Source organism: Nicotiana sylvestris, chromosome 6 (genome assembly GCF_000393655.2).
Source record: "Nicotiana sylvestris chromosome 6, ASM39365v2, whole genome shotgun sequence".
NCBI classification, from domain to species: Eukaryota; Viridiplantae; Streptophyta; class Magnoliopsida; order Solanales; family Solanaceae; genus Nicotiana; species Nicotiana sylvestris.
This window is the reverse complement of record NC_091062.1, coordinates 197,662,147-197,734,235: the sequence shown is the minus strand read 5'-3', so window position 1 is coordinate 197,734,235 and position 72,089 is coordinate 197,662,147. Positions and strand designations below refer to the sequence as shown.

Here is a 72,089-nt window from a genome sequence, read left to right as displayed (position 1 = left end):
GAAGTTACATAACTGTATGGGATCATTATAGTATCATTAAGGGGCGAATTTCAGATATGTATGGTTAAAACCCCGTCTTTTAGAAATCGAACTTCATCGATGTTTGTGTGATTTTTGGCAGATTCGTCACACGAGGAGGCCAATTTGAGAGGCAAGGGCATAGCGAGCTAGAGGTGAGTAATGATTTTAAATGATGCACTGAGGGTTTGAAACCCCGGATTGCACAACATACTGCTATGTTGAGATGAGACACGCGTTGTATGACGAGCGCGGGGTCATTTACTATTGGGGATTGTGACTTGGTCCATCCCAGTTGATATTTTTACCGCGTAATTGATAAAGATTTATTGTTTTTCACTATGATTGGGCTTATTGCCATATTTGGGCTTCGTGCCAATTATCTGAAATCTTTTGTGAATTTACATCACTATTTTCCTCACGAATTGAAATATTATTTGAACTCAGTCCAATTGAATTATATTATTTTGTGAACTCAGCTACATTTATACTCAACTCGAGATTTAATGATATTTATAGTGCTGTTGAGCTTAGCACTACTGTTTTACTGATGCCCAAGAGGCTTATGATTATTTTCTTGACTGATTGAGGTCGGGGGCCATACGTGAGGATATGTTGAGTGATGTGAGGAGGCTATCAGGCCTCGAGTGTTATATGAGGAGGCTTTCAGGCCTCGAGTGTTATATGAGGAGGCTTTCAGGCCTCATGTGTGATGTGTGAAGGCTTTCAGGCCTATTGATATTGCACTTGGGCTGTAGGAGCCCCTCCGGAATCTGTACACACCCCCAGTGAGCGCAGGGTACCTAGGTGAGTTGGGAGTGGGCCCGAGAGGCCGTTGCTTGTGTGTAGTGAGTTGGGAGTGAGCCCGAGGGGCTGATGTTGTGTGCTGGTGAGTTGGAAGTGAGACCGAGGGGCTGATACTATACTGAGATTTACATATTGAGCTTGAGGGGCAAACTTTTGATTTATCCCTACTGTGGAAATTATTTATCTTTACTGTTTTAAAAGAAGAATTATCTGATACTCACTATTTTATTGTATAACTTATTTTACTGCTTGGGATAGCGCTATATTGTGCCGTTATGAGATTTCATGTTTTTAGTCGTTATTTATTTTTATTACTCACTGAGTTGTAGTACTCACTTTACTCCCTGCACCTCGCGTGCAGCTGCAGTTATTGATCACCCGGTAGAGGGATATTAGCTGATTGGAGGTTTTGCTATCATAGCTGAGCAAGGTGACCGCCTGCGTTCGTGGCACCGTACCTATTCCTTGGATTCTAAATTCCATCTTGTATATTACTAGATTTGTATTCATATTTAAACTCTTTAGATGCTCGTGACTTGTGACACCCCGGTTTGGGCCGAATTGGGTTATATTTTGCGAAATCACATTATCTAATTATCTTGAAACTGTTTAATTCATGTTTATATATTGTTGAAAAAGACTGTTTAAAAAGGGTTGGTTGGCCTTGTCCTCATGAGAGGTGTCATCACGACCGGGTTGGGATTTTGGGTCGTGACAAGTTGGTATCAAAGCCTAGGTTACTAGGTCTCGCGAGTCATGAGAAGGTTTGGTAGAGTCTCGCGGATCGGTACGGAAACGTCTGTATTTATCCTCGAGAGGCTGCAAAACCTTTAGGAAAAACTTCATATTCTTGAATTCTTATTGTGCGTCCTTGATTCAGCTTGAAAAAGTAACTTTTACAATTCCTTCCACGTATTCGTATGCGCGAACGAATGCTCAGTATTAGATGTGCCTTGATGGCTTGTAATTCCCCGATCGAAGGGCGAGACGTGGTCGTTTTGAGTTTGATGTTAGGCCAGTCTGGAGGACTTGAGGCCGTATCTTTGCCAATGGCTTTAGCACCGAGGTGCTTATTGTATGAGCAAGTATTTTGAACTTATATGTTCAGTATTGCCTCTATTAGTGGGAATCATGGCTGGATAGCTACGTGAGGAGTATGATAGTACTGCGATATGTATCTTTATGACTTGGAAGTGACGAGGAAGGTCTACTGGATGATAGATGAACTATTGAGTGTATGATTTCCATTGTGATAGGATGTGTAGTCCCAAGTTATGGGTGCGTGAAGGATCTTTTTATGTCTCTTATTTGAAGTGAAGTAAATTTCATATTACGATATGAGTTTAGACTCAGGAAGATTAAGTGATTGTGTAATGTGTATGGCAGTAGAAGGTATACAAAAAATATTAACTAAAGGTAAAGCTAGTGGGTAATTGGCTTATGAGGGGAATCTATTTGTCATATTAGTTAGATAAGTTTGGGAGCTGAGATCGCTTCTGTAAATGTATTATGACGAGATCGTTGAGTCAAGGAGACCACCTTGAGGGTTGAAAACATTAAAGAAAGAATATGTTCTTACTCGGTTGAATAGCCCAATAATGGAGGATTGAAAGGTATTTTCTATGTGTTATGATTCAAATAGGTGCAACACATGTCCATGTATCAATTTTGATAGTATAATACATGTAATATTGATATTAATGTAATTGATATACGTTGTGATGCTTTGTCAAGTTGTGGATGTGTTGTTAGGATGGTTTTGGTGATTCTCTGGCAGGTGGATAGGCCCAATTACAAAGGAGACTCTGCCGAAATTTTTGAAAAATTTGGGACTTAGTAAAAATTTGGTCGCCTAGAGAGTAGGCTTAACTATTATATGAGTGAATGCAAGAAAACGCGGAAGAGTTAAAATTTCAGATGAATTGTGTTTCCACAAGCTTATGAAGGAGTGAGTTTAATCTTACTATGGTATTATGACAGCAATGGAGTATATACGTTATGAGTATAGTGTGTTGTGATATATGGCTTTGAGCCAAGTTGGGAAGCTTGCTATTGGTTAGCAGATTGTGCAGTTATGTACTATGTTAGTTCTGATTGATGTATGCGGGTGAATCAGTTCTGGTTATGGATATTGGGTCGAGAATGGCACGAGTGAAGGAAATTTTTTGACAAGATGTCATGAGCTCGGATGAGTAGGAGATAAGTTTCGATGTTTACGGTAAGTTGGCATTGTCTTCAGCGTCACCTAAGATCGGTGTTTTGTAAAAAAAAAAGGGTTTTGCATCCTGGTTAATGATTCTTGATCGCTCTTCAGCGTTAGTGCGATCGGTGGTTTGGAGGTACGCTCTAGATATTGTTGTGGTAGGTTGTGGGAGTGTGTCCCACAGGAAGATCATATAAGTGTGGCATGTGATCACTTGATTGATTAAAGATGTAAACCAAGTATGAAGTTTGTGATGGAGTCATTAAATTAAAGACTCATGCCTGGAGGGCACTTGGCATAGTGGGTTGTGAACTGGGGAGAATTACTCCAATTATGTTGGTTGTTCTTGTGTGTTATGAGAAAATGGGAGTTATTATGGACCTTTGAAAGGTTATCAGACTAGTTCAGTGTGATCAGAATCAGCTTGAAGTCGGTGGATAGATTTAATGTGAAAAATGGCTCTATATTAGGCCAGATGTGTGCATTTTTGTAATGCGATCCTTATGGAGGAGTAGTTAGGTTGATGTTTCTTGGTCAGAATATTTCGCGTAGTAATGCATTGCGCTGTGTGAGTTGTGAGACGACTTGAGAAATTGCTATTTGTTGAGAATCTGTGTAGGAATGACGTTATATGAGCATCTTGGCTCTTGAAATTCAAATTGCTATATGAGCAAATTTGGCTCGATGTGCATCTCCTTATGTGAGATCTATGTGTGGATCGGGCAGCACACCGCCATGGGTATGTTATCTGGATCGGGTTGCACGCCGCAACAATGTGATGTTGAGTATAGTTTTCTATATGCTATTTTGTATGCGTTGCTTCCTGTTTTCTAAGGAAAGTCCGTATTAGTGCGTGAGATTGGTAATTCCTTCCAAAGTTCGTTTTCCTTGTGTATCGCATTCGAATTGGTAGACTATTATCATATTGAGACATCATATGCGACTTTTAATTATGTCTGGGTGGCTTATTGCCTGAGCAGTTCGTCCGGGGTAAGACGAGATCATTGAAATTGAGATTAGTGCAATCTGAGTTTATGAAGTAAATTAAGGAGCTAAGACCATGATTTGGCTCAGAATGAGGTGATAGTTCTTGCCAGGAGTATAGAACCAACGAATCATTATCTCGACAGTGGTTATGAATTTATGCATACCTTAGTCGTCATGTCAATATTGTAAGAGTTAGAACAATACCTATGTACATCATGCAGAGCATGGGATGTGTAGCGATTTTCTTCTAGGTGATTAGAGAAAAGAGTTTTAGATGATTAGGGCGAATGATCTTCGGATGATTGGGGAAATAGTATTGTTAATTGAAAGTGATTTGACCAGAGTATATGTCTCATAAAGGTAATGTTATTAAATTAATGATATTTCGGTAGTATTGCGGCATGTTCTTGTTGGGTCCGCTGATGGTACTGATGAGCTTGAGGTACGGCTCTTTCGTTTGAGTCATTTTTCATGACTTGAGTATGTTCAGGCCGTTTCTTATTGGTGTGCGTATTATGAAAGTTGTGGCTTAGGCCTGTATTAAGGTGTCATATCACCAGAGTGGTGTGTTTGATTCGAGGTGATTAATGGGGTCATTGATGAATACGAATAGATTTGATTTCAGCATGTTTGATGGGTAAATATCGAGGTTCGGTTCAAAAAAAAAATTATTACGATAATTGCTAGAGGAGAAATGGCCTCATGAATGGTTGATCTGAGCAATGGTTATGATTTATTGCATGTTTCAATTATCATTGGCAGTATATGAGAGTGTTGGAATGAGACATTGGCTAATAAGAGATTTCTATCGGGATTTAGTTGTTGTGGGCAGCTGCTGTGAATGGAAGTTATCGCTGCATTTGTTTGAGTTATTGATATATCATATAATTGCACCTAAGGTTGCAGGCATGGTCTATTACAGCTGGTTCAGACTTATCCTGAATATAGGTTTGAGGTTCTGATCTTGTGTATGATTTCGAAAAGGTGAAATGTGCCTCTATGATTTATGGGCTAGACTAGATTGTGTGATCTTAGTTACAACGCGTTATCGGACACATGTGAGATAGGGTGACGTGGGATCATCCCTGGGTTTATGCTTGATAAGGTCATTCAACTACGAGTTGGCTTTTAGAACAACTCTAAGTACGTTCGAGGACGAACGTGTGTTTAAGTGGAGGAGAATGTAACGACCTGACCAGTCGTTTAGAGCTTTTGCACTTTGATCGCCAGTTCTCGAGCATGACTTGCCCCGTGTAATGTATTATAACTAATGTAGATTGTTGGTTTTGGTTTTCAGGAAAATTTGGAATGAATTTGAAAGAACAGTCTCAGTTGAAAGCTTTGAATTTGAAAGGTTTGACCAAGAGTTGACTTATTTGTATATGTGCTCGAATCGGAATTTTTATGATTTGGTTGTTGGGTGATTTATGACTTAGGAGCGCGATCGGATTGAATTTTAGAAGTCCGTGGAAGAATTAGGCTTGAATTGGCAAAGTTAGTATTTTGGCGATTTCCGGTTGATAGGTGAAATTTTGATCCGGGAGTCGGAATGGAATTCCGAGAGTTGCTGTAGCTTCGTTATGTGATTTGGGATGTGTGTGCAAATTTTCATGTCATTCAGAGGTGGTTTGGTTGAGTTTTTGATCCAATGCGTGTTTCGAAAGTTTTTGGAAAAACCTTAGGCTTGAATTCGATGTGAATTGATGGTTTTGATGTTGTTTGAGGTGGTTTGTTGATTGGAACAAGTTTAAATAATGTATGGGATATGTTGGCGTGTTTTATTGAGGTCCCGGGGGCTTCGGAGTGATTTCGGATGGCTAACGAAAACTTTTGAAGTTGGAAAATTTTCATAATAGACGAAAGTTGTAAATGAGTGCACGTAAGACCTCACTTTGGACGCTCATATCTCCCGTTATATAAGGATTTGTGTGACCCACAACCTATCAAATTAAATCCCTCTGAGTCTAGTTTCCAACGCAACAAACCGTTTGTCATTTGGAGGTGTATACATAAAGGTATGACTATTTTACTGGGCATGTGTCACTAGCGCGCCGAGATGCGCGTCCGCGCTAGTAGCAGGCCCCTAAATACCCCAAGACCTGGAATAGAGAGTTCCCAAGCCATTTTTGGAGCAAGGGATTGCTCTCTCAAGGGGATTTCGTCCCACTCTTCATTTCTATGATCCAAGGTAAGATTTTTGGAGTACTTTGAGTTGATTACTACTCCTAAACACTTATATTAACATGGATTGATCTTGAAAATCCTTAGATTTTCAAGAAATTCCTTCAAGAACTCAAAGAAGGGTTTTGCAAGATTTCTTCCAAAAGGTAAATCCTACACCCTTAGACTCACATATATGAATATATTATGGGAATATGAGTATGAATCAAGTATTACAACTTATTGTATGGTGGTTGGAAGCCATAAATTCCCAATTTAAATACATGAACATGGTAGGGATTTAAAGGTGTTTATTTGATGGAATTTTTGTTGGTTTGGGTGTGAATGGTTGATCACACATGTGATGTTAGGAGTATAAATTGTTAAAGAATAATAGTGGGATGAATTGTTGGTTAATGGTGATAGTTGGAGGAACCAATGCTATAGTTAAGAGGTGTAAATATTTATGCCTACAAGATGTTTGATAATATGCCTAAATGGCATAATTTATGGGATCTAGTACTAATATAGGCCCTATTGAGTGTTGTATTGTAGATTGAAGTTACATAACTGTATGGGATCATTATAGTATCATTAAGGGGCAAATTTCAGATATGTATGGTTAAAACCCCGTCTTTTAGAAATCGAACTTCATCGATGTTTGTGTGATTTTTTGGCAGATTCGTCACACGAGGAGGCCAATTTGAGAGGCAAGGGCATAGCGAGCTAGAGGTGAGTAATGATTTTAAATGATGCACTGAGGGTTTGAAACCCTGGATTGCACAACATACTGCTATGTTGAGATGAGACACGCGTTGTATGACGAGCGCGGGGTCATTTACTATTGGGGATTGTGACTTGGTCCATCCCAGTTGATATTTTTACCGCGTAATTGATAAAGATTTATTGTTTTTCACTATGATTGGGCTTATTGCCATATTTGGGCTTCGTGCCAATTATCTGAAATCTTTTGTGAATTTACATCACTATTTTCCTCACGAATTGAAATATTATTTGAACTCAGTCCAATTGAATTATATTATTTTGTGAACTCAGCTACATTTATACTCAACTCGAGATTTAATGATATTTATAGTGCTGTTGAGCTGAGCACTATTATTTTACTGATGCCCAAGAGGCTTATGATTATTTTCTGGACTGATTGAGGTCAGGGGCCATACGTGAGGATATGTTGAGTGATGTGAGGAGGCTATCAGGCCTCGAGTGTTATATGAGGAGGCTTTCAGGCCTCGAGTGTTATATGAGGAGGCTTTTAGGCCTCGTGTGTGATGTATGAAGGCTTTCAGGCCTATTGATATTGCACTTGGGCTGTAGGAGCCCCTCCGGAGTCTGTACACACCCCCAGTGAGCGCAGGGTACCCAGGTGAGTTGGGAGTAGGCCCGAGAGGCCGTTGCTTGTGTGTGGTGAGTTGGGAGTGAGCCCGAGGGGCTGATGTTGTGTGCTGGTGAGTTGGAAGTGAGCCCGAGGGGCTGATACTATACTGAGATTTACATATTGAGCCTGAGGGGCAAGCTTTTGATTTATCCCTACTGTGGAAATTATTTGTTTTTACTGTTTTAAAAGAAGAATTATCTGATACTCACTATTTTACTGTATAACTTATTTTACTGCTTGGGATAGCGCTATATTGTGCCGTTATGAGATTTCATGTTTTTAGTCGTTATTTATTTTTATTACTCACTGAGTTGGAGTACTCACTTTACTCCCTGCAGCTCGCGTGCAGCTGCAGGTATTGATCACCCGATAGCGGGATATTAGTTGATTGAAGGTTTTGCTATCATAGCTGAGCAAGGTGACCGCCTGCGTTTGTGGCACCGTACCTATTCCTTGGATTCTAAATTTCATCCTGTATATTACTAGATTTGTAGTCATATTTAAACTCTTTAGATGCTCGTGACTTGTGACACCCTGGTTTGGGCCGAATTGGGTTATATTTCGCGAAATCACGTTATCTAATTATCTTAAAACTGTTTAATTCATGTTTATATATTGTTGAAAAAGGCTGTTTAAAAAGGGTTGGCTGGTTTTGTCCTCACGAGAGGTGCCATCACGACCGGGTTGGGATTTTGGGTTGTGGCAGAACCACGGGCACAAAATCAATAGAGGAAACCCCCGCACTAGAATCACGAACATAAGCTAATTAGGCCAAGCACCCCTTCTCGATCATACGCCGAGCCTTCACATAAGAAGTGACGCTACGGGTAAAATGACCAGGAGTCCCTTTCCACTCTAAATGAGGCATACCCGGTAAAGCTAAGGTCATAGTCTTGGCGTGCCAGTCCAAGATAGCGTGGTAAGGTGATAGCCAGTCCATCCCCAATATGACATCGAAATCAACCATGTCTAGAAACAATAAATCCACACGAGTCTCAAGACCCCCAATCACAACTACACAAGAGCGATAGACTCGATCTACCACAATAGAACCACCCACCGGTGTAGACACATAAACAGGAATACTCAACAAATCACTAGGCATGACCAGATACGGTGCAAAATACGATGACACGTACGAGTATGTAGACCCTGGATCAAATAACACTGAAACATCTCTATCACAAACCAGAACCGTACCTATAAAAAACTTAATCTGAAGCCTCAACCTCGGGCTTGTCTAGGAGAGCATAACATCGGGGTTGGGCCCCACCACCCTGAACTACCTCTCTGGGACGGCCTGCTGCTGGCTGGCCTCCACCTCTAGCGGCCAGAGCTCCACCTCTAGGACCTCTACCTCCACCTCTAGCACCTCTACCCCCACCTCTAGCTGGTTGGGCGGGCTGTGGAACATCTGGTGCCTGAACCATAGCACGGGAACCTTGATGCGGAGAACTGCTCGAAGCCCGAGGACAATACCTAGCAATGTGCCTCGTGTCGCCACAAGTAAAACAAGCCCTCGGCTGCTGAGGCTAACGACCCTAAAAACTCTGAAGCGGCGATGCACTGATAGGTGCCGGTGGTGCACTGAAGGACTGCTGATCAGAATACTGAATCGGAAGACCACAGCCACCTGAAGCACCGTGAAAAGCCTGAAGAGCTAACTTAAAGGGCCTAGGAGGATGACCTCTACTATATGAATCTCTACCTCCAGACAAGGTACCACTGAATCTGCCTGAATGATGGGGTCTCTTATCCGACCCCTGACCACCTCTATGCGACAGAACCATCTCAACTCTGCGGGCCACATTGGCCGCCTCCTGAAAATTGATCTCGCTCCCGGCCTCCTTGGCCATCTGAAGACGAATCGGCTGAATAAGACCGTCGATAAACCTCCCCACCTCCTCTCTCTCGGTAGGAAGTATGACAAGAGCATGGCGAGCTAAGTCGATAAACTTGGTCTCATACTGGGTGACCGTCATGGAACCCTACTGGAGGCGGCGCTCGAACTGCCTCCGATAGGCCTCTCTTTGAGTAACGGGGAGAAACTTCTCCAGAAAAAAATACTATAAACTGCTCCCAAGTCAAAGATGGCGACCCGGATGGCCTAGCTAAGCAATAATTCCTCCACCAAGTCTTGGCAGATCCAGACAAGTGGAATGTAGCAAAATTGACCCCATTGGTCTCAACAATACCCATGTTCCTGAGAACCTCGTGACAGCTATATAGAAAATCCTAGGGATCCTCAGAAGAAGCACCGCTGAAAGTAGTAGTGAAGAGCTTGGTGAACCTATCCAGCCTTCACAAAGCATCGACAGACATAGCCGCTCCATCACCGGTCTAAGCTACTACACCCGGCTGAACTGCTCCAACTGACTGAACTGCTGGAGTCTGAATCTGAGGAGCTACCTGCTCCGGAGTGCGTGTAGCAGGAGTCTGAGCCCCTTCTCTAGCCTGAGAAGTGGTTGGGGCTACAGGAAGTAAACCTGCTCGGGTGACACTCTCCATGAGGCCCACCAATCGGACCAGAGCGTCCTGAAGTACTTGGGTAGCAATAAACCCCTCTGGGACCTAAGCTGGGACCACCAGAACTACTGGGGTCGGAACCTTATCCTCAAAATCAACCTGAGGCTCCGCCACTAGTGCTGCTGCTCGGGGCTGAACTTTGCCCCTACCTCGGCCTCTGCCCCTAGTGGGAGCTGCTGCTGGGGGCTCGGGCTGCTGAGCGGTAGATGAGGAAGCGCGTGTTCTCACCATCTGCGAGAGAACAGAGTAGAAATCCAATTAGCATTTAAGGAAAAAATCCGCACGACAAGAAAGAACAAATGTGAGACTTTCCTAAATCTGTAGCCTCTGGGGATAAATACAGACGTCTCCGTACCGATCCCTAAGACTCTACTGAGCTTGTCCGTGAGTTGTGAGACCTATGTAACCTAGAGCTCTGATACCAACTTGTCACGACCCAGATTTTCTACCCTCGAGAGTCGTGATGGCGCCTACTAATGTGATCTAGGCAAGCCAATCCTTAACAACCTACTTCATTAACAAATCACTTCTTTTAACGGTTATTAGTGATAGCATGAAAATAACGGAATTTAATAAATGTACGAAAGATTTAAATTAAAGAAACTAAATAATAATACGGAAATCAACATATGCCTCTACCCAAGAACTGGTGTCACATTACTCACGAACTTCTAAGAGTACTAAATACAACCGTTTGAAAGAAAAATATAAATTGTTTGTCTCGAATACATGAGATAACAGACTGAAATAAAGATAAAGGAGACACTGGGCCTGCGGACGCTTGCAAGGCTACCTCGGTGTCTCACTGGACTGAAAGCTGGCTCCCGCTCTACTACTGCTGTCCAAGACCTAGATTTGTGCAAAAGAGCACAGAGTGTAGTATCAGCAGAACCGACCCCATGTGCTTGTAAGTGTCTGGCCTAACCCCAGCGAGGTAGTGACGAGGCTAGGACCAGACTCCAGATAAACCTGTGCAGTTATATACTAAATGGCAGAAAAGTAAACAGGTAATAAGCAATCAAAGCTGGGAAAGGGGAAACATGCTCCGGGGTAGCAGATAAAACAGAATATCAAAGAATAGTAAAGAAACTACAATTTAACTTCTAACACGGATAAAGAGAAATAAGGCAACTTTCACTTTCAGTTTCATCTTGTTGCAGGCGTGCAACCCAATCCCATTTCTCATATCTTATGGTGGGCATACCACCCGCTCCCATTTCAGTATATCTCGTGGTAGGCGTACCACCCGCTCCCGCTTCATTATATCTCGTGGTAGGCGTACCACCCGCTCCCACTTTATTATATCTTGTGGTAGGCGTACCACCCGCTCCCATTTTATTATATCTTGTGGTAGGCGTACCACCCGCTCCCTTTTACATTTCATCACAATCACAAGAAATTCCGGCAAGGGAACATAAATAATATAAATAACTTCCCAGCAAGGGAACACAACAATGTTATAATTTTTTCCGGCGAGGGAACAACAATATTAAATTAGTTATCCCGTCAAGGGAGAATCAGCTATAACTAACCTCAACTCAACTTGTACTCAGTTCAATTATTGAAAATGCTCAATCATAGAAGATCATTAGGTAAAGCACCCAAGTATCATTTAAGAACACAACAACTTTCAATTTAAGACTCACGGTCATGCTTGACACCAACATATGGATACTCGTCGCCATGCCTATACATCGTACTCAACAAGAAGCAAGTAGCAAGTATGACTCAACTCTTAATCCCTCAAGCTAGGGTTAGAACAAACACTTACCTCGATGCCTTGATCACCACTCAAGTCTCAACTATAGCTTTACCCCTTGATTCCACCACCAATCCGCTCGAATCTAGTCACAAGTTACTTAATTACATCAGTAAGTGCTAAATGAATCAACCCCAATGCATGAAAATGAGTTTTCTAAAGTTTTACCCAAAAGTAAAAAATCACCCCCTGGGCTCACGTGGTCGAAACCCGAGGTTCGGACCAAAACTTGATTACACATTCCCCCACGAATCCAAATATAAAATTTGTTTTGAAATCGGACCTCAAATTGAGGTCCAAATCCCCAATTTTAGAAAAACTTAGGTTCTACCCAAAACACCCAATTTCCCCCATGAAAATCTTTGATTTGAAGTTGAAATCATGTTAAAAGATGTTTAGGAGTGAAGAAACTGAGTTAGAAATCACTTACCAACGTTTTGGAGAAGAAAGGTTGTTTGAAAAATCGCCTTTTATGTTTTGGAGTTTTGAAAAGTGAAAAATAGCTTAAATTGCCGTTTATTTATACCCCTCTCAGACCCCAGTGCAGACCGCATCAAATGGATCGCGGCCGCAAAGCCTCCACCGCGGACCGCACAAAGGCGACCGCGCTGGCCCCTCCCTGAAGGCCTGCAGTTCAGCACCCTGGGCGTACCGCACTACTGCGACCGCACAGCCTCCACCGTGGACCGCAGTCGCACGTGATTTCTCGCGGACCGCACTAGAGGGTTCAGAGACTGCAACTTCCTGAACCTGCAACATCTGATTTTCTAAGCCTAAGGCATTCCGGAGCCCACTCGAAACTCACCCGACCCCTCGAAACTCCAACCCAAGTATACACACAACCTCAAAAACATCCTACAGACATACTCGTGTAATCAAATTACCAAAATAACATCAACAATATCGAATTAAACCTCGAGATCACTGAAATTTCTCAAAACTCTTTCAAACATCAAATTTCTCAATTAAGGTCCGGATCGCGTCAAACGACGTCCGTTTTTAACCAAATTTCACAGGAATGACTCAAGTCATATATAAGACCTGTACCGGGCGCTGAAACCAAAATACGAGCCCGATACATTGCTTTCTAATCAGTTTTCATTTTAAATTTCCTTAATCAATTTTTGAAAATAATTTCACTTAAAAATTCATTTCTCGAGCTTGAGACCTCGGAATTCGATTCCGGGCATACGCCCAAGTCTCAAATCACGGGTCCGGATCCGTTTATCCAAAATATTGACCAAAGTCAAATTTATTCATTTTAAAGTCAAGACATAACATTTTTCACAGAATTTCATAGTGCCCGGACTGCGCACGCAAATCGAAGCGACTCTAAATGAGGTTTCAAGACCTCGGAAGCACATAATGGGTAAGAAAACAGGTGATGACCCTTTGGGTCGTCACAACCATGAATGTATTCATATGTTTTTTTTAATTAATATATAATTTATGTTTTCAGATGTATTATATAATTTCTCTGAAGATTGCTATATTTTTGGGGCATTTTTCGGTTGAGAATCTTTTTTATAACTGAAAATATAAAACTTATGTGTTATAGTTGAGTTTGTTGAGTTGTATTAGGAGTCCATTATGTTAATTGATTCACTTTTCGTTTTTAAAAACAGGGTAATCCCCTATTTCACGCCGAGAATACAGTCGAATACAATAATCTGTCCAGCTGTAATCCCATGTTTCACTCCATGAATACAGTCGAATACACTCGAATACAACAATTGATTAGCTGGACTTCCCTGTTTCACGCCTATTTTTGCTACTGTATTCATGAATACAATAGTTTAAATACATCAAATACATCTTATAACCACAGAAAGACGTCTATAATCCGTAATATAACAAATGTTATCTGCAGATGGCTAATTACTATTAAAAGATAGTGGTTTATGAAAATTTTCCATAAAATTTTGAGTCTTAAATTGTCATATGAGTTTGTATCTAAGTGATATTTTGTTATTTTATTGGATGTTGTATGGTTTTATTATCAAATATAATTCTATTATAAAATTATTAAGTTCTTGATTGATGCTTAAGAAAAAATATTATTTATAATGTGACATATTTTGTTAACGAATATATAATTTATGCATTATGTTTGTAGCAATTTTTGGATAAGACTAGTATTTAATGGCAAAATATCATAGATTTTATATAATTCACTGCATAATAATTCTTATTCGCTGCATAACAATTCTTACATAGTAATTATTAGTATAGAAAAATTGTCTTTCTAACTAATATATGTCCCGAATAATTCCCAAACGGTACAAGAGTCAGTAAAATATTCTATGTTCTTTTTCTCTTTTTCAAATTAAACTATTCAATATTATTTTAATTCCCCATATTATCTTGGTTTTGCCCTTATGAGCTAACAACAGCAGTTAAAGAGAATATAGATCATTCGCATAGTTCAAGAATAAATTTGACTAATTAATATTTTAGTTAAATTTTTCAGTCTTAAATTGTCATTTGAATTTGTATCTAAGTGATATATTGTTATTTTATTAGATATTGTGTGGTTTCATTATCAAATATAATTCGATTATAAAATTATTAAGTTCTTGACTGATGCTTAAGAAAAAAATATTATTTATATTATGACGTATCTTGTAAACGAGTATATAATTTATGCATTATGTTTGTAGCAATTTTGGATAACAGTAGTATTTAATGGCAAAATATCATAGATTTTATATAATTTACTGCATAATAATTATTATTCACTGCATAAGAATTCTTACATAATTATTAGTACGGAAAAATTATCTTCCTAACTAATATGTGACCCGAATAATTCCTGAACGATACGAGAGTTAATAAATTATTCTATGTTCCCTTTTTTCTCTTTTCTTTTTTTCAAATTAAACTATTCAATATTATTTTAATTCCCATATTTTTTTTTATTTTGCCCTTCTGAGCTAACAATAATAGTTAAAGAACAAATATTGATCATTCGCATAGTTCAAGAATAAATTTGACCATTTAATAGTCTAGTTAAAATTCTAAGCCTAAATTGTCATATGAGTTTGTATCTAAGTGATATGTTGTTATTTTATTAGATGTTGTGTGGTTTCATTACAAATATAATTCTATTATAAAATTATTAAGTTCTTGATTGATGCTTAAGAAAAAAATATTATTTATATTATGACATATCTTGTTAACGAGTATATAATTTATGCATTATGTTTGTAGCAATGTTTGGATAACACTAGTATTTAATGGCAAAATATCATAGATTTTATATAATTCACTGTGTAATAATTCTTATTCACCGCATAATAATTCTTACATAATTATTAGTATAGAAAAATTGTCTTACTAACTAATATGTGACCCAAATGATTTATCAATGTTATTTTAATTCCCATAATTTTTTTAAATTTAAAAGCGCTGGCAAAAGACCCGAATGACAAATGTGGGTGACCCCGACCCGTTTCTCCATTGAACACTCGTCTCCCTCTCGTTATACAACAAAATTAATTCTGAAGGAACCACAGATTATGAAAGTTCGAGATCTGTGATCTATCAAAAAACCAGTAGAACTAGCATTTCATAACATTTTCTCCGCATTTGAAGAGAAGATTGAAGTTTTTGTTCAGAGCAAAAGCTGAATTTGTGGCGGATCAGCTATGGATTCCCCGCGAGTAGGACCGGAGAGAGAGAAGGGGAGCTCAACGTCTTCTTCTACTCCTCTTGCTGCTGTCGCCAGCTTCTGGAAAGGTACTTTCTTTTTTACTGTAATTATCAAATCCTAATCTTACGTTTTTTCTACAAATTGCATATCTCCGGTTATCCGTTTTTGCTGCTCATTATCATCAACGTTATATTAATTAGAAAATATCGCTTTAGGCACCGGTTACTCATTGTCGCTTGCATGAAATGTCAAATGAAAAAGAGAACAAAATGAAAAAGGAGAAAAAAGACACTGGACGGTAATAGTTTTGGATTTGTATAATATCCAGTTTTGATATCGTCGTGTTTAGTTGTAATGTTAAATTTTAAGTTTATTTTCATTCTGACGTAATAGAATAGCAATTAACACTTGCAATCTAGCAGTGTGGACAGTATTTTTGTTATGATTTTTCACCTTAGCATTTGAAAAGTCAATATGAGAACCATGGCAGGGTATGCCGTTTAAAGTAGTGAAATAATAAGATGACTACTTGACATGTTCCGTTTAGCAGTTTGAGATTATTTTCTTTGCTGTATTTCACTTTTAACATTTGAAAGAACCAATGGGAGGTCTTTGATTAATGATTACAACCAAGAGTAGCAGTTTCTGTCGTATTAATTTATATGAAGTGGCATATAATTTGAGATGCAAAACACACCAGAAGACCACGAAGTATAATATGAGCCTCAAATATTTTTGTTGTCAATATGATTATAAACCTTTTAGTAGATTACTTGAATACATGGGCGACTCAAGCACATGTGGGGCCTAAAGCCAAAGTTTAATATGAGGCATTTTAAAAGAAAGTTATAAGATATATGTTTTTGTTTGAAGTCTATTCTTGTAAATTTTTGTGATATAAAGTTGTTACTAATCTTTTTTATAATCGATTCTCTCAAATAATTCCTTTTCAGTTGATAATATAGCGAACTCATTTAATCTTTCTTGAGATATTGTTGATCTTAGATAAGATTTTATAAAGCACTATTTGAAGCTTAAAAGTAGTTGAACACTTGAATTAATCAAATCTTGGATAAATAAGGTGAATAATGAAATCTTGGAGAAAGAAGGTGAGTAAAAATATTAAAGAGAAAGAAATAAAATATGTATGGGTTTGTGAAATATAAAGATTGATTTGGACAAATTAGGAGTAAAATTCTGATACGTTATCTAATGAAGGAGTAGTAAACAATTGAAACGTTGGGAAAGTTATTCATTTACCTATTTTTAAGTAAGTCAAATTATTTCTTATTTATATATCTAAAGAGCTTTTTTTCATTCTTTTATATAAAAAATCTACTTTTGTATTAAAAGTACTAAATATTATTTTTTAAATGCCTATAAACCTATTATTTTTTAAAAATGGGGCCCCTTAAATTTGGGGGCCTAAGGCACAAGCCTTACTATGCATAACTATAGAGCCGACCCTGCTTGAATATACCAGCTTAATGTTGGCTGGTGTAACCTTTATTTTCCTTTTCTTTACACCAAGGATGTAGTCTAGTGGTCAATAAAGTAGATGGAAAATCATGAGGTCTCAGGTTCAAAACCTCAAATCCCAGCCAAGGCAAAAGGAATTACGTGATTTCTTCTCATATGTCCAAGCTTTCGTGGGCAGAATTACCCGGTACCTGTGCCGCTGGGAGGTAGCAGGTACTCGGTGGAATAATCAAGGAGCGCAAGCTGGCCCAAACAGTACTGTTATTAAAAAAATGCCGCTTAATAAAAACTCAATTAAATGAAAACTCTCCCAGTCTTTTAAGACAAGTATCAGTGAAGTAGCTGGCTCCTTTTTCCGATGTATAAGCTTTAGAATGCAAGGAAACTGCATGGCTGTGTTTACAATGTCTTCAATTTGCTGGTTGGCTTTGCTAATGTGTTTTCGTTGAGTCTTGATGGCCTGATTGATCATGAATAACACCTGCCTCTGACAGTATACTAACTAATTTAGATTTTTTCGTTTGGATGAGATGAGGTAAAACTGTGGGGCAATGGAGAATACAGCTCAATCTCCTTACGTTGCTCTTTGTGGCCTTTTAATTTTATTTGTGATACATTTGTCATGAATTCTTATTGACTTAATCCTTTACAGTTGTGTTGCTAGCCTAGAACTTTACTTGTTTGAAAGACTTGGTTTGTGGATAGATTTATTCATCCCAATATCCCATGATATCTTTACTCTTTAGTCTTGTCTAAGAAAAGCTAACTTCTTATGCACATTTTAAAACACATCTGCTTGTTTTTTTTTTACAGACTTTGATTTGGAGAAAGAAAGGAGTACACTGGATGAACAAGGTCTTAGGATAGCTGAAAATCAGGAGAACAGTCAGAAGAACCGACGAAAACTTGCAGAGAGCACTCGAGGTGCTAGATGCACCTTTCCGTTCACTTATTTAACTACCATTTGTCGTCATTTACCATTACTTCGACTTTTATTTAACCATTTATGTAAGCTCTTTCTACCACCTCTTGGCAGATTTTAAAAAAGCTTCAAATGAAGACAAGTTGAGCTTGTTCAACTCTTTGCTCAAGGGATACCAAGAAGAGGTTGACAATCTCACCAAGAGAGCCAAGTACGGGGAAAATGCTTTTCTTAACATTTACCAGAAATTATATGAGGCCCCAGATCCTTATCCGGTCATTGCTTCAATTGCTGTAAGTTCAAGTTTGGCCTTTCATATGATTACATTTCTCATAGAGTTGTGGAGTAACTGCATTACTGGTCCATAATGCTGTCTTCTCAAGATTTGAAAATATGGTTCCTAATGCATTTACCATTATAATGAAATTAACTACTATTAGTGCAATTAACAAGGAATTATTATAATATCTGTTCATATTCACCTTATGCAAAGAAAGTCTGCAATTTTCCACACTACATGAACTTGGCTATGGCGTCAAATTGTAGTGTACATCGACTAGGAAAGCTGAAGTATTTTGCTGATTAACAGTAGAAAAGCTTGAAATTATTTAGACATCAGTTGTTAATTGTAAGGGAAATGAGGTAGTGAATTATTCAGTTTAGGAGGATGAAAACTACATAATAACTGTCTTCCACAATAAGATGGTTAGGGTAAGAAAGCAATTTAAGACGGTTAGGAGGTTCCACTCCATTGCAATTCCAACTTGTGAGACAGATGAACCACCTGGATGAAATATGCTCTTTTCTGCTGTATTTAACCTTGATGTATCATGCATGATGGCTGTTCGCACCTAAACTCTTCATGTCATATTGGTATGAAGACTTATCCAGCCAGTTATGGTGCAATTGTAGTATGCCAAGTAAAAATGAAACTAGATGAGTAACAAAGAGAGGAAAAAGAAGCTAGTTGTGTTTGAATGTCTTGTATCTGAGAAACTTGCTTCTTTGAATGTGTTATGGCTGACCTAATGGAAGAAGATGGAAATGTCTACCGATAACATGCACGGATAGGCAGTGGAGGGTTAAGGCCTTGACCGCGAAGTCACATTTCTGAATTACTTTTGCCTAGAATAGACCGGTAAAAGCAAAAGGGAGTTAGGTTAAGCGTTGTATATTGGATAAGATCTTTCATGACTCATATGAAGCTTTATACGAAACATTTTCGGATATGAAAGGGGTTAAGGGCCTAGATGATGAGAAACTATATCAATATAGAGAATTTTCAGGATGTTGTTCAAAGCATATTGCTGAGGTACCACTAGAGCTGTGGAATCGATTTCAGGTCCAAATCATATCTAGGATATTGGGATATTTTCTTTTCCTATTCCCTTTTAGGTTCATTTTTCATATCTGATTGTCCTTATCACTGTGCAGGAGAAGGATTCAAAACTATCAGAATTAGAGTCTGAGAACCGAAAAATGAAGGTTGAACTTGAAGAATTTCGCATGGAGGCAACTCATCTGAAAAATCAACAAGCAACAATAAGAAGACTTGAAGACCGGTGCCGCCAGTTAGAGCAACAGGCCAGTATATATTGTAATTCCTTTTATATATCAGTGTGTGTGTGTATGTGTAAGTTCTAGTGTTTTCCTTCGAAGAATGATCCAAAAGAACATTGAGAGTAATTTTGTTGAATCTTCTGCTATCCCACATCACAATTTTCTTAATATAGGTAAAGTGTATCTTTGATCGAAACACCAGCAAAAAGAGACTGCTCGGGGATGTTACAACCAAAAGAGAAAGCCATTACAAGATATCAAATGGCTAAGAAAATAAAAAATGGCCAAGCTATCATTTACATCTAATGGGGCCGTGTTGCACCAAATTCTAAATACAGTTGTTCTTGAGTTTAGTATAGGGTCTTCTTTGTTCGCCAAAAATCTTTTTTTGTGTGTGTGCTTATATTGCAAATTTGCCCACCAAATAGCTGCTGGCATGGTGTAAGGGTTAGAGGCCTTGAGCATATCCTTTCTGTGCCATCCGAAGAAGCTGAAGAGTAGAACTAGGCAGGCACCACCTAGGTTCATGATATTGAATGCCAAGTCCTGAAGCTGAGAAGTAAACTTGGGTGAGAAACAAGTGGTTAATGTCCTCTTCTTTTTCATTGCTAAGGCAGCATCTACTGCTCACTTGAAGTCCGCTTCTTTGTAGATTGTTAATATTAAGGCAGGCCCCAATTGCCACCCAAGTGAAACATTTCATTTTGTTGGGTGCTTATTCGTCCAGACGGTTTTCCAATGTCATTGAGGGAGTACCTTTCAATCTGATGAAATCCAGAGTTCATTTGAGATTAGGAGCTCTGTCTAGCATTTGCAATAAGTTAACATAACTGTCCACTTCCAAGTCACTATTTCTGTTTAAAATGTGATAGGTGAAGTTGTTAACTTTTTGCTGTTTCAATATTCTGTAAAAGGCCCACCAGAGGTATGACTGCATTGGATGAGTGAAATCAGGCTGACAGAACAAATGCCAGCCCTGGCTCATACTGAGCTTGAGAAAAAAGAAAGTGAAGTTTAAGCTTAGTATTGCTGTGGGCTTACAATTTTCAATACTAGAAATTTCCTCTAGGAAATCTAAAATTTCACCAGATCTGGCAGCTTAGATTAAAACTAAGCTGTGTCAAGTCGGTGTAGGTCAGGAATCAGTTAGCTTGTGCTCAACCCTTTGAGAAGTGGTTTTTGAACATGAGCCAATAATCTATTTCCTCCTCATCCTGTTCATGCTTCCATATACTTCATATTATTTCCGGGAGAGGGTGGTGAGGCTTTTGAATTCTCATATCATCTTATCCAAGCACTGGCTTATGGTGAGAAGTCCATCTTAAGATATGCTGCATATTTGAGATACGTAGTTGCCAGGTTCATTTGGTTTCTCCTTTAATATTTCTTCTTTCATGGTTCAGATGGAGGAAAAAGTCAAGGAAATTGTAGAAATCAAGCAACGCAGTTTGGCAGAAGAGAACCAGAAAACACTTGAGGTTTTAAAAGAAAGGTATTATTTTCTGTTGAGTTAGGAAAGGCCAAATAGGTTAAGTTAAAATTTATTCTAGATATGCATGTGGTGTAATGTGTGTCATGCTGGAGTAGACATTAATGATTTGCAGTGCTTCTGTTTGATGCAGGGAACAATTATTGCAGGATCAGTTACGCCAAGCTCAAGAAAGTGTTTCTACCATGCAGAAGTTGCACGAACTTGCACAGAGCCAGTTGTTTGAAGTTCGTGCACAATCAGGTGATATACTAATCTGGACTCTATAATTTTGGTGTTGATGAATGATCTCTATTATGGTTTCTGGAGTAGGTCTTTAGTTTTATGTAAAAATTCTCTTTGCTCCTTTTTTAACCTTCTCATAAACATATTGATCTTCTTGCTTGATCTCTGTTTTGCCTTTTCAACTCATATGGTCTTCTAGACTCCTGTTCGTGGAAATGCTTTTCATGAGTGATTTGACAACTCCTTTTATTCGTAATTTAGAGGAAGAGAGAGCAACAAAGCAATCAGAAGTCAATCTCTTAATGGATGAAGTTGAACGGGCTCAAACTCGCCTTCTTAGTCTTGAAAGAGAAAAGGTAGAAGGATTACTTTGGCCCTTACTGCAACTATTCTCCAATGTCTCACTTTTCAAGTCCACAGCCAATGTTTTGGCTGTAGATGCTCCTGGGACACAGTTTTGCTCTAGGCTAGCCCAGCTCCAACCCAAAAAAATTAAAAAAAATCTTTAGCTTTGGAATTTATAAAAATGATTGAGGATGAAAAAGCTTATTTAATGTATCAGTAATCTTTTGCTTTGACTTATGCAGGGATTGTTGCGCACACAATTACAGACTGCAAATGAAGATAATGATCACAAGAACAGGTGTCTTCTCTTGATTATTAAATTGATCTTATTCCTATTGACCTCTTAAGTATGCATAAGCACCTATATGTCTTGTGATGGCCACCTGAGTCATTCCATACCTTCCTTGGGCTCATGACCGATTATCTCTTATAGACAAGCTTGAACATATGCAGCATTAAGTAAAGGCCATTTGAAAAGATGTTTTTGGATTGCTATATAGGTCTTTAGAAATCCTCTATACATGAAAAATGAAAAAAAAAGAAAAAGAAGAGAAACTTTGTCTCACATAACTGAGTATGGCTATGCACTTATCCAAAAAAAAAAGATGAGAGAGAGAGAGAGAGAGAAGAAGAAGAGAGAGTATACTTATGCAGTTCAATTTAAGATCATGACAAATAAAGGTAAATAAAGTGTGAGGTTCTGGGTAGAGCAAATGACTTTGTGATGAATAGCAGATAAATACTTCACTATGCTGAAAAGTCAAGCCATGAAGCATTTTTTTGTATTTGCATGCAGTACGATGACTATGACGTACTTCCATGTTGTCCATCTTGTATCCCCGTTATTCTTTTTGCCTTCCGAAAATATGTCATATATCATTTGTACATGGGTTTAGATATCTGATCTAAGTGTAATTGGTTTGTTTTCAGTGATAACTTGGATGCAGATAGTGCTCTTGAGAATTCTTTGTATGCCAAGGAGAAGATAATCTCTGATCTAAATGTGGAACTTCATAAGTTGGAGAACACATTATCAAATGAGCGAGAAGATCACATGAATGAGATAAAGAAGTTGAATTCTCTGCTTCATGAGAAGGTATATTTTGTCAATATTCCTTAACTGAAAAACATTCTTATACTCTCTGTAACCATATTAGTAATCTTTGTCATCATACTGATCTGTCAAATGAAAATAACGATAGTTTTCATGAGTAGATATTGGTATAAAAACATGCTTCTATTTTAAGTCTTACCTTACCAAACAAAAAAAAACATGCTTCTATTTACTTTCTTTTGGGAGAGCTTTAAGGTTCGAGTCCGGGGAATGGAGAAATCCCTGGTTGGGAACACTTCCCCCTTAATGGGACCTACATAACGCGAATCTGGATTAGTTGGCAACCCCCCTCCCCCCCACAAAAAAAAAACCTAATATCTGTAGGGCCAACTTCTTCTTGCTTGCTAATTTGAAAAAGAAAATGATCTGTAATTCCAAGATATATTACTCCTTGTCTTGATAATATTTTCTTTATATTGTTTTATCCCCTCTTATCTTTATCATTATATCAACAATTTACCAAAAGTTTTTATTACTATGTCAATATCTTGAAAGCTCTGCACTAATTTAAACATCTCCTCTCTCAAGTACTAGTAACTTCTCTATGCAGTTATGCCTTAATTGAATCTTAGAGCATTTATACTGAGAACTGTATACTGATGGTGCTCGAAGTTTGGTGACATTTTTGGTTTCACTCTATTTTCTTGCAATAGACAAAGCTAGTCATGTTATTTGTTGTGTTCCCCTTTAAGGTCCTTCCTTTCTTTCTCCTTATTTTTCTTGCTTATTTATATTCCTCAGGAAGTTGCTCTTGAAGAACTAAAGAAGGAACTTCAAACAAGGCCTACAACAAAATTGGTAGATGATTTGAGGAAGAAAGTTAAGATCTTACAGGTACCGTACAGTTATTTGCTCGTCTACTTTTGTCTAACTTCACAAAATAGCAAACAAATTCCTTAAAACTGATTTTGAAAGTTCTGAGATCTCTGCTCCTTCCCCATTCTTTTACTCTTCTATATCACACCAATTGTCTCTGCCTCCTTTGGATGCTTCCATCCCTTCTTCATCAGGTTCTTTGTTTTTTATCCCTCTATGATACACAATGAAGGTCAAGAATGGTGCCGGTATGTCTTCAATTTAGTTTTTTTCTTGGCTCTATGTAGGCAGTGGGTTATAATACAATTGAGGCTGAGGATTGGGAAGTTGCTACCAGTGGGCAAGAGATGAGCAAACTTGAGTCATTACTTCTTGACAAGAATCGGAAAGTGGAGCATGAGCTAACACAGTTGAAGGTAATTGCAATTATTGATCATGTACTGAGGGTTATTTTATTATGATTCTATTGATAATACTAATATATCGTCTGTTGTCGTCTTCTTGAGCTGAGGGTCTCCTGGAAATAGCCTCTCTACCACTCAGGGTAGAGGTAAGGTCTGCGTACATACTACCCTCCCCAGACCCCACTAGTGGGATTACACTGGGCCGTTGTTGTTGTTGTTGATCATGTACTGATTATATGTCGATCGTAATTTGTGTTTATGGAAAAAATCTGAAGCCACTCAGTTGGTCATAGATAAATGGAGTGTTATTTAAAATATCTTCATATCAGAGAATTATTACAGGTTATACTCGGATAACTCCATGATTAAAATTGTTTGAATTACTATTTTCAATGGCTTTCAGGTCCAACTTTCTGAGCGGACCTCTTTACTGGAATCTGCCGAAGCAAAGATTGCAGAACTAACTGCAAAGGTTAATGAACAACAAAAGTTAATACAGAAGCTAGAGGATGATATTCTGAAGGTATGTTCACAATTTCTCTCTCCCCTTCTTTCTGTCTGCGTGATATAATTTATATTTTAGCTAGTCCATAAAATAGATAGGTTTATGTGATGATAATTGAACATGAAATGCCTGAAACAAGATTCCTGTATATCTGAACTTTCCCAAGTAATATCTGTTTGCTTTTCTAACGATAGGTGGATATTATAGTGCAGTTTGTTACTAAATTAATTTCGCTCAACTTTTTCAGACTAGTTTTCTTGTTTTTAACACAGGGATACAGTTCTAAAGATAGAAAAGGTACTCGATTTGATGATTGGGATCTATCTGAGTCTGGTGGAACAGAGCCCCCTGAGGTGAGTGTTCTTCCTTTCTGCTTCTTTATGTCTGTATTTTCCTTATAAACAAATGAGTCATTAGATTGTTGGAAGTGAGCCCTTGCTCGCACATATTGCCTATCTTTCTCCGTATCATCTTTATCCTTCATTTATTGAAGATTCCAATCTTTCAAATGTTATGGATGGCGAAAATTTTCATTTACCAGGTGACGTTTAGAATTGCTACTATGGCTCAGCCAATGGACCAGTTAAAAAGGGAAATGATTTCAGAAAATGCTGAGTTTTGGATCGACATTCTTTAATGATCAAACACAGTCACTTCTTTTCCATCATTCAAGGAGAGAGACTCACAATATAAGTATTTGGTAAACCTTCAGTCTTATACAGACTCAATGGTAGCTAGGTAAAGGGTAGTCGGTGTACAAAGCTTCCTGCATTTACACAGGGTCCGGGAAAGAGCCGCACACCAAGGGGTGTGATGTAGGCAGCCTATCCTTATCAATTTTTTTTTTTGATAAGGATGAAGCGGAAGGTAATTAAATTGACATTAATAGAACTGTTTAAGGGATTTGCACACCTGTACATATTTCAGCACTTAGTGCTGTTATAATGTAATTTCCTTCTCTGAAAAAAGGGGGAAAAAAGAAACAAGGAGAAAACTCTTGCTAAATATGATTTTTTAAACTGAATTAGCATAAGAGAATGACAGGACGAGCTACTAGGAGATGAAAAAGAAGAATAAAACAGAATTGGCTTAAGTGGGATTGAGCTCAACATCAGTAGCTCATACAAACCTTAAATATGCGGGTGTCTGCATATCTTTGCAGCGTATGTGAGGAAGTGGGATGTCATAACTCGGCCAAATTCTAGTTCATTGTGCCTGCTAGTGATTGGACACCTGGCCTCTCTCCCAATATGTTAACAAGATAATTGCAAAATAAACAATCCTCATGTCATCTTGCTATAAAATGACAGGGGATGTTGAGAAATATGGTTTCTGATAGAAATCTCAAAATTCTGACAGTCCTATCGTCACATCTGCTATATCCTTGTAACTGGACTCCTTTATGGAGTTGGGCATTGATCCTGCTTTTTGTGGGGCTAACACATGATTTTGTTCCAAAAGATTGCATAACATCCAGTAAACTTTGAAAATCATCTTGGATTTTAATGATTAGGAGTTTAATTGTGTTAACTTCCTATTGTCCAACGGTCATGAAGTGTTGAGCGAATCCCAGGCTTCATAATCTGGAGAGGTTGTTAGAGAAGACTATTACACAGTGAAATCTCATTACTCAATATTGACAATGCAGAAGCAAGATTCATCAGTTTCTGAAGGAAGCCATATGAAACACTTGCTACCTCAGCAAGTTCCTTTCTTTGGCTGGACAGCAGCCTTGGGAGAGTCTCTCCCCAGGAAAGAGTTCAGAACAGGCATGAATTTGTGAGAAAAAATAAATAAAATGATGAAAATTTGCTTCTTTTGCAATGAGAAGGAAGAAACAATAAATCACCTCATTCTACACTGTGACATGGCTTTTCCTTTTTGATAGGTCATTGTGACATGGCTTTTAAGTTATGGACTGTGTACCTGAACCTGATAGGATTGCGCTTGGCTATGCCTATTGCCTTGTAGCATAAATGTTCTTCTGTGCACTGGTTGGACAGTATGGAGTGGGAGGAACAAAATATTTTTTGAAAATGAAGAAACAGCTGCTTGCATTCTGAAAAGAAAATGTCTGAATTCTGTGCCTTTAGAGTAGACAGTAACGTAACTCATACAGAAGATTTTTGAACTTGTTGAGAAAGTGGTGGGAAAAAATGTATTACCCCCTTGGTATGAAATTATTTTATGAGTAAACTGCTAACTTAATTTAAAAATAAAAAATAACTATTCATCATCCAAGAAGTCCCCCTACCTGTGGAAGTAATGGAGAAACTGCTCTAAAGGTGATGAAATTGGAGTTGAATTCAACAACATCAAACCCAGTAAAATCAAGTGGAGTCTGGGGAGAACAGAACAGACCCAGTAAACTCCCACAAATTGGAGTTGAATTATAAAAGATAAATGGTGTCTTAACATATAAAATAGGTTGGAAAAGAATATCGGATACAGAAAATTTAGAGTGAAATGTAAGTGTTTGAATATACTAGCTTTTTGGTGTAAAAGATAGATTTTTTAAGTTTACTTATAGCGTAGTTTGAATTCGTAGCTTTGTACTCACCTGCTCTGTCTTGGTGCTGGACCAGTAATCATTGCATTTCAAATTGAATTTTTACTGCTTCCAATTTGTATATTTGAAGTTCCAGAAACATTTGCATATCTCCTGTGATTTTTTTGAAATGTGAATTTTCTAACGAGAGACGTCCTTTGAAACAGAATGCAAAGCAGAGGCACGTTTCCTCAGACCAGGATCAGAGCTCAATGCTTAAGGTGATCTGCAACCAAAGAGACCGTTTCCGTGCTCGTTTGCGGGAGACTGAAGAGGTTTTGTTTGAAACAATTTCTCTTTCTATTTTTCTACCTACCTTCCATTTAACCTCATTTTGCACATCTTTTCTATTGACAAGAGTCCTTGGTTCTTGAATTGTTGATCTCACTAGGAAATTAGACAGCTGAAGGAGAAGATAGGGGCACTGACCTCAGAACTTGATAAAACGAAAGCAGATAATGTCAAACTTTATGAAAAGATTCGTTATGTTCAGGATTATAATTCTGAGAGAGTGATTTCAAGAGGATCAAAAAAGGTGACCTATCAGGTTCTGGTGTTGATTATAAGTCTATTCACATATTTTGTTCTCTAACGCCACCTTTTGGTTCTCAGTATGTAGAAGATTTAGAAAGTGGTTCCAGCTCTGATGTGGAATCCAAATACAAGAAGATGTATGAGGAAGACATAAATCCATTTGCGGCATTCTCAAAGAAGGTTCCAGCTCTTCTAGCACATCCTTAATTGAATCTCTTCTAAATAATTTCCATTGACAGTGTGATTAGGTAGTTTCATACATTTAGACATATGCTCCTCCTTGGTTCTGGCAGGCTATTGAGGCCTCCAAAATTTCTATTTCAGACTCATTAAATGTGCTAAGAGGAAATGCTATGCATGCTTTTTATTGCATAAAATTGTGTAAAGACATCTAACTTCTGTCTGAATTGTTCAATATGTTTTTGTCTCTTTTGTGCTTTCCCTGTATTTTTTTTATCAGGATCATGCTGTCTTTCCTCTATTGTTTTCTGTATTCCCTTTGATTTGATTGCTGAATCTGTACACGTTCCTTCCCTCGTCTACTCTTATTATTAGATGTCTTGGATCCTCATTTACCAAATCTATTTTCTTTTGTCTATTATAGGAAAGAGATCAAAGATACAAGGAATTAGGTTTGAGAGACAAGATTACTCTCAGTAGTGGCCGCTTTCTTCTTGGTAACAAGTAAGCTTCATTTATCCTGTTTTCCTTTTTTAGCTTGACATTTTTACCTCTTAAGGTCAGGATTATTTTACTTCTATTGCATTATAACTGAAGTCAAATCTCACTGATGCAATGCTTTGTCTGGACATCTTTGTTACCTCTAGCAATAATGCTGGTTGTCAACTTATTCTATCCGTAGCTTGTTTGAGTGAGGACTAGAGGAATTTTCTCTGACTTCTGTGCTGACTTATATGCAAGGCCTTCTTCTGTCCTTTTTCACATGGGGCCATACATCGTATGTAGAAAACTTAGCAGAGACTGTTACATAACAGCTATTACGAGGAAAAAGGAAGAGAAGTTGCTGCTTGAAGCTATGATATCAGACAGATGTATTAGCAACCGTTTTGTTTCTAGATTCAAATGTCATAAGCATTTAACACCTTAAAATTGTTATCCAGTACCTGTGCTGGTGGGAGGTAACACGTACCCGTTGGAATTAGTTGAGGGGCACGCTCGCTCACCCGGACACCGTGGTTATCAAAAAAAGAAAAAGCAACTTGGAAATTGTGTCTCTGTGTATCATACTTCCGTATCTGATTAACCAAAGAGCAACATAAAATAGTGTAGAGCTAAGCCTGGAGATGAAGACTGCCAATTTTCTTGTGGTTTATTGTATCTCAGCATAGATTCATGGGCTGTGGCCGTATTTTTGACAGCCCGTGCATTTCACGTGTTATAAAGCAATAGTTTCAATAAGTTACGATGATGCTGTGGAAAAACATACGCCATTGTAGTGCTGGTTTTATCTAGCAAGGGGTTAAACATTTGAAGCCAGAAGCCTCATAACAACATTAAAAAATGAGGTGGTTCTCAGGTTCAGCAGGAATAATATGAAAAATATATCTTTAAGATATAACACTTGTAACCAAGAGTTACGTTAGACTATCAACTACTGTGTTGATTAGCTATCTTGAACTTCTTTTCCTTTCACCGGGGCTTAAAACTGAGTAAGAGTAGCTCACTGTCTTTCCCAGTATTTTCTATACTATAAATGTAATATTGTCTTCGGTCAACTCCGGTATTTCATGTCATAAACTGAAGAAAAACTTGTTGGTGCAGGTACGCTCGGACGTTTGTATTCTTTTATACCATTGGGTTGCATATTTTAGTATTCACCTGCCTATACAGGATGTCAGCTTTGAGCTACCTAAGGTACACCTATCATAACCCCCCGCCCAGACAAGTGAATTCACGTTGTATCTGTGATATAATTCGCAATCCATGAGATAGTTTGTTTACTAGCTTGAGTGAATTTTCTGCAGCCATGGTGAAGAATCTCTTATTGGAGATAAGAATCTCAATCTTCCTCATGCACTATAGCCTCCTTCGCGGTATCAAGTTTTTGCATCCTTTCAAGTTCTTGCCAACCTAAAGGAACAAACAAACACTCTCATACGATGTAAATAGTTTGAAAAAATAGATGCATTAATTGTTTCATTCAAGTTTTGACAGTTCAAAGAAAATGATAAAACTAGTTTCCACAGGACTTCTGTCCTTGTTATTACTATTTCGCCTTTTGCTCCACTGGTGCTTATCCCTGTAATACGCGTTGTCCAATTGAAAGGGCAATGCGGAAGGAAGTTTGAGATATGGGCATTTTCTTTGAATTTCAAGAAGTCTTTTCCTTTATTTTACATTTCATTTTTCTGTTTATTTATCTTGTTATTATTTCAATCAATGATATTGAATGGTCATCTTCGTTTCCACTATGCGTTTCACATTATAGTTAAGTCAGTTAAAAGAATAAATGCTTAAATATCAAGCAAAGCGATTTTCCATTGAAATTTCTTGCATTTAGGCACTCCTTTTTAGTGGATACTTTCTTATCTAAAATGTCAAGTAAATTTTGTGAGAAAGTAGTCAAATATAACAACCCTGATGCTTAATTCAAATAAATGTTAAATTGCTGGGTTGGACTTATAAATTTAATATTCATATGATTAAAAGTCGTCTGTCAAGATCATCGAAGTTGTGATATTCATATACAAAATATTACTTTGTTTTTTGAATTGATGTTGATTATGTAAATAAGTTGTAGTTTAATTTAAAAATCTTTATTAAAGCATCTAAACAATCAAAAGCAACGACTAGTCCAAGCCTTGGCAAAAATTACAGTTTTCCCTCCTTTTGGGTTGTATAGTGCCGTGCATTCCCTCTCTCAATCTTTTATTGGTAGACGACGTTCGCAAATTACCAGCAAACAAAGAGAATATATCAAATATATTTAAAGATAAATAATTAGCAATGAATTTCTTAAGCAACCAAGTCGTTGTAGTATAGTGGTGAGTATTCCCGCCTGTCACGCGGGTGACCCGGGTTCGATCCCCGGCAACGGCGTTTCTTTTTTTTCTTTCTTTTGGAACAATTTTGTTTTTTCAACAGTGTTAAACCTTAAAACCTGTTTTTAAACTTTTGGAGCTTTAAAACCTCTTTTATACTCAGATTCTGACAACCACTTTGATATCTGAATCATAATCTACTAAATTGGTGAAATTACCATGATAGTGTGAATTTTTTTTTTAATATCAGTGTAAATAACTTCAAATTTCAATTCTTAAATAGTCCACAAAAACCATTGTGATAAACAAGTAGGAGTAAAAGAAAGGAAAAGCAACCATCGTCCATAAACAAATTAATTATTGCAAACCAACTTTTTATTGGCTCCTTTCTTTTTCTCTTTTTTCATTTTTCTTTCTTAATTTAATGCAGCTACTGCCGCTATAAATTTTATCTCCACAGTTGTACTTCGAAGTACTACTCCGCTAACATTTATCAGGACTAAATCCAACAAGGTTGTTAGCCAGGTCATAACTGACACGTGTCCCTTGCTGCTGTATGTTTCCAATAATCGAGAATTTTCCATCCTCCGGAGCAAAAGCTAAGCAGAACTTCCCCGACGAGTTCACCGGAACCAGCGTGTTCTTGGGGTGCAACGACAGCGTCTTACCACCGGAAAAATGAAACGCCACCGTCGGAACACTCGCCGTTTTCATACCCGACAAATCATAGCAAGTATCAAACAACATAAAATCCCCGTCGGCCGGCAAATCCTGAGCATATTTCACAAATGTGTCACGTAAAGCATTGTAAACGCTCCTCTCAAACCGCGTAACCGCTGTACCGGAGTCCACAATAATCCCTCCGTTACCGTTATCGTCCACCTGAAATATGTTCGCCGGAACCGATAACATCTCGCCGGCGACGCTGATTCCTTCGAGACCGACGTAGAAAAAAGTACTCCTCTTCGAGTTTTGTAGCAACGGTGCAATTATCGAGTCGCTAGGTCCAGCGGAATTGAACTCCAATGTCGATGATGAATCAGAATCACGATCTACAAGGCAGTAGGAAAACGACGTCGCTTTAATTTGAGACGGAAGAGATAATGAGCCGCCGCCGAGAGCTACCAGCCCAGCTGAGCCAATAAATAGGCCTTCGTTATCATGGCCACAGCCTATAGCAACATTAGAGAATGACGATCCTCCAGAGTTTCCTAACGACACCGTTTCAGTGGCGAACTCTCCAACGGTGAAAGACCCGTCGCCATAGGAGACTTGATAGAGACACGTGCCGGTTGAAGAACATTCCGAGACATGAAGAGCGGAGCACTCGGGTGAGTCGCAAGAGAGGCTAGTGTAGGTGGAAGAATCGGACGGGTTGAAAATTGAATCGGTTTGCTGGTAACATTCGGAGCAGGGCTCACATTGAAGCCATGTAATGTCACTACCAGTGTCAATAGCCATGTAGAATTCCTTCACCGGTTGTCCGAATCCGACCCGAGCAAAATACTCGCCACTGCCTTCACTTACTCCAGAAGTAACAGGGGTCTGGATTTCTTCAAGTTGAAGCATAGTAGTGAGTGAGGAAACTCGGACAGAGTCACGAGCGAGTCGGGAGAGAGTGAGATATGTGTAGTTTTTATGTTGGGTTTTTGTAAGAGAGGAACGAGGATAGATTGATACAGAGAATGCTGAAGAAGAAGAAGAATTAAAAAGGGGTTGTTTTATTGCTTCTTGTTGGAAAGATTGGAACTTGGGAGAGAGAACATGAAGAGTATTTTGAATGGATTTTGCAACGTCGAGGATTTGGGACTCAAGTGGAGGTGAAGAGAGTGAGCGAGAGAGAGTAAGAGGAAGGAAAGAAACAGAGATGATGAGAATAAAGAAGGAGAAGAAGTGTGCCATTATTCTTTCGTACAAAGAAAATGAAGAATGGAATGCAAGAATTGAGAGCTGGGACTGGATATAAGTAGGAGGAGGAGAAGGAAAAGCCGAAAGGTGAGAAAAGAGTGAGCTCACGTCAACCTTGTATAAGGTTTGAATAGAAAAAATGCATTAATGGCGGGGGAAAAAAGCTTTCATACATACTTGATACCTGCTCTGTGGACTGTGCAGTGTGCCCAATAAGAAGAGGAGTTAAGTTATTGCTACAGTTAAATGGAGTATGGTTTTTTCCCTTGTGTATCACATCAGTAATTCTCCAGTAATCACTCATCTTCTATCTGTCCAAACCTTTTAATCCAAGGGATTGTGGTACATGTTACTAGTACGAGGTGGCACGTATGTATGCCGTGGAATTAGAAAAGGTGCGCACCAAATCACTTATTTGTGCATACAACCATAACAACAAATCCGGTGTAATTTCAAAAGTGAAGTCTAGAAAGGACAGTATACACTTGAACATTTACATAGCATAGACCTCGGCTCAGTAAAAGCATAATATCTTCTATGAATATTGGTGTTAAAATATTACTCTGGTATAAACCGACTCCGAGCTAATAGATACTGTTCGTAGACTGCTCTCACTTGACTAGTACATGTTTTCACTACATTATAATTAACATGATGAGTAATCTCTTAAAGCTGGTCAAATTACACCAAATAATTCTATCTGAAATCATCTTCTATATTGAGGAAAGATTAATATTCTGGTCTCTTCTTTATTCATTCTTTGATTGAATCAGTGATTTGACAACGGAATCAATGTGAGAAATTTCTCACTGAGAATATAAATTTTCTTTCTTTGATTGAAGCAAGTCTTTTTTCCGTTCTATTCCGTCGTCGATTATTACTCCCTTAATTTCTTTCTTGTACTAGTACTATTATTTTAGCGGTAGTAGATTAAATGGCTTACTTGAGGTGATTTTAAACTTTCATTCCAGGATAAATCTATCAAGTTCCTACCTAATTTTCAACAAGGTAAAATTGATTAAAGGCTCACAACTCACTCTGGTATAACAAAACACGAGCTCTACTTTCTAGTCAACAATCTTTTCATTAAAGCGTATTTCTTGAGTTGAAGAAAGGATCTTCCTTTTTTACCGCTGACTTTACTCAGTAGTTTTAAATGAGTTGTGTGTATAAGTAGGACCAATTTCTTGTTGAACCATCAACATTTATTGATAGAATAACTGATTATTGGACGTCGTTCTATAGCCAAAATGGAGAAAGAAAGAAACACATTTCACCCACAATTCAAACTTGTAAGACTTGAGTTAGATATATTTCTCTGTTAGTTGCCAATTAATTACTAGCCTATTTATGGTTATGTTATTAGATCAATAAAGAAGTAGAATTGATCTGCACACTGCACTTATACTAATGGTTCCAAGTGCTACAAAGAGACTTAATTACATGTAAAGTGACTTTCTTTTGTGTTTATTATTTTTATCCATTATGCAACTACCAGTCCAATGCATGTCCTCTTCCCTCAGTCAGAGAAAAGGGTTCGTTTCCAAGTATCACAGTATAATTCCGTATACTTAAATTTTGTGGCAAACAAAAAAACAAAGAGAAATAAGAGTGAAATTTAAGAAGTCGCCATTAAATTAAATAAGCACTATGAGATACAACTACAATAACAACAACATATCCATACCCAATATTATCCCACATCGTGAGATCTAGGGGATAGTATATATGCAGACTTTACCCTTACCTTGTGAGGATAGAGACGATGTTTTCAGTGGCGAAGCCACATGATCACAAGAGTAGTCAGTTGATCACCCTTCGTCGAAAAATTACACTGTATATATAGGTAAATATTACGTTTTAGATGTATATAATACATATTGAACACCCTTTATTGGAAATTTTTTCACTTCTTTCAAATTTGCCTTGAGGAAATTTCTAGCTTCGCCATTGGCTGTTTACAATAGACCCTCACCTCGGAAAGCATAAGCATCACATTAATGAAAATATATACAAGAAGTGACTGTACCAAAAAGCAAAATAAAAACAACAAGATAGTAAGATGATCAACAATGAAAGAAAACAACAGAAATCTACTATCAACAGAAAGCGATACGACGTGCCAATACTACGGTCATGAGATACTCTTGCAAGATAAACAAATATTACATAACATCGCAATCCACATTCATTTGTAATTATACTCTTTATTAACTGTAATAGGTTGAGATCACATTGAGTTTGTAACTATTCTTTTGACTTAAAACAACAACAATCCAGTAAAATTCTACAGGTGAGGTCTGGGAGGATGGTGAGTAGTACGCAGATCTTACCCCTACCTCGAGGGAGTAGAGAGGTTATTTGAAAGACCCTCGGCTCAAGAAAACGAAAAAAGATAAATACATCAGTACCATCAACAGAAAATATAGAAATAATTGCAGCGACGTAAAAACTAGAAAATAGATGAAAAACAATAACAATAACAAGTAAATAAGGCTCTATGCTATGGAAAACGGAAGAATAGTGTAAACACAACATTAATCACTAGCAATCTAAGACGAAACTCTATCAAACTAGCATGTTTAATCTAGTTGCTGAATGTTGCATCTTTTGTCGTTGCAGATTTGCTAGAATAATTAGTTGTTTAGTTAAAAGAGGAGTCTACTATTTTAATTTACTAGAATAATCAATTATTTAGTTTTAAAGATGTCTAATACTCCGATTTACTAGATTAATTAGTTGTAGGATGATAATCTACTATTTTATTTAAGTGGTTATTAGCCTATGAGATAATAAAATTTTGGGAGACAAACTTTCAATAAATTTGTTTTTCTTACAGTTGCATCTGTTAATAAATAAAAAAATTAACACCACCGGTGTACTTTCAGATTGTCTAACGGCTTGTTGCCCAGATTGAAGTGGCAGTATTGATGGATAAATTTCACAAATGGTCATCTAACTATGATTTTTTTTATCAAAATCATATAACTTTGTTTTCTCACACAAAAAATATATAAAAATAACTATTTTTCACCAAAGTCATATAATATCTCATACAAAAATTATAAAACTTTTATTAACTCACACAAAAATAATAATGATTGAAGAACATAAATTTTCCGTAGTATTTTCTTATTTTGCAATTTTGCAATTTTTTATTTTCAATCTAATAAATAATAAACCAATTAAAATAGGGATGACCCAACCCGACCTCGCCCAAGCTCCACCCCAATATATATATATATATATATATATATATATATATATATATATATATATTTCAATCTTTTAAACATGATACTTCTATCTTTTATTTTTCTTTTCAAGATTTTAAATTGATAGCATTTTATTTCAAGTGTTCTCTAATTATACTTTTTATTTCTTTGTTTTTTGTCAAAATCTCATGCATTCCGAACTAAGTTTTTTATGGGGGGAGACTTCACCTTTAGTATTATTTTAACTTACGTTTATAGGTATTGGGTCATGTTGGGTTAGGTCATTCCTATTTTAAGGGAAAAAATATAAAATTAACCAGCTGGCTGAAACTAATTGTATTTTCTAGCCAATATATATAAATATTTTATCGGCTATTATTTTTGGGAACGGCTAAAAATATACTCATATTTCTCCTATTTTAATTGGGTAATTATTTATTAGACTAAAAATAAAAATAAAAAAACGTGAAATAAGAAAATACTACCGAAAATTTTATTTTTCGACCAATATAATTTTTGTGTGAGTTAGTGAAAGTGTTATGATATTTGTGTGAGAAAACAAAACTATATGACTTTGGTTAAAAAAAGTCTTAGTTATATAATTTTTGTGTGAGAAAATAAAGTGTTATGACTTTGGTGAAAATAAAGTTATATGCAAAGAAGTCTTTCTATTTATTGGAAGGCTTATGCATAATACATAACCGACGGAATGCATATAGTTAGAGGCGGCAATTTAAGCCCAAACCCATTTGACCCGTCTAAATCGTCCAAGGTTGGGCTGGTCATTGACCCGCACATCTGTTGAATTCAGCTCATCTACAATTTGATTGATTTTTAGCTCAAATTAATTTACGAGTAACTTTTATCTGATACTCCTACTTATAATGTATCAATATAAGTGAAAATGAAATGACTCTTCAAATTAATCAAATAAAGGAGCACCTTTTTTGTCTTGGCGCTTGGTGCTCTCTCAAGCAGATTAAAGTTGCTCATAAATTCTGCTTCAAGGTGATCCGCTGAAACCATGTAAATTAAAATCACAGAAGCTGCACATATTCAGTAATGAATTATGGAAGAAGCAAAGGTGGGATTGGATATAAGTAATAGGAGGTGGAGAAAGAAATTCCCGAAGGTAAGCAAAGAGAAGAGAAAATTAGGAGCATACAATATTTTTTATTCACAAATGGTATTTCTTAGAGTCCAAGAAAGGGTCTCTCTTTCTTTCCATGTTTTTCCTCTAGTAGTTAGAACAGGTGGCGGAGCCACATTCAACCAATCGACGCCCCTTCGTCAGAAATTTATATTGTATTGCTAGATAAATTTTTCTGTTTTATGTATATTTACTATACGTTTGACTCCCCTAAACTTTTTCGGTGCATCTATATATTTTTTGACCCTCTTAGTAAAAATTCGGCCCATAGGATTTCCTTCTCCTCTTCTTGTTCTACGTTTATCGGTCTCCCAGTCCCCCAGCAATAGAGATACTTGCAAGAACTGTTACCCATATCTTACCATTTCTTCAAGACTCACTGGCCCAGTCAAAATAGCACGGTATAGCCAATTTTCGAACTGGTCAATCAAAAATAGTCATCGTTTACGAAGTCAATGAAAAATAGTCACTATTTTGCTGCAACAGAGACCGGTCCCGTATAATATACGGGAGTTCGGTGTATTTGTGTACGAACTCCAGCATATTATGCTGGACCGGTATACTTTGCTGTCTCCTGTATAATATACGGGAGACTGGAGCATCGGTGCTCCAAACTCCAGTATATTATACTGAACATTTATACTTGCTGGAACTCCTGTATATTATGCTGAAGTTCTAGTGTACTATGTTGTTCCAGCATAGTTATCCTGGAACTCCCGTATAATATGCTGGAGTTCAAGCATACTTATGCTGGAACTTCAGTATAATATACGGGCGTATTTTTCGGGTTTTGAACAGTGTTTTCGCTCAGATTTATCTTTACATGAAAAGTGGCTAAATTTCGATTACTTCTGAAACTGTGGTTATTTTTGAATGACCAGTTGTAAATCTGACTATTTTTAAATTTCTCCCACTGGCCCATCATACAAGCCCAAGGCATGCATATTGGAATGGTGGGGATTGGGCTGTTGGCCTGTGATAGGGGCTTGATGAGTTGACACAACATCTCCTCTGTTTACAATTGTAATGTCATGAATGCTGGATCTTCTTCTACCACTAATGATCGAGTTCAAACGGCTAAAGTACTTTTAGGCATGGCTAGCCACTTGGGATGGCGTCCTGGATATCACAAACTTCCTCGAAATGCTTCTCCAATCTCCTTTTCCAAACCTGTCTAAACCAAGCAAGAATAACCTAAAAGAAAAAATTAGGGCAGTTTAATTCGTTCAGTACAAATAATTCTTTTTTAAACAATCAAGTGTATATAGGTTTTATCCGACAAAGGCGGTTTGATGAGCTCAAGTTCAACCAAAACAAGTAAAGTTACTATTGGCTTGGAATTAAGTGTTCCTCTGTTTCGATTTATGTGACACTTTTCGCTTTATGAGATTCAAACGACTTAATTTTGACCATGTATTTGGACAATTTTTCAAAATAAAATTTATATATTTGAAAACTAGGTAAAAGATAGTATAAGTCACAATAATTAATAATTTAAAATATTTAAAAGGCATATGAAAAAAAATAAGGAGAATAATTCATTTAAATCTCGAAATCCGAACATGTTTACATAAATTGGCACGGAGGGAGTAAACGTATTATATACCTATGTTCTTCTTCAGTCCATGGCATCCCTTTTCGTCTCTCTTAACCTCCTCTCTCCTTGGCCATTTGAGTAATGGGTTGTGCCTGCAACCTCATTTCCATAACCACAATAGACTTGGGAATAGCCATGTCTGTTTTCCTTGGTTGAGGAGGAAGTGTAGTTTGGGATTGGAACATAGCCAGCGTCAATGGCAGTAACATCATCAACTAGCAATTGGTAACTTCAATGGTTTTATTTGGGACAATCAAAGCAATCTTTTGCCATTGCTCTTTGGAATCTTCAATAGAGTATTGCTTCATGGCAATGGCATTCTCAAAGGCTCTTTCTTCCTCTCTGCTCCACACTACTGAAGTTGAGGCTGACATGCATTTGTAGATTCACTTATTATAGTAACCCCTCTTTCCCCAGTTAAAGCAAAGGAAAAGAGAGCTAAAATATACGAAAAGGATAAGATAGGTATTATTAGAGAGAAGAAAGAGTGCAATATATGAATAGGTTTCAATGTACAAAGGGTTGGGATCCCCTCCGGTAATGTTTGGTCCACTATTGTTCAATAGGGTGTTGATTTTGTCACACGTGTCCAACATACTAATCAATGGACAAGATCTCTTTAGCTAAAAGCTAGTTTAATAAACTAGCTTTTAGCTAAAGAGATCTTGTCCATTGATTAGTATGTTGGACACGTGTGACAAAATCAACACCCTATTGAACAATAGTGGACCAAACATCACCGGAGAGATCCCCTACAAACCCTAACTAATTAGTCCTACAACTTCTCTCACTCTGCTTCTCCCAGAGTGGGAGAAGTTAGTCCTACAAACACGACAGTCCTACAAACTCGAACTAATTAGTCAAACACAAACTGCTTCTCACCAAAAGTACTTTTGAGAAAAGCACTTTTGAAAAAAAACACTTCTCAAAATAAACTGATTTCTGTAGCTTGGCCAAACGGGCTATTAGTATCTGCTTCAAAGTAGTTAAACTTATATATTAGGTTTTTATTATGTCTTTTAATTAGTATCAAGTATGTAAATCCAAAAGAATTTCGTTAATTGTTAGAGGTATAAACTATAATATTCATTGTTTTTCTTAAATTCTCCCTAATTCAATAGTACAAATACACAATTCATTTTAACAAATTAAGTACAAAACGGGGAGCTTTTGTCTATAGTTTAGGGTGTTTTAAGAGAAGGGAAGGTTGTTTAGTCGTTGTGAAGGAATAATTCAATAGACTACTACCAATGTTAGCTGACCATAAGATAACGTTTACTATTTAACACAGGATGCATACAAAAGTCCCCTGATTACAGAGAATCATGTTTGGGGTAAGGATTTAAACGAAACTTTACACTTAGGCTAAGTTATATCCACAAAACCCATCACTATCATTCCCCCAAGCTTCACAGAATAGAAGATATAGTTCTAATCTGAAGAACTAAAAGAATTGCTGAAGCCAGTGAGAGTCAACTGCATCCCTCTCCAGGTCGGTTTTCATTTTGCTCAACTGTTGCCTGACCTCGCTTGGATCCATCTTATCCAGTGGCAACTGAGAGAAATCCTGTAAGAATTGCCGAGCTCTGGCAGTACCTCTAGACACGTCATGAGGGTCAAATTCTCTCTTCCGTTTTGAAGCTGCCTGGAAGAATAACAAAAACAAAGGCAAGTGGGGTTGAGACAAGGGGAAAACCAAGTACCACCGGCTGCTCCGATTACATGTGACTTTGCTACTATAAGGTTTTCCATGAAGACAGTAGAGCATGCAAGTGCTTAAGTGCATTTTAATACACACCCAAAAAAGCATATAAGCAATAGAGCAGATCAAGATGTCATAAGAAGTTTTATCATATGACACCATTGACCATTCAAAAGCATCAAATGGGTTTTGAAAATATTAAGATTATGTGCTTAAATAGCAGAGCGAGCATTTTTACATTATCACCTATAGCTAAACCCATTTAGAAGTCTTGCATATGATTTTAAAACGGGTGAGATGTAAGAATGCATCTAGACAGGATGTAGACATAACCCTTTCAAAAAGATAAGGAAGCAGAATTTTTATTGATTTTTGCGATGAGAAAAGGAAGGTAACCAAATGAAAACACCTCTTTAATGTCATTTGGAATTATGGCAATAGGAGAGAAATCCTCCAACTCAGATGCCTTTTCTCTAGCCAGGGCCACAACACTCGGTGGAAAATTTGCAAATTCAGCAACATGAATACCAAAACTCTGATCACAAGCACCTGGTTGAACCTGGAAGAGTACAACGGTCAGATGCTGCAACTGCTCACGTTCTAAAAAGCATAAGAAAATAGTTTTTTAGTCCATGATGTGATTAGGCTTTTAAATTCTCCTTTCCACTAAAGCATATTCAACATGCCTTATGGTTTATAGCACCCAAAAGCAAAAGTCGCTGTGATTTCAATGCTACTGCCTTTATTAATTTTTAACAATATATTCAACTCGTCTTATGGCTTATAGCACCCAAAAGCCAAAATCACTGTGATTCCAATCCTAGTGCCTTCATTAATTTTTAACAAACTTCCTCAGGACTCAAGAGAGGTAGAGTGGAAACTATCACATGTATTGGCACATCACAGAATGGTGTATATCCTTGTAGCATGGACTTTAAACAATCAGCAAAGAAGTGAGTATCAGCAGGTAAATCTGGAACTGAAAATCACATATACTCCTATTTACAACAGGTCACAAATTAAAACTTGTGAAATCAACTAATTCCAGTGACTTTTTGACTGTTTGTGCGCACACCATATAAAAACTAAGATTGCATGTGAAGCCAACTTCATAAAACGTATTCTGATATAAATAGGATACGGAGATTTACTAACTAAGCACTTACCAGAAAGTCCTCACTGGTCACCATAAGCTGCATTTGATGGGCTATTAAGCAGCATAGTAAGTTACATTTTTATAATGTCACAAGTACTCTTCTTATCTTTTTTTCTGAAAAGTAACATCTACACTTACTATTATTAACATAGCTTGTGTTAGTGTTGATTCACGATACTTCATTATAGACGTACAGGGAGATGCTGCCAAACTACAAGCTTTTATACTGCTACCTAATAGAAAGTCTCCTATTTCTACCAGTAGTGAAAGAAATAATCATCCCTACTAACATCAGATATCAACCTAAATAAAGCTCAAACTTTCTCAAACCTGGTAGTAACAAGAGTATCAAGAAATAAACTTTTTTTGTGATAAGTGTATCAGGAAAGAAACTACTCATATCACTTTAACATTATTCGCAAATGATGAGAATGAGTCAGAAGTAGACAGAAAGATGAAGATAAACGTACCTTGTAAAGCATAGTTAGCTTGCGATTAGAAGGGTCAATGTGTGCAAAAACATGAAAATTTGCTATCCCAGCATTTTGCTTATGTCCATTGTTACCATTCTTGTTGGCCAATGCAGTCAGCTCATGAAAGTGAGTGGCAAACAATGTTGGTGCCTTAATTTCTTCAACAATGTGCTCACAAATAGCCCAAGCTAAACCTGATAATGTGAGTAAAATACACGAATACAATCATGAATTAGAAGAAAAACAACCTGATGACATAACAAAGTTGCCAAAGAAATAACTCTAGTTCAGCAAGGTACACGCTCAAAAAGAGAACCCCCAAAAGAAAGAAAAAGAGCATTCTTTCCGTGCCTGCCAATATTTAGGATACAAAATTAGACACGGCTTCAAGCTGAGTGTATTTGAAACCATAGTCTCCTACGGTGGACAAACTGAAAGAGAACTAACTGCTCATGAAACTCAAGTAGTTTTCCATGAGGCTGAGTTAAATCTTGAATTTTCAAGCCTGCGTTGGACTAGGTTGTGGAAGAATAGTCAGCAAAATAATCCATCACGCTTTATCATAAATTTCATTGATATCAGTGCTAGTAGAGAATAAAACAGTTAATGTATACGCCATGAGAGAATGCAATAAGCATGCCAACTGTAACCACCCAACTTCATATTTAATGATAGAAGATAATCTTATATCTAATACAAAAGGCAGACTTAGGTGAAAAGTAGCATGGAAGAGTTCATTCCCAGTTACATGGGATGAGAAAGAAACAAAGTTATGAACACACTTCCAGAGTGAAACTCACAAGCAGAATCAGTTAACAGCATGAAGGAAAACAGAATGGTATGAAGCCCAAGATTAAAAAAAATAAAGGCAATCACATGAGGTCTTGATTCTGCTCATCAGCTCATGCTTTTATTTTTTGTATTATCAAGAATCTGAGCCTTTACAAACTTACCTTGCAGAAACATATACTAGAACAAGAAACTCTGGGCACTCACTCTGTAGCAGTGGCGGACCCAGGATTTTATGCAAGTGGGTTCAGTTGGAAACAACCATAGCTAGAGCCCGTTTGAATTGGCTTTAAAAAAATGATTTTTCAGCAGAAATAACTTTTAAGTCAAAAAGCAATAAGTTGGGGTTGCCTAACTTTTGCCTTGTTTTAAGCAGTTTTTAACTTATTTTAAGCACTTTTTGATTTTGCCAAACACCGGAAAAAAAGCTAAAAGAGCTTGAAAGTTGATTTGACTAGCTTAAAAGCCAATCCAAACACCCTCCTAATATAAGCGGTAACAGGAAGCCATTTTTTATCCTTTTTGTTCATAGAGTAATCTTAAAATGAAATCATCTTAAGTTGTAACAAATTTTTGCTTATTTTAATTTAACAAATTTAAATTTAGCTAATTTAAAATTTTGCTATACTTTAACAAAAAAATAATATTGACCAATCTATAAAATTATTAACTCCAAGAGATTTGAGATTATAAATTATTTTTTAGTTTTATAAGTAACAAATTTTTATTTATAAAAGAAGGCAATAAGAAAAAAATTACAAACTAAACTAAATTAATACCATAATTAAAGAAAGAGAGCTTATACACTAAATAATAAAATTTAATTATAAAACAACTAAGAAAATTTCGACATAAATTAAATTAAATTAAAAAATAATAAATAATTTCAACATATATACTTGAAGGGCTTAGAAAATTTTATGAAGGAGAAAGCAAAAATTACCTTTTGAAGTAAAATAAACTTCACTATAAGTTGTATTGAGTTTAAGTAAAGACAACAAATTTTAAAGTGAAATAGAGAGAACGAAAAAATATAAGACATTGGAGTAATAAGTCAACAAGCCAAGGTATGGTTAATTTAATTTGATGCAAAACAGTTTTACTAAGTCTACCATTTGTACATTCTTGTTGCTATCTATACAAAAAAGTACAGTATGTATAAAAGCACTAGCCAGGAATCGAACACAGGACCTCGCCCAATATATGAACCCGCTTGACCACTTTTGCAGAAGCAAATCATTTGTCATGTGTGTTCAAATATAATTTTTATATAAAGTTACCCTGCTTTGGTTGTAATTTACATAGATACACAATAGTATTTTTCGATGAAGCGGGTTCAGTTGAACCCCCTTAGCTATATGTGGGTCCGCCCCTGCTCTGTAGGAGTTTGTTTCCTACTTAGTTCAGATGTTTTCAAGAGAATAAATAGCAGAAGACCCATACTTTTGCAGAGTTTATGACAATCAGCAGTATATTTCATGTATACTCTGTTCACAACAACCAGTAAATGTCAACTTTCCATACGTGTCTCTCCAACGTAATCCTACTATTTCAAATGTTTGCCCGCGATGCCTTTCAGACAGCCCAAATCCACACTTCATGTATAACTGCCTTTAAAGTTCATAAAATCACCAGATTATTGATTTCTCGCAGAAATGTCATGAGTGATCCACTATCCCATGACGAGAATATTTACCAGAAACATACGAGGATGGTACATGTAACGGTTGTTACTCTGCTTGCCGCTATTTCCCTAGGTGGAAAAGAATGTTGAACAAAGAATCTAATACCAATGAAATTAGCTCAAGTCTCTTAAAGTGGAAGCTTCAAATGGGTTACATGACAGGTCCTGCAAATCTATATCATGTAATGAGGCAACGATACAAGAGCAAGTCGAGCAAAGGGAGTGGTGAAATTTTAAGAAAGATGTTAATATAAATTCACAGATCAGAAACTCACCAAAGCCATCATAGGTTGATGTACCACGGCCCAACTCATCAATTATAATCAATGATCTATCAGTAGCTCCTTTCAAGATCGACGCAGTCTCAAGCATCTCTTGCATAAAAGTAGAAACTCCTCTCAGCTGATTCAAGGAAGAGGAAGGAGAAATAAAAGCTTGTTAGTTCCTTTAATTAATAAAGAAATGACCCGACAAAATAGTGACAAGTAATAAATAAACAAACATACAAAAGAAAACAATTTTATTTTAGGCAAATGACAGATCATGAAATTACCAGCTGTTCCAATATAAATATTAAGTTCTGAATCCTTTGCGTATAAAGAGGCAGGGGATTACATTTGTCATTCTACTACTGCATCAGATAGTAGGACAATGTGGTGGAATCCGATGCTTTGTTGTTCAATTGGTAGGCAAGGAGGACCGACCCTGTACCTGATGCACTGATGTTGAATCATGATGTGTTTAGCATGAGTGAGCTATGCAACAGGGACTGGGAAAGGTGCTTAGCAGCATGTAGATCAGGAAGGCTTAGGTGTGGGCATAACAAAACATTGATAGTTCTCCTGCATGCATAGTATGGGACCTATGGGCTATTTGGAAGGCAGAGGATGTCAATACTTTAAAGGAGCAGCATAAATTGAAGTTCTTCGCTTCCTTTTGGAGTACACAGAACAGCCAGGAGCACATTTATGAGAATGTGGAATCAAATCCCTACAGCAGGCAAGCCATATCTTTATACAAGGTTTTCCTTTCCTTTTAGAGATAGAAGATCATTCACTCAGTAGGAAAAGCATAATTTAGTTTAGCTACTGACTAACACTGAATGCAATTCAACAATTTATGCACAACATCAGTTTCGTAATTAAGCACAGCCTTTCCACTTAAAACCATAAGTACCAAAACGGAAGTGGAAAACATCAAGCACATAATAAGAAGCTCAATTATATGAAATGTATTCAAGCTGATCTGACATGTGGATCAACTATGTATTGGCAAATGAGACACTTATTTAGCAGCTTCAGTACTCTTTTCTTTAATATGTACTGAAAGAAAGCGGATGGGCTTTTACGACATCAGCATATAGTTGGTTATTTATTATGCTGGATTAATCAACAATCAATCAACTAAGCCTCAATGCCAAACTAGTTGGATGAACTCAAAAAATTATGAAGGGCTAGCATGTTCTGTTACGACAAACTTCTTCAACATGCGCCTTAATGAGCAAGTTGATACTTTTATTTCTAGATATTCAACAAGGATATGTTGTCTCACCTGGCAATCTCCAGCGCCAACACGAGCAAAAATACAATCACGAATAGAAATGGTAGCATTGTCACATGGAACAAACGAGCCAACTTGGGCCATCAGGACATTCACACCAACCTGTTAGTGCAAATTAGCCAAATGATTGAGATTCTTTTTGAGAAAAAGTCAGTTTATGTATAAGAATAATGAATGAATAGAGAAAAATACTGGAATGCAAATAAAATTAGATCTTCAAGCAACTGATTATGAATTCTGTGAATATACAGAAACATCCTCACAAGCAGGAACTGCCGAAAAGCAATAATTTAATTACATTTATTTCATTAACAACTTGTCCCTTACAGACCTAGACAGATGATAAAGAAGGCAAAAAGAACTTTCAGCAAAATACTGAACCCGCACCTGCCGAATGTAGGTAGACTTTCCACCCATGTTAGGGCCTGTGATAATCTGAAACCAACTCTCTCCCCTAACCTGGGAAGATGAAAGAGGTAGGTTATAAGCCCCTCCAGACAAAATATCAGAGACAAGAACACTTCAATGCTATAGAACACATACTAGTCTACAGTCATTAGGAATGAAGTTAACCCAATCTTGAGCTTCCACACAAGGATGCCTACACCCTTCAAGTATAATATCTCCTGTATCCTATATGGAAACATCACCATATTAGCTGTGTATAATTTTCTTTAGCATGGTATCAGTGTCATCTTAAATGGGAAGAGAAAGAATGTCCCTACTGGTGGACTGATATTTGGTCTTGTGTAAGGAGTTGGGCAACTGGCAGCCAAATCCGCAAAACTCAGTAGCACATCCAACTCAGAAAGTACACCAGCTATACCTTCAAACACCTGGAAAGCCACTACTCGGTAAATCCAATAAATGGGGTGGGAAAGAAGAGGAGGTTCACCCAAAATATACAAATAGTAGACATACCTCGGAGAAACTCGCAGCTGTTTGAACTACACGAGCTACCAATTCTTTCTGACAGCTCTTGTACTCCTCTACAATCTTGTGGAACTGATCTCCTAGTTTTTTGAGTTTTGTATTGGTGAACTTTACCCCATCCTTACGTGTTTCGAGAACAATGTAATGAGAATTTAGCTGCTTCCTAACTTTTGGTTCTTCTTTCTTGGTAATTCTGAAGACGTGTCCAAATTGTGTTTCTTTATCTAGTTTAAGCGACTTATCAACAGGTAGATCAAGATCATTGGCAGTTTGTTTGTGCAAATTATGAATTTGTCGCTCCAATGTCTCTTGCTCATCCTTCAGAGCAGATAAATTTGGGTCATATGCAGAAGAAATCATGTATTCTCCATTCTCAAGTTGATCAAGGTCAACAGAAGTTTCCACAAGACCTATGAACTTATTCAGGTGATTATCATCACTCCATTTCTCCAGAGAATCAATATATCTTTCCCTAATGAGTGTTGCAAATTGCCCATCATGCCGTTCCAAAACACTTTTGATATATGGTACTCTGATGCTTGACTACACATGAAGGAAAAAAAAAAGAAGTTAAGCCAGGACCCCTGCATGATTTTGCTAAGAAAAGAGGGGATTAAAGTCATTTGTACTTCAATGTATAGCTGATTGAAATCTATGGAGTCGAGGCTAACAAGAGGGGGAGAAGGCACAAACGAGAAAAGAGAACGTACCTGATAGAGTTTTACAACGTGCACTAAACTGGCTCTTTTCCTCTCAAGATTGTGTGTCAGCCGCTCGATATCTGAAATTCTTTTTAGATGCTGCCTCAAGTCTTGGCGAAGCGCAGCATCCTCCACGAATGATTGAACTAAATCCAGCCTACAGTTAATCTCTTCTACATCTAGTAAAGGCTGTTTGAGCCACATGTGCAATAACCTTTTACCCATTCCAGCAGTACATGTTCTATTCATCAGACCGAACAAACTAAAATTTTTATTAGCATCTGATTTGCTCTCCATAACATTCAGTGCTCTCATAGCAGCAGAATCTAATCTCATGTAACTACTGAGGCTGTATTGTTTGACTGTATAGTTTCCATAATTGCTCTCATCCGCAAGTAGTTCTGCATAAGAAAGTATGCAGCCCAAAGCTCCTGATGCACATTCAAAACCAGAGACCAAATCTCGAACAGGTTCTACTGAACCCTTGACGAGCCTACCAAGATCCTGTACCAAATCTCTCCCTTTAAATTCGGTTTTCTTTCTTTCAGTTACCATCACGCCGCATCTAGATATTGCATCAAACATAGGCCTGTATTCACTGGATTTGCCAGTCTCCGCTGGTACAAGACATTCTCTGCAACCAAGAGCAACCAAAGCAGACTCCAAATTCGTGAAGTGGCTATCATCTAGAAATTCTGTTAAACCAAGGACTCTCTTTGTAATATCAACATAGCCTAAGCCAACTTCACATCCATTCTGACCGAAGTTTGGAGCAAGAGCAGCAATCACCGGAGAATCTTGCATTTCATTATTAGCAAACAGAATATCCTCAAAACTTCCAAGATTCCCTGGGGTTCCACTTTTTACCAGTCTCCAGTTTGAACCACTGCCCTCATATAGTTCAAGAGTACGGTCCATTCTCTCCAAGAGAATGTCACGAGCTATTGTTTCAAACATGTTTCTACTCACACTAATACTGGAAAGGGCATCAGCTCCATTACCCAACTGTCGTAAAGCAGTTGTTGTGTGGTAATATGTCTTTGCAATGAAAGTTGCATCATCTCCATGAGCAGTATAATAGTCCTAAAAGAGAAGGAAGGGGGGGGGGGTCATTTAATCATCAATAAAAGAAAGAAATGCATGCTGCCACCAAAGCAAAAAAGGGCTTCCTGTCGAATAATGAAAGAACCAAAAAGAGAAAAGCACAAACGCATGAAGATTCAGAACAAAAAACAAGATACAGAGACAGAAATTTTAACAGGTTATTCAACCAGCTAAAAATTAATATAGGTGCCAGGAAAGAAAGAAAGTTTGCTGCACCACCTTAAAGGTGAATAACTTGAATAGCTCAATTAATAACTTCAGGGGAAAAAAAAAACTGGAACCTGCCTAATTCAGATGGAACTACAAGCTTAAACAAAAGGCAGTAGTATGACAAGCATACAAGAATAAGGGCATCCATTCAAGAATCTCAAATGGAACTAAGAAAAAAAAAATAGCTATCACTATATGTAGCTGCAAAGACAAATAATAAGGCCAAGCACACCACCCAAGATTATCGCCTAGCAGCTAATAAATTTGGAATAAAGACCGTGAGAGACCAAGGTCAGAATCACAATAGAGGCAAAAAGCTTCCATTTGCCCAAATCTTGGGGAACAAAGTTATCTGTTCCTGTACTAGTGGAAAGATGTGCAAGTTGGCTCGGACTCCACCATTTTTGAAGGGGGGAAAAAGAGGACTAGCAAAGAGATTAAGAGAAGGCTCACCCGACGATCAAAGAGGCGAACTGCCCTAGGGTCCTGCAAAAAAATCAAAAGTTCTCTATTAAGTGAACCGCCTAGCAATTTTCTCTACAAGTGAAGGTGCAATAACTATTTAAACAGAATGAATAATATGAAAAAGTTACCTTGGGTAGGGTTTTGAAAAATGAGAGAAATCCTTGAGCTTGCTTAGCATCTAAAACAAAACCATTCACAATAACAAATATCAATCAATCAAACTACAGTTAAATCCCCAAATCAGTTGAACCGCTAATATGAACCATCAATATCCATTTATTAAACACAGTAAACAATATAAAGAGAAAAACTATAAAATAAAAAAAATTAGAACTAGAAAAAAGCTTGTAAGAATAAACTTCTGAGAATGTAATAAAACATTCAAAGAATTAGGGTTTTACCAAGTTTAAGCTCAGGAAGCTTGCTCTGTTCCTCCAAATTTTCATTCATTTTTTTTTTTCTTTTAACTTTTCTGCAGTAGAAATGAAAAGCAAAGGATTTTATAGAGTAATGGGAAAATGGAGGGATGTGGGTTGGCGGGAAAGAGAATGGCGGGGAGCTAGAGAAGATTCTCTTCTAGATTCGTGAGCTAGGTACATATGGACCTATCGTGTTATGGGCCTATATTCTATCAATCGGGCCTAACTTGAAGCCGTACGGATGGGAGAAATTCAAAAATAGTCAGATTTATAATTGATCGTTCAAAAATAGTTCAGTTTCAAAAGTAATCGAAATTTAGCCACTTTTTATGTAAAGATAAATTTGAACGAAAACACTGTTCAAAATCCGAAAAATACGCCAGCATATTATACTTGGAGTTCCAGCATAAGTATGCTTGAACTCCAGCATATTATGCTGGAGTTCCAGGATAAGTATGCTGGAACTCCAGCATAATATGACAGAGCTCCAGCATAAGTACACTGGAACTCCAGCATAATATACTGGAGTCCAACAAGTATAATTGTCTAGTATAATATACTGGAGTTTGGAGCACTGGTGCTCCAGTCTCCAGTATATTATATTGGAGTCAGCAAAGTATACTGGTCCAGCATAATATGCTTGAGTTCATACACAGGTGCACCGAACTCCAGCATATTATGCTGGACCGGTCTCTGTTGCAGCAAAATAGTGGTTATTTTTCATTGACTTCGTAAACGCTGGCTATTTTTGAATGATCAGTCCGAAAACTGGCTATACCGTGTTATTTTTACCATACGGATAGGAGTGGAAATGGCATGGGATAGCCATTATTTAAGGTGGTATTTATTTTTTATCCAGCAATTCTAATATTGAGCAAAAATAGCCACTACTCCATTAAAGTTAATATGAAAAGACATTCTTACCCTTTCTTTCATTGTTTTTCTTCTCAAACCCTCGCTTCTCTCTCTCAAGTTTGATACTCATTATTGATCTCTTAAAATGTGATGACCCAAAAGTTGCAGAATCAATATGTGATAGCAACAGAGAAACGGTCACATCATTAATCATGGTATTCCTATTGAAGTTCTTGAGAATGTTAGAAGCTGGACATATTTTTTGAGTTGCCTGTTGAGGAAAGGAGGGAGTACTTGAACGAGAATTCACCCACTCTCTGTAGGTGGAGTTCTAATTCTTGTTGATGCATGTGTTGTTGAAAGGATTTGGTACTTAACTTAGAGTTACAAACACAGAAATTAAGGATATGTAGTCCTTAACTTAGAGTTACAAACACAAAAATTAAGGACAGGTAGTCCTGAATTTAGAGTTACAAGCTCAAAAACTAAGGACAGGTAGTCCTTAACTTAGACTTACAAGCTCATAAATTAAGGACAGATAGTCCTGAACTTACAATAACAAGCTCATCAGTTAAGAACACTTGGTCCTAAACTTAGAGTTGGAAATTCAAAAATTAAGGACACTTGGTCTTTAACTTAGAGTTACAAGCACAAAAATTAAGGACAAATAGTCCTTAACTTAGAGTTATAAGCACAGAAATTAAATATAGGTAGTCCTGAACTTTGAATTCCAAGTTCAAAAGTTAAGGACATGTAGTCCTGAATTTAGAGTTACAAGTTCAAAAGTTAAGGACAAGTAGTCCTAAACTTACAGTAACAAGCTCATAAATTAAGGACACTTGATCCTGAATTTTACGAGCATAAGAGTATTTTTCCGGATAGGTAAAGTTTATTAAAGCAGTGGCTAAAGACTATGTATTTTAAACAGTGGATTAAACGTAAATACATGTCTTATTAGTGGATAATTGTGCACTTCCCTAACAGGAAAAGGACCAAATAATAGGTTGGACTGGACTTTCCTTTTCCGCTTGGGATGTGGAAATGGCACTAGGTAGCCGATTTTAAGGACACCATTTAAAACCCATTCAAACTTTTTAAAAGGACTTTTACATATATAGTCATATAGATAAGATTTTAAACTTATTTACACGATTTTGCCTAAGTTTTTATATTTACAGGAAGTAATAAAAGTTTTTTGCAAAATATATACAAATTCGGTCAATATATACAATCTATCTACAACGTAAATATACTCTTTTTTGTACATATTCCGATCAAAAACTATAATTTAGATATAATTTATATACAACTTATATACAATTGTGTAAGCTGTAGATATTTTGTATACCATTTCGACATTCGACATAAAAAATATATACAATTTGTTTACGTCTTCTTTTTCGAGTTTCAATATGAAATTTCAGCCAAACCCACCTCGAATCTTCACCAAATTATCTCAAATTTGAGATATAAACTCCAACGGATATTCCCAATCATTTACAACAACACTCAATTCAAACAAAAAAATTCATAAAATTCTATTTTCGAATTCAAAGCTTTGAAACTTTTTAATGGTTGTCAATACAGATTTTAATGGATTAACACAGCTTCCAATTCAATCTACTTGCTTCTAATTAATACTATTTTGTTTATCGATTCCAAAAAGCTAAAAGAATGATAACTAAAATAATTCTCTTCATTATAGCTAATTTCTTTCTTATTTACTTCCTCGTTTTCATTGGATCTGAAGCAAGAACTTGCTAGGTACTAATCTTCTATCTTTTTTCACTTAACATTAGTATCATTTCTTCGGTTAATCCACATGAAGATATTAATATAAGAATAATGATAGAGAATGAGAGAAAGAAAGAGACGGAGAGAGAGATCGAAGAGAGAGCGAAGAGGGAATTCCCTATCAAATTCCTAATATAATGGGATACTCATTAATACTAATTTGTATATACGTAAATTATATATCAACTTATAATTAAGTTAAAACCTAAACAGTGAAGGTAAATAAGTTTCTAATGTAATACATACATGTAAAAATCCTTTTTTTAGAACTATCTAAAAGTTTAGACCAATTTGGCCAACTTCAGATGTATCCTCCTCTTCCTCTTTCCTCTTCATACATTTGGATCGAAAATTTGAGCTTCCAGAGCCTAGGTTCATACTCAAAGTCTGAACTGCCAAAATCAAATTCTGACATTCGAATCTGAGTTTTGAACTGCTAGAGTCTAACTTTCATTCGAAGCTATAAAATCTGAACTGCATCCTTTAGACCTAAGATCTAAAGTTTAATTTTGCCAATCGAGTCTGAAGTTTAAAACTTCAGTCTGAAATTTGAAACTTTAGACTCGAGGCTTAAAGTTTGATTTTGAAACGGTAAATTTTAAATACCTTATAAAGTTTGGCTATGTTTTAAAGAGAAGTCCTAAAAGCAGCTATTCGTGCACTTTTCCCGCTTGGGATTGGACCATTTGCATCTATACCGGCTTTTTGGGTCATGTTTTAACTTGTGTCCGCTTTGCAAAAAAAATTGCAAGCGTACTCGTTTTTTCACGTAACTTCAGCATATGGGGCTGAAGTAGCAAAGACAATCACGCAAAACTTCAACATTCTAGTAGACGGGACTAAAGTAGCAAGTGTGCTGAACCAAGTGTGCTAAAGTTTTTATTTGTAATTGTTGAACTTAAGCATAGTAGTTGAAGTTTTGTTCTCTATTTGCTTAAGTTTTTGTTTGTAACTGCTAAAATTTTTGTTTTTGTAACTGGCAAATTTCAGCTCTAGAGCTGAAGTTGTTGTTTTTGTAACTGACGAACTTCAACTCTAGAGCTGAAGTTGTTGTTTTTGTAACTGACGAACTTCAGCTCTAGAGCTGAAGTTTTTGTTTTGTAATTGGCGAACTTCAGCTCTAGAACTGAAGTTTTTGTTTGTAACTGGCGAACTTCAGTTCTAGAGCTTTAGGGGGCATGTTGTACCCACACGAAGTAACTTAAAGCAACATTAACAGGAATCAAGAAACATCAACACATTACAAATCCAATCGACAACTAAAGTCTCCAATTTTCGCCAGACCCAATTCACCAAACAACAATATAAAATTGATAATTAATTTCTCTTGTCCCATTTTCACATCAAAATTGTGCATAAGATTCAAGTTGCAAAACCAAGATAGAACCTTTACAGTTGAGGGTATCGGCGAAAAGGAAAAAATGATTGAAAGGAGAAATAAGAAGAAGCAGATAGGGATGAACCTTGTTTCTAGAAAAAGAAAAGAAAAAACTTTGAGGAGGAGAAGAAAGAGGAGAAAGGGGGCTGAAGTTGTTTAAAAAGTTGGTACAAGTTAAAAATTTTAAAAAAATTGGTATAGGTTAAATAAGGGCGACCAAATAGGGCGCCCCGTGCGCCGTGCATTTTTTACCTTGGGATTAGTACGCACTTGGATGAAATTTGAGTTGAAGCGAAAAAAAAGTAATCACTTAAAGTGGAAAAGCAGGGCACTCCAACGAATTTGTGGCCTAAAGCCGAATTTTACGAGGAGCCTTAATTTTTTTAAATTATTAATTTTTTTTAATTTGAAGTTCATTTTTCTAGTTTTTTCTAGATGCAAAGTTATTAATAAATTTTTTTATAATAAATTTTTTTCTAATAATTCTTTCTCAATTGGCAATATAGTTTATCCATTTAATCTCTCTTCATACATTATTGAGCTTAGTTAAGATTTTATCAATTTTAATTTCGAAAAACTTTTTTTTTGCTGGAGTAATGGTAACAGGAGTTATTAACATTATTATATAAGCAATATAGACATTTGGAAAAGAATCAAATCTTTTTATTTGATTGAGTATATTAATTAAACTGTTATATTCTAATTGTACTATTTTTCTTAACACTTTTAATTTAGAAAATAAATCTAAACCATCAGTATCAGATTAATTAATATGCTTCAAGAAACACTCAAGATTAAGGCAGTATTTTTCTAAATTTCCATCGTCTAGTGACCTTAGCTTTTTACGCTAAATAGAAAAATAAAAATATTTCATATGCTTCAAATTGTTCAAATCTATTTTGAAGTGAAAAAAATAGTCTTGTCTACTATGTATAAAAAGTAATTAAATCTAAGGACTATTCAAGAGATGTTGAGGACTATTCAAATCTATTTTCATATAATATATTAGGTGTAACAAAAAATGAGTCCCCACAAATATGGGGCCTAAAGCAGTTGCTTTACTAGCTTTAGGGTAGGGCCGCCCCTGAGTGGAAGTTAAGGAAGAAATAAATTTGCAAAAGTTGCAGTTAAAAACAGATTTTGTGGAAGTAGAAGTTGTATTTGAATTTTTATAATTTTCATTTTAAAAGATAGTTTCTGAAAATTAAATATATGCATTTGGACAACATTTGAGTTGAAGTTGAAAAAAGTAATTCATGAAGTTGGGGTTGAAAAATACTTTATAGATGTTATCGGGACATGATCTTCACTTTAGTATAGAATTTATGATCTTGTACTTACATAATCTCTCAATAGTAGTAATAAGAATTCCTATGTGCATGGTTACTGAATGAAAGGGCATAACTAAGGGACATAATAGTGGTATCATAGTCATGTTATATACTACAAGAAATCGGCCTTTTGTGGCCACCAAAGTCGCTTTGGCCCTGAAAGTCACCACAAAATGTTTTTAGAGGTGACCATAGGCTTGCTCCAAGAACTATAGGTTGTTATGCATCGTACTATATTTAGAATATGTTTATTTTGGTTTTTCATTAATGCTGCCAAGGATTCAAAACTACTTTTTTTTTTGGTGGAATGAAAAAATTAATTCATCTACAAAACAAGTACAACGAAGAGAACAACAAAGGAAATACAATGAAAGAAAGAACAACGGCAAAGAGCTAAATATATCTCTCTACTTTCAAATATTGTTTACCTGTACCCCTCGTTATACTATTGAGCTATCTATACCTCTACCGTCATACTATTGGGTTATCTCTATTGGGTTATCTATACCCCTACTGTCATACTTTGAAACAACAATACCCCTATTTTGGATAGAGTGACACGTGACAACACCAGATTAAAATGACCCATTTCTTTTTTTTACCCGACCCATTTTTAAGAAAACCCACAACCCGACCCCTATTTTCATTTTTTTCCGTTTTTTTTTAAAATCAGTTTTTAAAAAACAAAAAATATTTTTTTTTTGTTTTTACAAATTTGTTTTCCAATTTTTACAAAACAAAATTCTTTTTAAAAACTGAAAAAATGAAAAAAAATATTTTTCAAAAACGAAAATATTTTGTTGAAAATAATTTTTTCAGTTTTTAAAAAATGAAAATAATTTTTTTCCTGTTTTTACAAAAACAATTCAGTTTATACAAATTTGTTTTTTCAGTTTTTACAAAAAGAAAATCTTTAAAAAACTAAAAAAACAATATTTTTCAAAAACGAAAATATTTTGTTGGAAATATTTTTTTTCAATTTTTAAAAAACAAAATATTTTGTTAAAAACTGGAAAAAAAATTCCAGTTTTTACAATTTTTTCCAGTTTTTACAAATATGTTTTTACAGTTTTTACAATTTTTTTTTTGTTAAAAAAATGATTTTTTCAGTTTTTACAATTTGTTTTGCAAATGTTTTTCTGTATCTAAAAACGAAAATATTTTGCAATTTTTTTTAAGTTTTACAAAAAGAGAATTCTTTAAAAAAACTGAAAATGAAAATATGGTCCGGGTTGTGGGTTTTTTGTAAAATGAGTTGGATAAAAAAAAGAAATGGATCATTTTAATCTGATGCTGCCACATGGCACTCCATCCAAAATAGGGGTATTTTTGTTCCAAAGTATGACGGTAGGGGTATGGATAACCCAATAGTATAATAAAGGGTACAAGTAAACAATATTTGAAAGTAGAGGGGTATATTTGGCCCTTTGCCGAAAAAACAATGAAGTAGTTCCTTATAACTTCTACCTATATAAAGATCTGTACATGTATATTCCTACCCCCTATCTGTCTATCTATATAAATCCTCTAACCATCTTCTATCCTTGCCCTTTTTTCGCTTGTTGAGTATTTCCACCATTCGAACTTTACATTCATCTTTGATTTGCTCACATACTCTTTGTGGTCTAGGGACTGAATTCTTCCACAAGGTTTCATTCCTCCCTTTCCACACATGATAGGTAGTCACTGCCAAGGCTTCAAACTACTTATATTGGAATTCGCAAAGAAACCAAGAAAAATAGACTTTTCGTGCCGTAAAACAATCATTACTCTAAGGATACATGTTATATATGCTATTAGTATAAGCAATTTTTAATTATGAGGTTAATTTTACATGTTGTACTAGGTAAATTGACTTATTTTCAAGATAACAAATCTCACATTTTACGAAGTTTACCTATAAATTTATATCATTGACCTGATAATGTAGTAGTAAAACTTAAACTCTTAAATTTAATACTAGAATTCTTTTAAAAAAAAAAACAGAACTTCTAGTTGGAGAAGTTTTAAGTTTGAAAAAGAAGTTATAATTCAAGGAAACAAGGTAAGATATATCATTATTGGAAACCATCTCATTTATAATTCGTTACAAAGGATGAAAAAAGTTCGAGTCTGAGGTGTGGGCAACAAGGGGCAGGACAAGAAGGCAGAGTAGAGCCATAGACGCACGTTTTAGGGGATACGACTCCACACAAAACATCATTGTCTAGGAGCAAAAAAAGAAAAAAGGTAAAGGGCTAAATATACCCATATGGTTTCAAATATTGTTTACTCGTATCTCTCATTATACTATTGGGTTACCTATACCCCTACCGTCATACTATTGGGTTATCTATACTTCTACTGTCATACTTTGAAACAAAAATACCCCTATTTTGGATGGAGTGATACGTGGCAACACCAAATTAAAGCGACCAATTTCTTTTTTTACCCGACCCGTTTTTAAAAACACACACAACCCAACCCATATTTTCACTTTTTTCCATTTTTTAAAAAAAAATCAATTTTTAAAAAACGAAAATATTTTGTTAAAAAACAAAAAATATTTTTTCTGTTTTTACAAATTTGTTTTTCTAGTTTTTACAAAACAAAATTCTTTTAAAAAACTGAAAAAAAAATATTTTTCAAAAACGAAAATCTTTAAAAAAATTGAAAAAAAACATTTTTCAAAAACGAAAATATTTTGTCGGAAATATTGTTTTCAGTTTTTAAAAAACGAAAATATTTTCTTAAAAACTGGAATTTTTTCTTCTAGTTTTTACAATATTTTTCAGTTTTTACAATTTTTTTTTCAAAAAACCATTTTTTCAGTTTTTACAATTTGTTTTGCGAAATCTTTTCAATATCTAATCAGTTTAAAAAAATGAAAATATTTTGCAATTTTTTTTAAAGTTTTACAAAAAGAAAATTCTTTAAAAAAACTGAAAAATAAAAATATGGTTCAGGTTGTGGGTTTTTTGTAAAATGGGTTGAGTAAAAAAAGAAATGGACCATTTTAATGTGGTGCTGCCACGTGGCACTCCATCCAAAATTGTCACAACCCGGATTTCCCACCCTCGGGCGTCGTGATAACGTCTACTAGTGAAAGCTGGGCAAGCCAACCAATTGAACTATCTACCTTATTTCCATTTTTAACCCGATAACGGTTAAGAGCCAACAATTAGATAACAATAGAATTGAATAAGCGGAAGACTGCATTGTAGAGATTTAATAATAATGCTAATACCAAACCATAACAAATCTACCCAAGACTGGTGTCACAACTTCACAGACTGTCTAGGAGTACTACAATTAAAGGTCTGAAAGAAATAAATACAATACTGTCTCTGGAAATACATGAAAGAAATAGGAATAGTAGATAGAAGGAGACGCACCAAGGCATGCGAACGCCTGCAAGACTACCTCGGATTGCCTGATGAACAAGAAAACATCAATCTCACTGCGGTTCGAAGTCTACAACACTGGGATCTGCACAAAAGAGTGCAGAGTGTAGTATCAGCACAACCGACCCCATGTGCTGGTAAGTGCCTAGCCTAACCTCGTCGAAGTAGTGACGAGGCTAGGACCAGACTACCAAATAAACCTGTGCAATATAGCGTACAAAAATAATAGGAAGCAAATAACAATGATGGCAACAATGACCAACCAGTGATGTAAATAGCAGGACACAAGAACACCATAAATGTTTCTCAACAAATAATAGATACAAGTGCAATCAATTCATCAAGTCCTTCAAATATAAATCTTTCGCCTATAAATCCTTCAAGTAATAATCTCCAAGATAATATGCTTTTCAATGAATATATATCGAATATATTTCCTTTAAATAAAATATCTTTCAAATAAGCATCTTTCGAATATAATTCTTTCGAGTAAATGTCACCTTGTGACGCCTCATTCACTTAACATAAAGTAGAGTACAACTTCCAACCCAATTAGGAAATCAACAAGAAAATATGAAGTTATTTTTAGAAATCATTTGATAAAGAAGATACCCTTTTCAATTAAAGTCAATATCGAATGAATCCTTCACCTTTAATACGAGAAATCAATAAATCAAAACATAGTCGATTTTTTTTTTTTTTGTAAAGTACAATCTCAAACGGTTTAAGGAAAATTTAGTTGAGAAATCAATTGAGTTAAAAAAATGTAACAATTGTTGAAATTTGGAGTATTGAACATATATAAAAAAAGTAAAAATAGAATATCAAGAGAATTATAAAGGAATCAAAATCCAATCACTAACAAGAATAAGGGAAACAAAAGCATATTTCACTTTCTTTTCACATCTTGTTGCAGGCGTGCAACCCGATCCCATTTCATGTATCTCGTGGCAGGCGTGCCACCCGCTCCCATTTCATGTATCTCGTGGTAGGCGTACCACCCGCTCCCATTTTTTTTGTCTTGTGGTAGGCGTACCACCCGCTCCCATTTTATTATATCTTGTGGTAGGCGTACCACCCGCTCCCATTTCATTATATCTTGTGGTAGGCGTACCACCCGCTCCCATTTCATTATATATCTTGTGGTAGGCGTACCACCCGCTCCCATTTCATTATATATCTTGTGGTATGCGTACCACCCGCTCCCAGTTATAAGCCAACAATAATCACAAGGAATCCCGGCAAGGGAACAAGAGCAATATAACAACTTTCCGGCAAGGGAACAATAATATTTCAATAACATCCCGGCAAGGGAACAATACTATCAAAACAAACATCCTGGCAAGGGAACAATGGTGATAATAACATATGAAGCGCAATAAACCACAACGGAGTCATAACAATTATAATACAAGACTCACGGACATGCTTGACACCAACGTATAGATACTCGTCACCATGCCTATACGTCGTACTCTACAATTAACATGTAGCAATTAAGACACAACTCCTAATCCCTCAAGCTAAGGTTAGACCAAACACTTACCTCGCTTTGCAACCAATTCAAAATTCCAACAAGCCTTTGCCTCGCGAATTCGTGCCCGAAATTCTCAAATCTAGTCATAAACAATTCGATTCAGTCAATAAAAATTATAGGAATTAATTCCATATGAAATTCTACATTTTCCATTAAAAATCCGAAATTGCACTAAAAATTTGCCCATGGGGCCCATGTCTCGGAACCCGACAAAAATTACGGAATATGAAACCTCATCCAACCATGAGTCTAACCATACCAAAATTACTAAATTTCGATAACATTTCGACCCTCAAATCCTCAAATCTATCCGAGAGATTTTTCAAACTCTTCCAACTAAATTCATAGATTTAATACCAAAACTAGTAATAGATTCGGGTAATCTAACCAAAATTAAGTTAAGAACATTTACCCCGTTGTTTTCTCTGAAAATCTCCCGAAAATCGTCTCTTCCCAAGCTCCCATTTTCAGAAATAAACATTCTGTCCAAAATTCGGGGGATTGTTCACGCGTTTTTACTGTTCACGGGGTACTGTTCACTGTGAGCACGTAATTTTTGCTTCACAGAAATTACTCCAAAAGAAATTAAAAAATAAAGCAAGTTGCCTTCGGGTACAATTTTGAGAATTTGCGTGACATTTTAGGTAATTATTTTGTCCGTAAACGTTTACCTTGTTATAGTTAATTAAAAAATACAAAAATACATGTTGCATGCATATTCAGGATTTAATTGTGCATTTAGGAATTAATTAAACCATAATTTGGTTTTAAAAAGAAAATCACAAAAAAATATGCATTTTCATTCTATTTGTTGTCATTGTGCGATTTTATTTTAATTAAATGTTTTAATTTGTGTGTTAATTGTTGTTAAGTGTTAATTAATATTTGTGTAGTTTAATTTGGTTTTACAATTTAATTAGGAATTTTTTTTAAATTAGAAATTAAAATAAGAAAAAAAAGAAAAGGTTGAAAAAATAAAGGAAACTAGATTGGGCTGGAATTTTAAGACCAAAAATCAAGCCCAATTCATTTTAAATAACCCAGTCCAGTCCCCTGATCTCCATGACCTCACCAAACGACGTCGTTCTGGCCTATCAGATATGGACCTTTGATCAAACAGATCTAACGATCCAGTTCACCTCCCGTCTAAGTTGAAACGACGCTGTTTAGGCATGTTTAATCAGAGCCGTTCATTTCATTTAATCCAACGGTCTCAAGCACGCCCCTATACCCGATCCATTCATGAATGAAACCGACCCAATCATCACTTAACCAAACGGCACCGTTCCACATGTGGTCTAATAAACCTTAGTCGAAGTATTCTTAGTTGAGAACACTCGATTAAGGTCCATTTGACCTAAAAATGGTCGAGTCCGAGTTCGAGCCTGGGTTAGTTTGATTTCGAGTCCTTGAGGTAACTTTTCCCTTTCTTTTGTTCTTCTATGATTTTTATATGTTTTCATGTTTAGTTTAATTTATTTTTTGATTTTTCTGTCAAGTCTGTTGATCTCCAGACCTTTTATTTGGTCGAAACTTTCTTCTGTTCGTTTGAATGTTCTTTAAACTATACAATCAATACGAACAAGTTCGTCGATTAGTTAGTTTCGTATAAAGTCCCGGTTTTGTCCAAAGCCGCTGGAATCACCTGTTAGCTTGTGTGTTTATTGATTGATTGTTATCTGTTATAGCTTGTATAGTCGGTTAAATAAGTGTCGTCAATTAATTTGTTTAAAAAGTAGAGAAAACATGATAGTAGTTCATTGATGTTCTCCATATATGTTTACCAGTTCTACATCTGCTATGCTAAACTTGTAATGAACCTGTTGATATGTTCAGTTTTGTCTTTGAACTAGACTGCTCGTTCATTCAGTAATCCCATGTTCTTCATAGTTTGCCATAGAAGCCTGATTGTTACTGCTTCATCGTTTGCTCCCTGTTGATTGTTTGATTTGAGTTGATCAGGATTGGTTCCCAATTTGATCAACTTATTTCATCTGATTGACACCCCTTTGTGATCTGATTTTAAGTTGAACTTAGGCTGAGAATTGGATATAGCTGTAGAAATCTAATAGATCAACCAGAAATCAGTGTTAAGTTTAAGCTTATATAGTTGGTAATTTCAGACAAGTAAGGCTTAGGGTAATACAGTAATATGCAAGGGTTAAGGGGTAATTTTGGAAGTTTAATAGGATTTTAACAGGTTGTAAGCTTAAGTTTGCCTAGTGGTCATTTGTTAACCTTAGTTTAATTGTCAGTGGGGTGCATAACATGAGAGCATGGGTTTATTTGAATACTATAACCCCTCTCATAACTCTTGATTAAAACAAATAGAGACAATGCATGCTAGCATGGGGAACCAAATAGTTTACATAAAGAAAAGACACTTAGGAGTGGGTAAGTAGAGGGTATGGGAAGAATTAGTCTGAGAATCTCAAGGTAGGGATGAGCAGGCCTGTTTTGGGCTATAAATAGAGTCATTTTTGTCACGCCCCGAAATCCGAGGACCCCGACCGACACTCGACCGGGTAGCCCCGGCCAAGCGGACCTGGGTGCCTTTCCTATTCCACGTGTCACCCTGCATTTTCATTGTCCATTAATCAAGGAAAATAGTCATTTGTAAATTAAAACACCCTTTTTACAAAACGTACATAGCCACTTAATGAAGTTTACAACTTACATCGCCCCATATACAAAATACATATTTACATAAGTTCGCAACCCCTCTAAGGATACAAAAGGATGATACGATACTTGCCGACAACAAGGCTCCGGCTATACCTTACACAAATACCATAATAAGACTCCGGGAAGGAAAGCGGCATGAGCCACGCAAGGCCCCGAGAGGAAAAGAGCTCACCAATGCTTCTGGAGGAAAGTGAAGGGGAGATACGGACGGTGGACTGGAGTACCTGCTATGGATCCACCTACAATCATAACAGGAATGTAGCGCCCCCGGCAAAAGGGACGTCAGTACATTTGAATTGTACTGGTATGTATGAACAAACTTGCCCTGAGTAAACTCAACCATACATAAAATACAAGTAACAAATAGTAATGGAATCACCAATCAAATACACCTGAAAGAAAACAATCAAGCCAAACAAGTTACAAACTCTCCATTTCCCCTTCAACATTTTCATATCAATGATTTTACAATTTTCTCATATTTTCATTTCAATAGTGATTTCGATCACTTTCCATCCTTATTACCTCGGCCATCCTTATTACCTCGGCCACCCTTATCACCACAACCCACACTTTATTACTTCGTGTTGCGGCGCGCAACCCGATCCCACCGTACAATCACAATTCACAAACAACACAACAACAACAACAATAGTTCACAAAGAACAACCACAACAATTTCTCAAAGAACAATAACAACAATTTCTCAAAGAATTTCTACAACCATCAATACTATTTCCATCATGTTCAACAACTCGTATGCATTTTATATCACCGCGATAATTGCCAATACAAGCCATATATGTTATTACCACAATTGTTCCAATTTCATCATTCACGATTTCCTTCTATAATTTGTTTCTCAACTCTTACCACATAACACATTCACAACCACGCATTTGGTTTATTGCCAATTACGGACACCATTATATCAGGAGATTTAACCACGAACAATCGAATCATACCAAATACAGTAATTCCACAAGTAATTCACGTAGATATTACATACCAGATATTCGTGCACCAAACAAAGTGACTTTACAAAGGTCAAAGTTAGCCATACATACCTCGTTTAAGCTTTCCTTAAGTTACTACGACGTTTCGAAAATTCTAGCAATCCCAATCTACTTGAGACATAACAAAATTAACATAAATTAGGAAGATATTCATGGTTCAGCTCATTGGAGCATTTTATCAAATACTAGTTGAGCATCTTGATATTTAACTCTCTTTTACAAGATTTTCTTCTTTCCCCAACCCAATTTTTACTTATTTATATTTATCAACCTTCCCACAATCCTAATTTGTACATGCATGTATACATAATACTATTAACCCAAGAATCATACCCCAATAACCCATCTCACAATCTCTACAATACCAACACAACCTAGGTTAGGCACCTATGGCTCCCAATCACCACCCCATGAATTCTAATGTATATATCTTACATGAATAATCACCATAGAGTAGTTAGAGGTGATAGACATACCTCTTGTAGCAAGAATCTTGAGAATCCCCACTTGTAGTGTTCTTGAAAAATTCAAGGATTTTAATGAAAAATCTAAGGATTTTGAAGATTAATCCTTGTTAGTAAAGATGTTTAGGGGGGTAGAAATCACTCAAAGTACTCTAAAAACCTTACCTTGGATCATAGGGATGAAGTTTGGGACAAAATCCCCTTGAGAGAGCAAGCCTTAACCCCAAAATGAGTTGGGAACTCTCTAGGCCGGTCTTGGGGTATTTTAGAGGTCCGATACTAGCGCGCCCGCGCATAGGCTGCGCTAACGAGGCAGAAAGAAACTCAATTAGCGCTGGCTACGCGCTCCCGCGCTAAGGCCGTGCTACTGACACATGCCCAGTAAAATGATCATAACTTTCTGTATACAACTCCAAATGACAAACGGTTTGTTGCATTGGAAACTAGACTCAAAGCGATTTAATTGAATAGGTTGTGAATCACACAACTCCTTATATGAATGGAGATATGAACGTCCAAAGTGAGGTCTTGTGCGCACTCGTTTACAATTTTTGTCCATTATGAAATTTTCCAACTTGGCTTAGACTTAGGCCTCTCTTTAGACCCCAATCCACCTCTAATATGAATTATATGCTTATTAACATATCCAATTGATACCCATTATATCATGAATCCTCATTTGCACACAAAATGAAATAATTAACCAACCTTGGCACGACGAAATCTCAAATTACTTGGAAAACATTTTTCGGGGCCTTACATTCTCCCCCGCTTAGGATCATTCGTCCTCGAATGAGGATCGAGGTTCATTCATTAGCCATCCTTATGTAACTTCAGCTTGTTCACATCATGAAATATATCAACAGCCCCAAATTTGGCTAACTCCCTAAATTTCCGAAAATTTCGCCAGAGTTTCCTTTGTAATTAGGCCTATCTACCTGCCAGAGAGCCCCCGAAATGTATTTCCAAGTACCATTACACAATTTCTGTCATCCCTACAACCGGTATACAATTCATTACCTCAACAACTTATACATATTCATACACTTTAAACAACTTACACTTAGCTCATTCTCTTTACACCGCAAATTGCACATGGTTCGACCAATGCCATTTACTACACAAAACTGGGTTACTTCAACGAGCCCCATACAATTCAATCATGTCAAAAACGCTTCAATTAGTCATTTACCTCAAGGGTTGCACATTACCCTAATAGCATCAACATTTCAAATTTGGCACACATTAAGAAGTTACAACAATAAGGTAATTTGGGGAAAATGGGGTGTCTTGCACAAATCTAAACACTACCTCAAATTGCTTAATGACAACCGTTCGCACGATCCCTACTAGACTTGTGCGAACATATGGGATATTTCTCTTTCATTTCTTTTTTCTCTTCCCATGTGGCTTCCTCGACTTGTTGACTTCGCCATAATACTTTAACTGCAGCAATTCTCTTGTTCCTCAATTTTCAGACTTGCCTATCAAGAATGGCAAATGGGATTTCTTAATATAACATCTCTCCACTAACCTCGATAGTTTCAACCGGCACAATAGCGGATGGATTTCCCCCTACTTTATTTAACATGGACACATGGAATACTGGATGTACTAATGATATCTCAAGGGGCAATTCCAGCCTATAAGCCACCTGTCATATCCTTTAAGCGATCCGATATGGCCCGACATACCTTGGGATCAATTTCCTTTTCTCCCCAAACCGCATGACTCCATTCATGGGAGATACTTTCAAGAACACCCAATCATCTACTTGGAATTCCAATTCTCTTTGACGCACGTCTGTATAGGATTTCTGACGACTCCGAGCAGTTTTCATCCTCTCCTGAATGACTTTAACTTTTTCCATAGCCTGATGCATAAGATCTAGCCCTAACAGTTCTTCTTCACCAACCTCAAACCACCCAATCGGAGATCTACACTTCCTTCCATACAATGCCTCAAATGGGGCCATCTGAATACTAGTATGAAAGTTGTTATTGTAAGCAAACTCAATAAGTGGCAAATGGTCATCCCGACTTCCTTTGAAACTTAGAACACCAGTTTGCAACATATCTTCGAGCATCTGAATAGTCTGCTCTGCCTGCCCATCAGTTTGTGGATAAAAGGCTATACTAAGATTTCCTTGAGTACTCAAACCTTGCTGAAATTTCTTCCAAAAGTTTGTGTAAATTGAGCCCCTCGATTAGAAATGATTTAGGCTAGAGTGCCATGCAACCTGTCTATTTTTTTGATATACAGTTGAGCATACTGCTCCACCACAAGTGACGATTCAGCCCTATTTTGCACATTTTCCCTACCTTCATTAGACTTTACAAGACAAACTTTCAAACTAGCCACTAGTGAACCTCCATGGCCAACTACCTTTGACATATCGCCCAGTGAGCTAAACTACCCATAGATTTCCAGCTAAGAGCATCCGCCACGACATTGGCCTTTCTCGGGTGATAGAGAATCTCAATGTCATAGTCCTTGACTAACCCGAGCCATCCTCTCTGTCTCAGATTCAACTCCTTTTGCTTGAAAATATATTGAGGCACTTGTGGTCCGTAAATACATCAACGTGGACCCCATACACATAATGTCGCCAAATCTTTACACAAAAACTACTGCCACAAGTTCTAAGTCATTTGTTGTAGGGTTCTTTCCATGATTCTTGAGTTGCCTAGAGGCATAACTATCACCTTTACTTGTTACATCATTAGTGGAACATCTTTATCACATTTCTCTTACATATGACCTCCTAGGATTTGAGTTATTCAATAATTTCCTTGATATGGTTACAATCTTTTGTGAATATATGCAACTTGCTCTTCCAAATTCTCAACAAAAGACATTACTGGATGAGTTTTCTTATAGAATCTTCTATTTCAAAGGAATAACATCTTCTAGCCTGCGCACACACCTTCACATCATCGACATGCACGACATTGCATCAAATGTAATGTAACACTATGCTCAGACCTTTCCTAGACAACCTTTTTCCTCCTTACATGACTTATAGAATTTAAGAAACCACTCCACTTTCCCTTGTGAACATTTTCATGATCTCTCTTTACTGTTCAACACCACCCAAAACGCATATCAATACCCTTCATACATATTCAATTCAGAAAGTGCCACTGGCCCGAACAATATATGCTGGTACCATCTTTTCTTTCTAACTGGAATATTAATTCCCATTCTATTTCGCTCATAGTGCATAATTGATAGCCTTATTTTGCCACACACTTGTCTACCTTGCGTGAACTTGTAATATCATTGTGCCTGATTTAATGAGTTTATCATACCACAACTTCACTACTATTAGTCTCACTTTCCATTATATGTAGACATGAACTATCTTTAGCTACCTTAGTTTCCATTCAGTGTCACCCAAGTCGGTTGCATTACGGTTAGTCCCTTATACCTTCTATTAACATTTGTGCTCCAAGCGAGTCCACCATTCTAATATGAACTATTTTGCGATAATCATGGACATCTCAATTTACAGATTTTTCTTCCCATTTCTTCTCGCCTCATTCTTTCTAGTTAATGAATAGCTACACATTCCTCCATATGTTACATGGTCCTTTCGCCTAATTTAGGAATTCATCTTGCTCATCTCTTAACTCTTGTTAGGATATCCGTGGGAAAGTGTGTTCATCCGCATATCACTTAACACTTCTTTGCTTGTAAGATTCTTTAGAGGCCCTCCATCAAGCCCAAATACCCTCGTGGGTTATTATAGCATCACATTTATTTCTCCCACTCATTTCGCCTTTCTTAACGTCTTGAAACTTTGGTTGAATCGCAATTCCATGATTAACCCATTCTAAAAACTCGCAACCTTCCACATTTGACCTATAGTACTTCTTTAGGTTCCATTGTTCCTGACCCTCTAACAAGTATAAAATCCCTTTACAAACATACTCTTAGTTTCTAGGATCGTTGACCCTATCATTCACAACGCCATTTGTTAGAAATTTACCTTCCTTAACCTTCCACCTTTCTGGGGGGTACTAGTGGTCTATCATTAGTATACCCTTTCAGATAATCACATTATCCATTATCACTTTTCTAAACTATGCATGCCTTCAACAAAATATTCAAACATCAAAGCTACATGGTCTTACTCTTGTTTCATTATACTTAAGTGGCCTCACTATGGCCCTTCCTCCCCCACTTGAGGCGAATGTCCTGGATTTTTGATACAAGTCTTGAATTTAGAAACTTCATGGACATATGTCTCATTTCTCTATCTCTCACATATATGTTCAACTATTAGGGAGATTGAAGTCACAATGGTATTAATCTCATGAGTTCTCTGCTCTTATTCAGCCACACGGGCTTTGGGATTCCAATTCCTCATATCAATATCCTTTAGGAGTGTAACACATCCTCATGCACTTATGAGATTCTTACAACATTCATAGCATAAGGGTCTTCTCATTATGGGTTCAATTGACTCTCCTTTCATAACTTCTTGTCTCTTAGGAGAGACTTGCACTCTCATCATTAATCTCCTGGTCATGTTTCCCATATATCACATGCTTATATAACTAATTTTTTTTCACACCTTAGGATCATTTACATACTTCTCACGCTACCCACAGGTGCTATTCAAGCTTACATAACACTTACCCATTCAATGTTTCTTTAGAGGTGGGTGATCAATTTTTAACACTTTTCTCATATAAAGTATGCTTCTAGTACTATGTACGTACCTCATATATTCGTACCACTCGTTCAACATGATACATATGCCATCTCCTTAATATTCATGCCTTTTCCCATTGGTCATGCCACATGACAACACTACTTGAAATAGATGAAAGAGCGTTTAAACTTACCTTGAATCTGAACGCACGAGTTAGAAAACAATCTTATAGTCACGCTTTATCGCACGATCTGGAGTGTTGAAGAAGGGTAACATTCCTAAATGTCCGTGTAGCCTCCAACTTATAGATGTGGTCGACAACATACCGATAAGAAGGACTCTACTGGACACGGCTCCGAGACATCCTAGGACATTTTAAAACCATAGGCTCTGATACCAAGTTTGTCACGCCCCGAAATCCGAGGAGCGCGACCGGCACTCGACCGGGTAGCCCCGGCCAAGTGGACCTGGGTGCCTTTCCTATTCCACGTGTCACCCCGCATTTTCATTGTTCATTAATCAAGGAAAATAGTCATTTGTAAATTAAAACACCCTTTTTACAAAACGTACATAGCCACTTAATGAAGTTTACAACTTACATCGCCCCATATACAAAATACATATTTACATAAGTTCGCAACCCACATTTACTGTCTACGGAGCCTCTAAGGATACAAAAGGATGATACGATACTTGCCGGCAACAAGGCTCCGGCTATACCTTTCACAAATACCATAATAAGACTCCGGGAAGGAAAGCGACATGAGCCACGCAAGGCCCCGAGAGGAAAAGGGCTTACCAATGCTTCTGGAGGAAAGTGAAGGGGAGCTACGGACGGTGGACTGGAGTACTTGCTATGGATCCACCTACAATTATAACACGAATGTAGCGCCCCCAGCAAAAGGGACGTCAGTACATTTGAATTGTACTGGTATGTATGAACAAACTTGCCCTGAGTAAACTCAACCATACACAAAACACAAGTAACAAATAGTAATGGAATCACCAATCAAATACACCTGAAAGAAAACAATCAAGCCAAACAAGTTACAAACTCTCCATTTCCCACTTCAACATTTTCATATCAATGATTTTGCAATTTTCTCATATTTTCATTTCAATAGTGATTTCGATCACTTTCCATCCTTATTACCTCGGCCACCCTTATTACCTCGGCAACCCTTATCACCACAACCCACACCTTATTACTTTGTGTTGCGGCACGCAACCCGATCCCACCGTACAATCACAATTCACAAACAACACAACAACAACAACAACAATAGTTCACAAAGAACAACCACAACAATTTCTCAAAGAATTTCCACAACCATCAATACTATTTCCATCATGTTCAACAACTCGTATGCATTTTATATCACCGCGATAATTGCCAATACAAGCCATATATGTTATTACCACAATTGTTCCAATTTCATCATTCACGATTTCCTTCTATCATTTGTTTCTCAACTCTTACCACATAACACATTCACAACCACACATTTGGTTTATTGCCAATTACAGATACCATTATATCAGGAGATTTAACCACGAACAATCGAATCATACCAAACACAGTAATTCCACAAGTAATTCACGTAGATATTACATACCAGATATTCATGCACCAAACAAAGTGACTTTACAAAGGTCAAAGTTAGCCATACATACCTCGTTTAAGCTTTCCTTAAGTTACTACGACGTTTCGAAAATTCTAGCAATCCCAATCTACTTGAGACATAACAAAATTAACACAAACTAGGAAGGTATTTATGGTTTCAGCTCATTGGAGCATTTTATCAAACACTAGTTGAGCATCTTGATATTTAACTCTCTTTTACAAGATTTTCTTCTTTCCCCAACCCAATTTTTACTTATTTATATTTATCAACCTTTCCACAACCCTAATATGTACATGCATGTATACATAATACTATTAACCGAAGAATCATACCCCAATAACCCATCTCACAATCTCTACAATACCAACACAACCTAGGTTAGACACCTATGGCTCCCAATCACCACCCCATGAGTTCTAATGTATATATCTTACATGAATAATCACCATAGAGTAGTTAGAGGTGATAGACATACCTCTTGTAGCAAGAATCTTGAGAATCCCCACATGTGGTGTTCTTGACAAATTCAAGGATTTTAATGAAAAATCTAAGGATTTTGAAGATTAATCCTTGTTAGTAAAGATGTTTAGGGGGTAGAAATCACTCAAAGTACTCTAAAAACCTTACCTTGGATCATAGGGATGAAGTTTGGGACGAAATCCCCTTGAGAGAGCAAGCCTTAACCCCAAAATGAGTTGGGAACTCTCTAGGCTGGTCTTGGGGTATTTTAGAGGTCCGATACTAGCGCGCCCGTGCATAGGCCGCGCTAACGAGGCAGAAAGAAACTCAATTAGCGCTGGCTACGCGCTCCCGCGCTAAAGTCGTGCTACTGACACATGCCCAGTAAAATGATCATAACTTTCTGTATATAACTCCAAATGACATATGGTTTATTGCATTGGAAACTAGACTCAAAGAGCTTTAATTTTATAGGTTGTGCATCACACAACTCCTTATATGACTGGATATATGATCGTCCAAAGTGAGGTCTTGTGCGCACTCGTTTACAATTTTCATCCATTATGAAATTTTCCAACTTGGCTTAGACTTAGTCCTCTCCTTAGACCCCAATCCACCTATAATATGAATTATATGCTTATTAACATATCCAATTGATACCCATTATATCATGAATCCTCATTTGCACACAAAATGAAATAATTAGCCAACCTTGGCACGATGAAATCTCAAATTACTTGGAAAAAATTTTCCGGGGCCTTACAATTTTTGACTAAGAGAGGATGGTCTTTAAACCTTAGAAGGTAAGTTTATTTTCAGAGCATATAGGCTGGATTTTTCACACAAAAAGTCCAGAGAATAGAGTTGAATAGGTTGCCTTTTTACCCTAATAAGCTAAGTAATCAGAAAGTCATTTCAAGGCTGAAATTTTAAGACACTTCAGAGAGATATAGAGTGAGATTTGGCTGGAATTTGAACATAATTTCCAGAGATATTGAGGGTTTGAGGCTGAGCTTTACACCAAGAGCCTCGGGTTGTTTCTCTTTGAGGGTTCAAAAATCAGAAGCTACTGCTTTCTTGCATCTGGTTCCTTCTCTGCTTTGCCTGTGCTTGTTTTTGGTATTGCCGGGTTGCAAACTGGATTTCCTGCTTGGTTGTTGAATCTGCTACTGTTTGTTATTGGGTGTTGCTGTTTGTTGCTGAATTTATTGTTGTTGTTTGCACTACTGATCTTCCTCTCCTTCTTTTGCTTTCCTATACCAGGTACACAACTGATACACTGGTCAATGTAGGATGAAATTTGAAGCATGAATACAAAAATGAAGAGTTGAAGTTATTTTGAATTAACTTTAGAAATATACTGAACATTAGTTGTATGTATGATA

General features: G+C 36.7%; 4 protein-coding genes and 1 non-coding gene across 5 annotated transcripts; 2 read left to right on the top strand and 3 right to left on the bottom strand.

Annotated features, from left to right (window-relative positions):
* Positions 1–15,323: 15,323 nt before the first annotated feature.
* Positions 15,324–29,801, top strand: LOC104244950 (protein CASP). Its single transcript, XM_009800471.2, has 19 exons — positions 15,324–15,594; positions 17,801–17,911; positions 18,024–18,202; positions 19,344–19,493; positions 20,873–20,961; positions 21,092–21,201; positions 21,445–21,539; positions 21,771–21,826; positions 22,459–22,624; positions 23,384–23,476; positions 23,746–23,874; positions 24,266–24,385; positions 24,640–24,720; positions 27,083–27,190; positions 27,307–27,450; positions 27,528–27,629; positions 28,054–28,133; positions 29,232–29,324; positions 29,435–29,801. The coding sequence occupies exons 1-19, from the start codon at positions 15,504–15,506 to the stop codon at positions 29,490–29,492; spliced, it is 2,055 nt and encodes a 684-aa protein (XP_009798773.1). The 5' UTR covers positions 15,324–15,503; the 3' UTR covers positions 29,493–29,801.
* Positions 29,802–30,437: 636 nt separating this feature from the next.
* TRNAD-GUC (transfer RNA aspartic acid (anticodon GUC)) lies at positions 30,438–30,509 on the top strand. The gene has a single exon. It is a non-coding gene; the product is annotated as a tRNA-Asp (tRNA).
* Positions 30,510–30,707: 198 nt separating this feature from the next.
* On the bottom strand, positions 30,708–32,382 carry LOC104244949 (protein ASPARTIC PROTEASE IN GUARD CELL 1). The gene has a single exon (XM_009800470.2). The coding sequence runs from the start codon at positions 32,351–32,353 to the stop codon at positions 30,935–30,937; it is 1,419 nt and encodes a 472-aa protein (XP_009798772.1). The 5' UTR covers positions 32,354–32,382; the 3' UTR covers positions 30,708–30,934.
* A 7,197-nt stretch (positions 32,383–39,579) lies between these two features.
* Positions 39,580–49,667, bottom strand: LOC104244948 (DNA mismatch repair protein MSH2). Its single transcript, XM_009800469.2, has 13 exons — positions 49,500–49,667; positions 49,227–49,276; positions 49,087–49,119; positions 47,329–48,402; positions 46,607–47,161; positions 46,411–46,521; positions 46,229–46,318; positions 46,073–46,144; positions 45,677–45,787; positions 44,401–44,527; positions 41,650–41,846; positions 40,433–40,582; positions 39,580–39,966 (listed from the first exon to the last, which is right to left on the bottom strand). The coding sequence occupies exons 1-13, from the start codon at positions 49,546–49,548 to the stop codon at positions 39,766–39,768; spliced, it is 2,820 nt and encodes a 939-aa protein (XP_009798771.1). The 5' UTR covers positions 49,549–49,667; the 3' UTR covers positions 39,580–39,765.
* A 13,195-nt stretch (positions 49,668–62,862) lies between these two features.
* Positions 62,863–66,034, bottom strand: LOC138871906 (uncharacterized). Its single transcript, XM_070149829.1, has 3 exons — positions 65,655–66,034; positions 63,973–64,044; positions 62,863–62,872 (listed from the first exon to the last, which is right to left on the bottom strand). The coding sequence occupies exons 1-3, from the start codon at positions 66,032–66,034 to the stop codon at positions 62,863–62,865; spliced, it is 462 nt and encodes a 153-aa protein (XP_070005930.1).
* Positions 66,035–72,089: the final 6,055 nt, after the last annotated feature.

Excerpts from the sequence above, each read along its gene's own strand:
- LOC104244948 (XM_009800469.2), bottom strand. The coding sequence starts at position 49,548 with ATGAATGAAAATTTGGAGGAACAGAGCAAGCTTCCTGAGCTTAAACTT. Across the intron at positions 49,277-49,499 it reads GCTTCCTGAGCTTAAACTTG|ATGCTAAGCAAGCTCAAGGA; the intron begins GTAAAACCCTAA and ends GTTTTGTTTTAG. Across the intron at positions 48,403-49,086 it reads TTCGCCTCTTTGATCGTCGG|GACTATTATACTGCTCATGG; the intron begins GTGAGCCTTCTC and ends CTTCTCTTTTAG.
- LOC104244949 (XM_009800470.2), bottom strand. The coding sequence starts at position 32,353 with ATGGCACACTTCTTCTCCTTCTTTATTCTCATCATCTCTGTTTCTTTC.
- LOC104244950 (XM_009800471.2), top strand. The coding sequence starts at position 15,504 with ATGGATTCCCCGCGAGTAGGACCGGAGAGAGAGAAGGGGAGCTCAACG. Across the intron at positions 20,962-21,091 it reads CTTGAGGTTTTAAAAGAAAG|GGAACAATTATTGCAGGATC; the intron begins GTATTATTTTCT and ends TGTTTGATGCAG. Across the intron at positions 24,386-24,639 it reads TAGAGGATGATATTCTGAAG|GGATACAGTTCTAAAGATAG; the intron begins GTATGTTCACAA and ends TTTTTAACACAG.
- LOC138871906 (XM_070149829.1), bottom strand. The coding sequence starts at position 66,034 with ATGTTGCAAACTGGTGTTCTAAGTTTCAAAGGAAGTCGGGATGACCAT. Across the intron at positions 64,045-65,654 it reads AAAAGGAAATTGATCCCAAG|ATTTTTCATTAAAATCCTTG; the intron begins GTATGTCGGGCC and ends CAAAATCCTTAG.